Source organism: Neodiprion fabricii, chromosome 4 (assembly GCF_021155785.1).
Source record: "Neodiprion fabricii isolate iyNeoFabr1 chromosome 4, iyNeoFabr1.1, whole genome shotgun sequence".
NCBI lineage: Eukaryota > Metazoa > Arthropoda > Insecta > Hymenoptera > Diprionidae > Neodiprion > Neodiprion fabricii.
Genome location: NC_060242.1, coordinates 40,496,596 through 40,566,421, shown reverse-complemented (window position 1 = coordinate 40,566,421; position 69,826 = coordinate 40,496,596). Strand labels below are relative to the sequence as shown.

Here is a 69,826-nt window from a genome sequence, read left to right as displayed (position 1 = left end):
CCACCGGAATGACGAGCTCGCCTCGAGGGGCACGGGGCCCAAAGGAGACTCGTTAGACCCGCCGCGAGTACCGGCCACCTCTTCGTCCCCTCTTACGTACATGGGTGTAGTACGTACTTCGAGCTTCGATAACTGCAGCGGGAGAATGCCGAAGACTGCAACAACCATAACTGCACCAGCCTCAACGGCCATATGGCACCCATTAAAATCGTTACGAGCTCTGGGCGCCCTTTCAGTGATTCTGCACATTCAACGGCATCGTGGAAAGTCGGTAGCGAATGCCTTTCTTTTTTTCTTGTACACATATGCATGGATAAATTTGTGATCTTAGTACCGTAGGAACAAAATACACACTCCTTCTCAGATGGTAATTATGATGAGGAACTGGTTTTTGAGATCCTCACTTTACGTCTTTAATTGGCCCACATGCGAAAAAGAGGATACCCGATTATGGGTTTGTAGCCCGAAGCCTTTGCGACTGAGAAAAACAGTGAATTAACGCAATGATAGAATGTTTAAAGTCATGCCGGATCTGATCATCTTGGTAACACTTGACCGAAGCTTACGGTCGCAATTGGAAGTACAATTGCAGGGTGGTTTGATCTATGTAAACACTAATTCATCAAACACGATAAGTGTGTCAAGTACTGAAAACTTGTTCAAGATTCGATTTCATTAGTGAACTGAGTGATTCAGTTGATAAAAAGTCACTTTAATGAATACAGGGTTCTATAAAATCACAGACCACTAATGTTCCATCTTCTATATCCTGTGTAGTTGAAAAGGAATACAAAAATCGTAAGCGGTTGTAAAATTCTCGATACAAGATTAAAAAAACACAGAAAGGAATGGTGCAAACAAATTCTGAAGATCGTAGGTACGGTACAACGGATCACAGTGGAGTCTCTGCGCTGATCACCATGGGGTGATTCTGCCTGAGTATTTTCTGTCTATAAAAATCACTTTAATTCCATCATCGCCCCTGCAGTCCCGCAATCCTGCGCCCGCGTTAAAATTGAGCAATTCGAGAAAGAAAAGAGCCTCGAGGCGTCGAAGTTCTCGGCGCCTGGAAGCTCGGAGTGCTTAGTGCCTCATAGCCTGCAGAGCCATAGGCCAAAGGGGAGGTCGGAAAGGAGGTGGGGAGGCGTGATGGTTGGTGATTGGAATTAACGACTTGGAGACCGTATTGATCATTGGGTCGCCTCCACCGCGTTTTTCTCTCCCTCTTTTTTCTTCTTCTTCTTCTTTTTCTTCTTATTGCACGTCGTCCTAATCTCTGCCACCCCGGTAAAACCACAAATTTCGAAGGATGGATCATCCTCTCCCCGGCCAGATTGCCGACGCACTGCTGCAGGTGGATCGATGCGCTGCACACCGTGTCACCAAAAACAAGCTCCCCTTTCAGCGGCGGCAAATCTCTTTAAGAGTCATCCGTTTTCGCGACGACGCCGATTCGTCATTGTGCCTTCACCTTTCGTTCTCCTCTCGTATTTCCTCAGCTAAAGAGACCGGGAAAAAACCTCCAAACTGACCATCTAGGACACCCTTGATGATCGCGGAGCAGGAACGCCCGGATAAGAACCCCCGGAGTTGTGGGCGCTGCAGGGCACTTAGCTCACATCTCCTTCTTCTAACCGCCTTACGGTCAGCCTCCGATAAGAAAGAAGCCTTAGATCCATCATCGTCACCGAAAATATCGCCGAGTTTGCAGCTCTGTATACCTGCTTTTCCGTTTGATAGATATCGGCTATTCTCTTTCCTTTGTCTTCTTATAAGTAACTTCATTCAACCTCTGTTCAATTGTTCAAAAACGCAGTTAACTTCACAAAGTTGAGGATTTGAAAATGTGACCTTAAATGTGGATGAAGTCACGTTACTGTGACGGTACATGTTCAAAAAAATCGTTACATGCACCATTGGGATTGTCTGAAATTTAGTAAACCATGTATTATATAGTAAACCGAATCAAAGGTACCCATATCTTTCAAAAGCTAACTCCTTGAAAGTCATTCTAAAATGAAAGAAACGATGTATATTCTATTAATAATCAATTCTACTTCTACCCTTCATCTGACTAATTGTTCCGCACTATCAATTCGGGCAACGAACCTGCGGGAATAAAAAGTGCGGGTAACGCGCGGGATCCGAGCGAAGGTGAAAAACGGCGAGCTTTTTCCACGGCTAGGTGGAAGGAAGCGCCTAGGCTTGTAGCCGAGCTGAAGGGCGGAGGTTGCAGCGTCCGGGCTTAGAGCGCGCTTTATGACGCCCGTTAAGCGGACTCGGACCTGCGGGTGGCTGGCGCCTTATCTTCGCCGAGGCGAGTCCGCGCCGCGTAGTCCGGACATTTTTCAACGACCCGAGGTGGCGGGCCGGCTATTAGATCCCGGTGCCCTAGCTTTCGAGGGTGATACGCGAGGTGCGCGGGCGGGAACGCTGAAAGCCCCAGGGCGCAAATTACGCCGGGTGCGGATGGCGGGAATTGCGGTTCACCGCAGCGCGGCAGCGCGAATCCCGAGGGCTGGAAGGCGACGCCGACGCCGACGCCGTCGACGCAGGATCAAGATAATAACTCGGCTCGGAACCCGCGATTTCTTCGTTTCTCCGTCTTACTCGAGGGCCGGCAACCACCCCCGCGAACAATGCGAGCTTCTATAATCCAGCCGTCAAGTGCTCAGCCTAGAAAACGACCGTCGCCCGATCTGCAAGCGAAGCTATTGTGCGATCCGCTCCCTGCGACTCGGCGCGCGACGGGCTTGTTTGGATTTTTACTTTTCAATTTTTCACACTTTTCAGGGCGTGAAGAGGACCTGCCATTTCCACGAGCTCGCTGCTTTGTATGCTCGTGCTTCGCCATTTTTTCTTACCTTTCTTACGACAGCTTTTGTTTGTTCATACTGAACGGTTCAACACTTGCCGATCGATCTCGCAATCTATGGATTTTCAACTATGCAGTTTTGGACGCATTATATTTTTAGTTTTTTCCATCCCACACATTTTTATTTTTTTTTTTCGCAAACTTTCCACTCTCCGAAGATCTGAAGTTACTATAATTACCACGAAAATAAAGGGATTTCTCTGAATTGAGGTACTGAGAATTGCATAATATTCGACAATTTTCGCATGGATGCCTGCAGTGTGAGGGCAATTTTTCCCCGACGATATCTGGAGAACGAAGTATTTGAATGATGATCTTGTTCCAATTTTAAAAATACAAAAAGATTCCCTACCTGGTGTCACAACGATTACGTGAAAAAATTGAACGTGTACGAAGATTTGAATGGTGAAAATGGATTGCAGAAAATTAGAAAGTATTTATTGAACAATGATTGAACAGTCTCACAGCGATAACGCTTAACACAAGAAGACGAGAACTCGGCTCTGCCAATGAACGTGCAGCAACATCTCATCACCTTCGGATGCCCTTGCAAGTTTCAGGTTTCCTCATTCATCAATCTCACCACTCTTGCGTAATCCCTCCTGGCTGGGGTCTCCTCCGTGACATAAGACGAGGGTGAGCTGCAGCATGAGGGTCGGTTTCGAGACAGGTGCACGGCTCTACGCGGACGCGTGAATAAGCAGACGATCGATCGATTTCCTCCATGTAGCGATTAGATTGAGGGTCAGAGGCCATGCAGGCAGAGCTGGCGCAGGTAGGAAGGTACGCCATTCGAACAGGAGTCTCTTCTGCACCCCCCAACAACCACCCTCGAGAGAATTAGGTGGAATCCGAACAGCCGATGGCACGCTCTGATGCCGCTGCGCGCCCCCGACTCTAATCAAGGCCTCCGGATGACGGGCTAATTCTCGTGATAGTGAACGATACGCCCTACACCCACCATGGACACCTGCACGTGACCAGAAGCTGCTTGGTGGGTAACCCCCACCTAGCCGCGCAACCTGGCCGTAATTCCACACCTCGTGTGTATCATTTACGTTGATCTTGTGGATACGGATCAACGTGGAAACAATTTTGGGTGGTTATAACACTGGTTGTTTATCTTATGGGTAAGTGGAATTATGCGAAATCACATGGACTCGCTGTACTGACACTGACAATATACAGTAGGGTGGTCTTTGAAAAGTTCATTTTTTAATTTCAATCGGTGCTCCACCCAAATTGGCTACAGATATTTCAAAAATAATTCCCTCATATTTGCAGGCTTTTATCTAAACTCTATTGTGCCCCAAAGAGGGTGGATTCCATTCAACCCTTTCAGGAGCACATTCAATCTACCGAACGGATTTGGATGAAATTTGATATAGGTGGGTTTCTTGGGTGGGTCATTACGAAACGGAACTAAAAATTATAAAATTCAAAGTGGTGAATCCAATATGACAGTATCAAGTGCCGTTTGGGGTTTTGGTCCACCATATTGGATCCGGTGCTCTGAATTTTCGAATTTTGAGTCCAGATTCGTAATCAGCGACCCAAAAAACGCACCTATACCAAATTTCATCAAAATCTGTTCCGTAGATTTGATGTGCCTCTGAAAGCGGTGAATGGGAAAATCCACCCTTTTTGGAGCACGAGTTAGAGTTGAGATAAAAATCTGAAAAAATTAGGGAATTATTTTTGAATCGTGTGGAGCCGACTTGGGGGCGAGGTGGTCGACGTTAAAAAATGAAGTTTTTAAGGACCACCGTAAATGATACACTGATCACTTCGGATATCATGGATATCATAATTAGCAGCTGCATTATTGTAACGGGACCAATAAAATTACAAGATTCCGAAGAATGGTTCAAACTTTTTGAGTGTTGAAGGTCAGGAAAAAAGTCGTCAACTGTCTGCTGACGTTTCGCTTCTCTGCTGAGGAAGGCCCTTCTGAGAGCTGTATTTTAATTACAAGAAACAAAACCAAAAAATTATTCTTTACAGTAGACAAGATGTCTTCATTACAGAAGTAAAGGAAGAAGAAAGAAACGAAGTACCCTTACAACAACAGAAACGAAAAGAAAATGACGTTGACAGTATTTGATTGAAATATAATTATTTTGACGTGATGTTTCCTGCCCTGTTAAAATAGCGCACTAATATCACACATGCGACCACAAAAATTGAGGTTAAATTTCGAATAATTGTGTAAAGTATTCTTAAATCAACGGAACTTAAGAACGATTGAAATAAATCACGATATTGATTGCACTTTAAAAGTGAATACCTATATCTAACTTTGTTCAAAAGGTACATTCTGTGTACGTTCACCCCACAAGTTAGACAGCGATTAAATCATGCAATACAAGGAATACTCAAATCACCAGTCGCAGAATAATACCTTAAACCACGAAGGTGAGCATAAATAATACAGAGTCACGACGCATCGTACATCGTTCTGTTTTACAGCAGAGTTTGTGAACGAAGTCGACACGTGCAAACGCGACGCCACGTGGCCGAGGTGTACGCGTACCTCGGGATTTACGCCCCAAATTAAAATGATCCACCAATACTCTGTAAACAAGGGTGGTACGTAGGTACTTATATACCTCCACACACGAACGGGAGCCTCGAGTTTCGTCCTCGTCACCGCCCTTAGTCGAGGGTTAAATTGTAGGCACGAGCACCGAGAGCGGTTCGAGCGTTCGGCCTGCGGGGAAGACGAATTCAAGTGGAATCTCTCCGCCCCCCACCCCTCCGCCCCATCTGCCCCTCAAATCTCTCGGGGGCTTTAGCCAGCCAACGGCTATTGTGTATATATCTATACGTCGCAGGCTGCGGAGTCGAGAGCGCGGGGTCGTTTGGCGCCGCCGTCACCACCATCCGAGTCTCGTCCATAAGCCGTCGTGACGTTACCGGGGTTCGATAATGGGCGGCCCTCCTCTTCGCCTTTGGTCTTTCCGGCCATGCGTTCCGCCCACGCAGGACCTGCCGGACTACGCGTGTACGCCAGGTTGGTCCTTATTTGGGGTGTTTTTGCGGAGTTCCTTGCGTGCAGGATGGAGAAAGTTTGCAAAAAAATTTAAAAAAAAGTACGCGCAACCTGGAGCCTGTAGGTCGACTCAAGGTACTGCCTATAGGGCAGTGAATTCTCCAATATCATTTGAACAGGAACTCGGGCTGGCTGCATTATTTTTATATTTTTATTTTCCCTCCTTAATAATGCTTCGAAAAATCTGGTATTTGGTACGAGTCTTTCTTATAGTAATAAGTATTTAAAAACATTAAAGTTGTTGTAATTCGATAATCACAATTTAATGAAATTTAGCTGCAACAGTTCTATGATATACTCAATTTTACGGTTATATCGTTGATATCATTCTTGGAAATTCACGTAAGTATATTGAATTGTTGATTTATTAATCAATTTATTTTGTTAAATTATGATTTTAGGCTTTGAAACACATCTTTGATGTGCTAGGATTTCGAAACTTTTATCGTTGGTAATCGCGCCATTTTTATTCATACACTTATGGCTATAGGAAAGACCCATACCAAATATCAGATTTTTTGAAGCATTATGAAGGTAGATCAATAAATAAATAATAATATTGCAGTGAGCCCGAGTTCCTATTTAAATGATATTTGAAAATTCACTGCCTTAATGGCAGTACTTTGAGTTGACTTACTGGCTTGAGGTTGCGCGTGCTTCGATTTAAAAATTTATCGCAACTTTTTCCGCCTTGTCGGCACGGATTTTTGAAAATACACCCTAAACAAGAATCACCCTAGTGTCCGCCCACATTCCCGTATTCGTTACATGCATGCAAGATGCGCATATAATGCGAGTGTTTTACCGCACGCGTATAATATGCTGCACCCCGCGTCGGCACGACGACGTCGCATTTTCCCTGGGGAGAAAAACTGGGACGTGACGTCGCGTGTTTTGGGAGTCGCGTGACGACGACGAGTCGCACTCTCCGCTTTATTTTACTACGCGACTCACCCCCCTTGCTCCCGCGTTATGACTGGCTTATACGCTGCGTGGTGTCAGCGGTGGGATGCGAGCCTCGCGTAGCCGGTAAACACCCGGTGGTTTCTATCGCTCTTTCTTCATCTCTTTACTTTCCCGAATACGAACCGAGAATATTCATTTTCTAATCGGGTGACGCGTTGAACGTACACAGGAGGCTATGGAGAACCGATCTCATTGGACGCTGTGTCGTTACTCTTAACGACAGGCGCCGATTCTCAGGACCAAGTCAACGCGGCTCCTGGTCCCTGCATCGAGGAACCGTAAACGCAGAGGAGGCGAGGCATGCGGCTCTTATGGCCTCAATAAATATAAAACCCGCACACGCATTGGGGAGAAGACGTAAAGGATGGAGGATGTAACCTCGGCTAGTGTCGTCGCCGTTAATGGTCGAGATATGAAGCTGGCTGCCGCCTCCCACGTCAACGTCTCCTTGTTTTTATCTTTAAATTGGCGCAGCATCATCGCGCGAAGAGAACGCTCGTGTTTTACGTATTTACGTCGAAGTCTGAGGCCTACACCTGCACCTGAATCCAGGCGTTTAGTCCCCCTCGGTATTTCGTTATGTTTTTATCACCCCCGCTTCTCGTCACTCCCGCCATCCCCCGGCTGGAGGTGGGGATTTTATGCACGACGTAACGGGGAGGCGGGTTGTAGGGTGTACTCGGAGACAAACAAGAGGCGGTAAGTGCCATCTGCGGCCTGCTCGTGTCGCAGCCACCTCAACGCGTCACGCTGCCGCCGCCGCGGCCGCTGCCGCTGCTGCAGTAACGTCGGCTTGAGCGGCTGGCGCGCGCACGCCAGGGATCCGAAATGTTTGCCGAGGGATTAGCGACCGCTCTCACCCTCTCCGCATCGCTCCCGTTTCTCCCGCGGCTCAGCTCTCGGCTCTCGGCTCTCGGCTCTCGGTTCTCGTCGCTCCTCTCTCCGAATCCCGGATTAGCCGCTCTTCTGGCGGGTCTCCGTCCCGCACGTAAAATACACCTTCAAGTGGGTAGTGTGCGCAGGCACTCGTCAACAGTCCGAGCGCGCACTCGCTCACCTAGCCTCGTCTGGCCCGGCTTGGCCAGCTATAGTCTAGCTGGACTATCTAGCACACTCAGTCGTCGACCTGTTTTCTGCACTGCCGAGAGACATGGCAAAGAGAAAAGAGAAAAAGAAAGAGACAGGGAGAGAGAGAGAGAGAGAGAGAGAGAGAGGGTAGAGAGGAAGACGCAACTGAGAGCCATCGTCGGTGGTACGGTAGTAGTGTAGTAGTATAGCGCCTCACGCGCCCACCCACAACGCGAATGACGCAACGTGGGACGCAAGGCGAGGACGACCTCTCCCTCCCCCCCCCCCCCCCCCCCCCGCCCCACCGACACTCGCCCTGCGCCCCATCATCACTTCCACCCCACCCCATTCCACCCGCTCCCCAGTGAGTTCGCGCGCGCTACGCCAACGTCGCCTCTCAGCTCTCGGCTCTCGGCTCTCGCGCGATACGAGCTTGAAAAGTTTCGTCCGTCGCTGACAAGCCTGCGAGCTCTGCTCGTCCTCTGCGCCTCGACAGTCGGGTTGCGGCGTAGGAGGGAAGGGGAGGGATGGGGGGGGGATCGATCGACGGTCGGATGGGATCGCGGGAGCCTCACCTCTGCCCCCCCCCCTCCCCCGCGCCGCCCAACCGTGATCCATAGATCCACGATCGACCGGGCGAGCCGCGCCTCGTCTCGCCTCGCTTCGAGACGCTCGCGCCGCGGTCTTCTCGGATAGTCTCGGACGGTACTTGTCCCGCTTGGTGAAATATCGCGATACCTAAACGCGGCGCGCCGAGTGCCGCCTAGGCGGTTGCGGCGGGGGCGAGACGGAAGCTGTGAGCCGAGTGCCGAGAGAGATGGGAACGATTTTCGAACACGGGTGGTCGCGAAACACCTAACCGAGGAAGATCGCTTTTTCTATTTGAACGTTCTTGATCTCGGACACTGTTGGAAACCTATGTGGACGTGTTTTGGAAGCAACTTGAGATTGAAATAATTACTAACTGGAAGTGTAACGGCAATATATTTGGCAAAAGAAATGTTCGTACCGATTGACGTTTTGGGGTTGGCATATATTTTTCATTTATAAGAATAAGAAGAAAGTTGAAATTTTAATTATTGCCATCCGAAAATGAGATTATCTGTAATGGAGTAGGCTATCCTGACTTTAGAGGATAAGTTTAACTTCAACTTTGCAGTTTTACATCAGTCTATAGACTTTATATAAGGAAATTAAAGAATAACCCGCCTCGTTGAGCGCACCTATATGGAATCGGTTTCTCTTTCTTCCAAAGCTGTTAACACAATTTCACTCACTATAATCCGTACAGCATCTAATGCCTGGTAATGATCAGCATCAGTGAAAATGGTACTGGGATTATCGCTGATGATAATAGTCAGATTAAAACCATGCAGCGTTAAAAAATGCAGTCGGATAATTTCACACATGTATAATTTAGCGAGATAATAGGTGCAGAAAACTAACGAACGTTTTTCCCGTCCTTTTTCTCACTCCTTTAACAAAGAGCACGGTCTGAGTAAAATCCATGCTAAAGCGGCGAAAGTGCGAACTGCGGTTTCCATTCTCCGCGTTTAAATGCAGAAAAATGAGAACAATGCAATCTGCCAGGTATATAATAGTGGTGCTCCAGAGTGCAGTTACCGAGAAAGTAATCCGACGCTGGCCTCTCTTCACACTCGAACGAACCAAAGATCGTGACTGGGAACGATCTAATTCTTGCAACACGTACTCGATCGCCATGTCAATTCCGAGGCAGTTGTAGATCAGTATCCGTTGAGCGTCGCAGGGGCAGAAGTGCAACGTCGAAAAAGATACTTCAGAAACACCCCTTGGACAATAAGGTATAGTTATATAACGCGCCGGTGGCCACGTATTCGCAGGGAGGCCACACGGTCTCCACTCTTGGTTTTATTGCGAGCGCGGAGACTCGGTAAGCGCGTGGTCGTGGCGGTCTCCACGGACTTCCCATCCCCGCGGCCTCATCCTCGTCCTCCTTGTCCTCCTCCTGCTTCTCGTTCTCGTCCTCGTTCGCCCCGACCGTTCCCATCCCCCGAAACCCGCGGGTCCTTTCGTCCGCTGGTTTGCCGTCAGAAGGACCATCGGGATCCCCGGACGCACCCGCTCCTCGAATACCAAATGTGAAGCGTCGAGCGCCGGTGTAATACCGCGTGGCGAACTCCGAACTCCGGATCCAACGATCCTCATCGATCCTCGGGAGCTTCGCACCGCCGAATCAATCGCCCGTATACGCACGCTGTACAAAATTCCACGTATGTTTGTGTCCGTGCGCCTGGGGACAGACAGCACGCACACACAGTTCCGCCGTCGGATCGAGGCACGACTCGATTATTCATTCGCCCTCGTCGCCGCTCTACCAGCTCGAATATCCCACCTACGTCACGGCCAACTGTACCGCTCTATCACCGCTGACGTAATTACCCGCCTATGAGAGCCACTCGCATGCCTCGGCCGACACAGACACACGGAACCAGACCTCAACTTCATTTCAGTCTGTCCGACGCGACGGGTACAAAAAGCCCAGGCCTTCAACGGGCTTTTCAAATTTTCCCGCTTTCAGAGTAACCAGAAGTCACGTTCCTCCATGTCCACTACTAGAATACCAAAATTCTCACTCTTATTCTCATGGTTCGATATGAAACTTCAAAAGGGTTCCGTAAGTAAGTTCCCCTATAAGCTCCATATACCTACGTTATAACGAACAAATTGTAACGATTCACCATTTCACATGGAACCCGTGAATCCTACTCTAATCCAGGTAGCACACTATTGGCTGTTATTTGACTTAATATCGACGGAAATTCTCGGTCAACTATTTCAAGTCAAGTGGGAATAGGCATATTATGAGCCTATTGTTAACTGTATGCACTGACTAAGAGTGCGCGAATACCCTCTGAAATGTCATGTTAAAGGCAACACCCGACGTCAACTATTATTCCGTTTTCAGTTGACTGTGATCAGTCAAGACAAAAAGGCAATAGCTTGCAAGTAGGCTAATTACGTGGACTGACAGTCAATTGGCGTCAAGTATGGGATAGCGATTAGCCAGTCCAACTGCCACCAGACGTTGACGGTCCTTCGACACATGTCATGGCGCTCAAATAAACAACTATTTGTCGCAAAAGCATCTAGAAACTCAAAAATTACAAATGCAGTTGAGACGACTAGCATTAATTTATTCTCGTAACTTCCGTTTTCCATTATTATGAAAATATCCTTTTTCCTTTGCCTTATACTTGGTATTTCAGAGGACATTCGTAAACATGAAGTATTACAGCGAGCCAACTTTAAGTACAGTTTGTTGACGATCTATAGCCATTCAAAAATAGCCAACCTTTTGTCTAATTTTTTGCCAACAATGCATCGATATTTTTTGAATGATAGTCAGGCTCTGAACAAGTGTGCTACCTGGGTAATACTTGGCAACACCATTAAACAACTCCCCATGATGAAATTTGCCGTGGCAGAGGCGGCCGACTTATTTTTCGGAAAAAGAAGAACGAACTTGGGGGGATGGATGGATTGGTGGTAAACGAATGAAAGAACCTGCACACGCAGGCGAATACTCGCATGAGTGACCCCGCGGGCGATGGTCTGACACCCTGACCCTCCACTCCGCTCCCCGAACCCGGAGCTCGGAGCCCGGAGCCCAAAGGCAGCGCTGCGTTGGACGGCCTAAAGTTACGCGGGCATCTCTGGTATATGTATGCCCATATACACGCCGGAGTACATAGGTAGAAGGTATATGTACCTGGCACGACCCGAGATGCTAGCCGAGAAAAAATACCTCGGTGGAAACCAGAGACGGCCGAATATGTTCCGTTGAAAAAATTCACCTCTGATAAAGACGCGTGAGTTAGCCGCTCCGACCAAGTTATCGATGACTTAGTATACAGCGGATTTTATCTCAGATCGTCTGAACAGCAGACTTGAGGTTCTGTTTCATTCGCATTCGTCTTGAACAATTAAGTACAAGTATCGCTGCGTAAATGACCTGCACCTGCCGTGCAAACTTGTTATCGTTATGGGAATTCACACTTGTTGGATTAACATGTCCAAGAGTGAAAATGAAGCTGCTGATCATCCGTGATCTTTGAAAGCGTTAACTAACGACCAGCTTGCGTGCTGATGCCCTATGTATCGAGGGTGCGTTACTTCAAACGATTTGGGGAATAGTTTATGGATTGGAGAAGATCTAAAGTGACTTATAATGATATATTTTGGATATCCAGATGTCTCTTTGAATATACTTGATAGAGATTTCGTGGGATGTGAAATCATTGGAAGATATTCGATAACCAGATTCCACAGGGATGTTTGGACCAGGTTTAAAGGGTGGTCAACTTCCTTGGTCGCCAACCTTTCATGTAGTAAAATCGCTTGTAAGACGGTTCTCAGAGGTGCGATAAAACTTCAAGTACGATCTGTTACCTCGAAAAGATTCTCGCGTGTACACACGTATAGTTAACGGTCCCCACGAGATGCGACATGATACCACGATCCCACGAGCTCATTAATTATTCACGAAAACTTCTTCTTTTGCGAAATGTGGTCAGGATTTTAGTCGTTTTCTACTGCCATTCGTTGACGCGTTGAATAAATACCGAATAGTGTATATCCATAAAACTCAACGACGATTAAATATTTACATTAAACGGCTAAGCCACACCGTGCACTCCACTTCATACCTTTTGAATAAATCTACCTAGGTACATCCAGCAAAATTCGCCGCTATACTTTTATTGGGTTTGACATTGTTGCGTAGACTCGTGGTAATCATCACATCATCATCAGCAAATGACAATCTCTTTCGCAAAACGCAAAGGTCATCTGATTCTAATCGTCGCTTTGGATAGTCATATTTAAACTTATCAAAAATCCAATCTTTACTCGGAAAGTGACGATACCGAGGGATCACCAATGACATTCAAATCTCCGTGTCGAACAATTGACTAGGTTGATTCGAGCGAGATTTTATCGGTTTCACTTGAAACTTTGACACCCCTCGAGTAATCGATAAAGTCCGTGTATGTTATCGGTGTGCGATAGCAAAGCAATCAAAGAGCAGACCATTAGCAGCCGGGCCAGCCACCGAGGCACTCGGCGCAACGGCGACGCTGCTGCATTGTGTCTGACATAAAATTCTGTCCCGACATTGCGGAACCGGGAAAAGAATGCGTCAATCATCCCACTTCTCTAGCGAGGAGGTGGTATAGAGAAAAATCATTATCTGAACAGAGGAGTGCAATATAGGCGCCCCGCGGAGCCGGGCGCGCAATTACGAGGGCTCGCCTCCTCGGTTCCTCGGAGGCGGCAGGCGGCGGCGTAAAGCATAATACCCACCGCCGCCCAGAGCCACCCTCGCCCATCATTACCACCCTCCTCGAGACGGGTGTCAGGCTCGGGGACGATCATTGTTTTCCGCGAGGGACCGTGACAAACCCATCGAGGCGTTCGATGCCCGGCATCCACTTCCCGAGACGACAAGGATCGTAAAGTCTATCGATCGAACGCCACGACTGCCTCCGTCTTCTTTCGCTCTCTCACTCGGAACAAAGAAGGCTACAGGGACGTATTTTCTTCTCATACACACGTCTTCTATACGTCTCTGACTTTCCTACTGGGATTGTCACTTTTCAATGCGGCGTCTGGTGGAGAAGAATCAAACCAATGGAATCAGGCTTCTTCGCGTGTCGATGGTAGAACGAGTATATTACCGATTACCTGTCGTTAATTCACGTGGCATACCGACTAACTTGAAAGTCAACAAAATAGCGCCGGCAACCAGGTAGTGACATTTTCCAATATACAGTCCGTCCCTCACCGGGGAATAATCTCCATCCCTGGACACACTCCGTACCAAGGCGGTGAATTAATACTTAATCGGCGCAAAGTCTGATCCGTATTTCCGGGCCGTCCGGGCGCCGTGATCCCTTCGACCTTTTGGCCGGGAGGAAGAGGCGGAGGCTGAGGTTCGCGGACAGCTGCTGTTATCCCGAAACAACGCAATTGTGCATGAGGTATAACATCGACGGGCAGAACTCGTAACACGCCCCGGGCTCCCCGCGGACCCGAGAAGGGTAGAAAAGTCCTGATCCGGCGCGAAGGTCCTGCGGGAACACGCTCGAGATTCGAACCCCGGCGACCCGGAAGGATATCTCCTCCTACCATCGCTCATTTCCGCCCTCTCGCGCTAGCTGCACGGTTGCCTTCGGGCGCGGCAGCTATCTTCCCTGCTCTCCCTCCCTCCCTCCCTTACTCTCTCTCTCTCTCTCTCTCTCTCTCGCAAAGTCACGTTCCATCCGAGACCTTCGCTTTGGCTGGTGCACGCGTCGCACCCACGCTTAACTTGCGCCCCGAACATCTAGACGGGAAAACTGTCGGGCATACGAACAGGTGCCAGAGCGGAGGCTGACGCTTCGGATGCAAATTTTCCATCAAGAACTCCGCCGTCTTATCCCTTCCTCCGACGTCCGGTGGGAAATATTTTTTCTCAAGACGACTAAGCCCGGACCAAATGCTATTACCACGCCGAGGTGTCATGATTGGAATCAACGTCTATCCGAAGTCGAGGTGAAATTTCCAATTCGACACTGAGATCAGGACCCTTCGACTTACCAGCCAACAGTCTGAGTCTGCCACATCAGTGCGGATAAGAATATTTTCGGAAAAAGATACTTTAGATAATCATCTAGGATCTTCATTCGATAGCAAAACAAGCTTCATCGGTATAATAAGGTGTGATATTCAGTGCGGGAAATTATGCAGCAGGCACTAATTCAATGTGCACGTAAGTAGCTGTCCAAGCTGCAGTAGAAAGGAAATTTCAACACCATTTTTTGGACAAAAATTTCGCCAAGATGATTCTTGAGTCCGCGTTTGAGGCGAGATTCGTCGTCGATAAGCCGGTGTCGAAGGAGGACCGAGTGATCTTCGGGTCGGAGGCGAGGAGTGGATGGATGGTCCAGGTCTATGGCGAAGGAAGAGGGTGAGTTTTAATCATGGGGCTCCTTTGAGCCCCGCCGAGATTACCGCTAAGCCTCGCGCAGTCGCGCCTAGCCGGAGAGAGAGAGAGAGAGAGAGAGAGGGAGATGGGGGGGGGGGGAGAATTCCGTATCTCGCTTTTGCCTCTCGTCGAGTTTTTTATGCGACCCTGAACAAATATCCCGGCTCTCTCGTTGCGGCCTCGTATTACCTTTCTCTCCCCTCGTTCCACTTCACTCCTGCCGCTTCTCGTCCTTCATCCCTTCCCCCCGCCCATTCGGCAGGATCATCTCGCGGACTGGTTTCGCCCCGAGATCAAGAAACGGAGAAAAATCACTCCTCCGCGTTGATACACAACGGTCGCATCATCTTCGCTGCAGGTAACTCATAAGCTTGGTGGCAACGGTTTTAGTCATCTACGGGTCCTTGGCAGCAGGATTCAGGTGTCAAAGGCAAGTGGAAAAAGGTCTTGAGTATCTTTTATGTAGTGTTGATCTATTTTATCGTGATCAGGAATCTGAGCCTGTCAGAAGATTATTTTTCAGGGTTGAATCCGGATTCAGATGACTAATTATTCAAGTAAAAAGTGTTTCTTCTGGTCGATTCACTTTGTGACTAAGATAAAAAATTTATTCGACTTTGATTGGTTTGCTAATCCTCGAAATAAGCGATTTCACGCATGGGTAACGCAATTTTTCGAATACGAATTCGACAAATCTAGCACATGATTCCCAGAGCCATCCTTTCAAAGAGGTTCGTAGGATAATCGATACTTTGTCCTAATTTTCTTATATCATAGTCGTATATTGAGTATTTATAAACTCGTCATATTATCGTTTCAAGTGCAACATTGGAACTGGATTTTTTTTAATATACGACTACAAAAATTGCAAGAATTGTAAAAACAAGTTTAGCCGATAGCTTCAATTCAAATAGCTTCCGTTTTATTCGGAAATCCGGTTTCTACGAATTTACTAAAACTCGTTTTTTTTTCATGAGTAGTCAATTCAATATTACCATTTGTTGATCATGACTGATATTGCTTCAATATTGTAAGATCGAATGTTTAACGGTGCCAATACAATGAAAAAAAGTATTTTAGTAAATTTCACAGGGAATATAATTTTTTGAACAAAATAAATCGTCGTAGAGTGAAATGTAATGAATCTGGTAAATTTTTAACCATTTCTAGGCGATGTAAAACGTATCATCGATATTCGAGCTTTTGTTTATAATTTCACAATTTTTTATTCTTGTTATATTTGAAGAAAATCTGCATCTTCTTAGTTTGCGAAATTTATAACACAACTTGATAAATACTCAATACACGCGGACTATATGCATACCTGGAATAGAAAAATACTAAAAAGTATAGATTTTCGACCCTTCGAAAACGAAGCTTTTCGAAATATTATGCATTCACACATTCGGAGGGCAAAAATGGAGTTTGGGGGCGGAGGAAACCTCACTTCAGTGGCGCACCGGGGGTGGTGGGAGGGCGAGGAGTATAGGCAATCTGCGGATACCTCGGGTGTCTCTGATTACGTTGCTGCCTCTCTAATTATACGGCCGAGGCACCGACGATATCCGGCGAACGCGTCGACAAGGCCGCTTTATCCTGCGGAGAATTGCTGGGAGAGTGGAAAGTGAGGGTAAAATAGGGGGAGGAAATTGACGGGGGTTCCATTTGAAAATTTTTCCGTGCAGAAAGCTCCGGTATTGGAAGCTTCGCAAAGCACCGCGGTGCAAGTCGTAGGATTCAACTCAATGCGACGGGGCTTTGCATGAGATGCCTGGCTGATCGTGGGCTCCGCCTTTCTCCCTCGATTTCTACCTCGGATTTTACCGCAATTTTTAGATTTCGGCACGTGAGAGTAACACGAAGTACAAGCACAATTGTCTATGTATATCTATATGTGTATAAGATAAGTTTCGAGCGGTTATGGATGGTCCAAGTTTTCTACAGTATTTTTTTTAATTTTTTTTTTGTTTTTATCTTATATGAAAGAACACGGTCAAGTTTTCAAAATTATCTTACCGGTTGTTATAATTCGATTTAAGAAACAGGTATGTAACGTGTGTTATGTAAAGAAAAATGTTAAAGGAAAAATGTGATAAAAAAAGTCTCATTGAAGCTATAATTTGATTTCGTCTAACTGAAAAAGTTTGCTCTTACAACGACATTAATTCGCCATTTTCTCACCGAGAAATTCATGCTACTTGACGATTTGCAGAGAAGCCATTTATGATTGAATTAAGTTATTTTTCATTAGAATTAGACAAGGTGCATGGATTTTTCGGCGAAGAAAACCAGAGCAGAACTGCAATTTGCCTGATGTTGTCGATGGAACTTGAGTTGTTAAAAATTTTCCACAGGATCATGTGATTTTTTTTAAGCCTTGCTATGTTTTTCCTTCAATACAAATTTAACCTGATTGCAATACTCCCGAAACATCCTCAGCTACTGCTTTCTCAAAATGATTGGAAAAACTAGAAAATGCTTGAAAGTTTTTCCTCCGCAAGTTATTCAGCTCCCGAGAAATTGACATCTTATAGAAACGTTTGCACATATGATACGATGGCAGTTAATATATAAAAGAGAGTAAAGTGTGTTTGATAAATTGAAGGATAGAATGAAAAAAGGTTGTGCTAATATTTTCATTTTTTCTTTCCTTTAGAAAGTATATTTGTATACTGAAAAAAAAATCACTATAACACATTTTTTAGTTTCAATCTAACATTATCTGTCGTTCAACTTCCGAATTGACCACAAAAATTGTTTTATAGTAGTCCAGACCGGCCACTATTGGTCATTAGCCTTAACACCGCCATGTTTGCAGTGTGTGTGCCGAGGTCGATGTTTTCTAAAAAAATGTGATCATTTTTTTGAAAACCTCATCTTCTTTTTTAATTTCCCTCTTCAATTAACGTCTTGAAAGTCACGCGTCCCGCGGAAAACGGCTGCACTCTTACGTGTACCAGTAATACCGTCGTCCGTTATACAGAAGATACGACGAGTAACGAATCGCGGAAAGTTAACGATGTTTACCATATCTAATAAATAATTTATCCCGGCGTACATCTTTGCGAGGAAAGCCTGGAGGTATATATACTGGATGAAACGAGGAGGGGCTCCGGGGGCGGCTCGCCGCCCCCCCGTGGACGCAATTTCCTGCTGGAAGGGGCCGGCGTACCGCGGGGGTTCTGTTTGCTCGGAGGAGCTGCCGCACCGTCCGCTGCCGGCACCCTCTCAATTATAACCGTATTAAACCAGCCGGCGCGACTTTTTAACGCGTCAAAGAGCCGAGCCTCGCCGCCTCCATCCCTCCACCCCTCCCTTGCCGCTGCCGCCGCCGCCGCCGCCTCTGCGCCTGGCTGCCGGGGTGGCAATCAGTCTGGCCCAGCCTTCGTCGCGGCTTCCGCCGCCGCGGGGTATCCGGGGGCCGCGGCACGCGCGCTGACGAATGCGAGGGCGGCGAGCTAGCGTGCCTTGCCAATGTCAGAGATAAATGCACCCTCTCGCCGATCCTCGGCTCCCTTATACTTACACACACACACACACACACACACACGTATCGCGCTTGCATACGGCTAGGTACCGCGTGTGCTTTATCCGAGAGCGGAGCGTGCCGAGAGAGATACCGACTATTAGGGTTCGCGTGACACCCAGTGACTTTGTCTCTTTCTAATTTGCCGCGCGCGGAATAATTGAACAGAGAAGTCTGAAGAAGTGCGTCAATCGCTCGGTGATTTGTAAAATAATTTTTTATGGTATTTTTAAAAATTATGAAATCAACCGCTTCTTACCCCTTTCTAACGATCTTGTGGTCGGCGTAGATAAGAGAAGTTTAAATATTCGTATGTCATAAAATGAATAAGATTACTGCGGCAACCGACATTATCGTAAAAAATAGTATTGTTATCGATTATAACATGTTTTTCCCAAAACATTTAATTTCGCCGTCTGCCAATTATCTCAATAAGCTCTCGAACCCAATTGTTTATTGTGACGTAGACAGTTACAATGTAAATAGTTTCTCAAAATTCAACTGAGATTTGAATTTTGCGCCTTTTGTGCGGTAAGGTCTTGACACCAAAAAATAAAAGACAGCGCATGATTGTTGAAAATGGAGGGCTACACGAATTGACAACGTCTTTACGTTGTCGAGTAATGTTTTGAAAATTATGAAGGCTTGCCTGCTGCAGTTCAAAATTTTTGTACAGATTATGGTCGGAAGAGTGATTCAACTTCATCGACTGTGAACAGTGCCGGCGTTAGGGGGGGGCGCGATGGGGCGACGGCCCAGGGCGCCAAATTTTGGGGGGCGATTGGTGGAGGTGGGATACTTCCCCGACCCCCCACCCCCCACGAAACTGGAACGCGTGGTGGATGGTGGGGATTGCTAAATGTTCGAGAGTGGGGCGCGAGGCACGTTCACATTGGTTCAGAAAAAAATTAACTCTCGATTTTGATTTCCTTAAGTGGGCGCCAAAATATTCTCGCCCAGGGTGTCAGTCCCTCTAACGCCGGCACTGACTGTGAAGAGATTAATTAGTCATTTTTCGAAGTCTATGGTTTATGCCAATCAAGTCCACGAGCAGCCACACCTTGGAGAAGAAAGATGAGTGCTGTATTAACGAATTTCAGCCACATTAAATGCAAAACGGTCATGAACAATATCACAAAAATAGTAAATATGTGCCAGGAAAGTCGTGGAGGCCATTAACCCGATATGCTATTCCATACGTAACCCTGCACTGTATACTTTATGAATCAATAAAAAAACATATACAATTCTTAGTTGTAAACCTGTGTTTTCTGTCAAAATTACTTCTACTACGTGAGGATACTCAAGGTCATGTCAAAGCGGCACGTTTGTTTATTCGTCGCAATTCGCTGCTGTGAATATTCTTGTATTTTAATGTGTTTCCTTTTCTTTCATTCACGTTTGGGTCGATTGTGAGGAAAGATGGAAAAAACTGCAAAGATTACACGTGCGTGTGATTTATTTTGTGAAAATGTCAAATCAGGAATTCAACGTAGGGTCAATCCGTCTGCATTTGTGCAATTCGAGGCGCGCTTTAGAGATTGACGCTTGTCCAGTACTCGATGATTGGTTGGAAAGTTAGAAGTCCGCCAATCTTGGACATTGACACTGTAAATGTGAATCGGTAAAATATATACCGCGACAATTGTGAGTTGCCGAAATGCAGGTGAATTTCGATAAAACGTACCCTGAATTGTCGAGTGCAGGTTGACATACTCTGTGGTAAATTGTCTTTGTGACATTTTAACGAAATTATTCGACGTATCAACATTTGTTATCGATCCTGTCCCAATAATTGACCTTTTTCTTGCTGCATCTGTTTGATCCTTAGTTCTATAATTACCAAAAATATATTTGCAGCGTATAACCCTCTAGCGATTACTTTTACTCATCGAGAAAAGAGACAATTTTTGTCGTTTATTTATAATTTTGGAAACTAAAATGGTCAATAACTGGTACCTACACTCATTTTATCCCGTGTCTGTTTTCTTTCGATTATAATCACCGGATTGATCAACTACACCGCAGAAACTTATACCTCCGAGATCCACCCCCGTGACATCGATTCGAGGTGAAGATACGGTTTGGGTTTCAAAAGTCCACGTGGACGAAGGGCGGAAATGGAGCAGCTCGAGTTGGTCGGTTCGACCGGGAGCGTCTTGGGGCTGATGGTGGGCGAGAGTCGGGGGTTGGAATACATTACTCGACCCGAAAGCCTTGCTTCGCCAGCTCGCGCCTTTCTCAACTTTTTCCCGAGATAATCAACGGAGCCACCGCAACCCCGTCGACCCCTTCGCCATCTCCGTCTTCCCAAGTATCGGGTTCTTCGTTGCCGGCGCCGAGGGATGAGAGTCCGTCTACATAGATATACACTTATATATCTATACTTATACATGTACACATCGATGAGATATTCCCGCCAACCCCCCAACGGACCCCTTCAAAGTTTGATCGATTCTCGACCGGAACATCGCGCTGTCTAGGTATCAAACTTGCCGCGTTACGTACGCGTGTACTTTCCGATCACCGATTTCAAATTAATTCCCCTGGAAAATTTCACAAGATTTGTACCTGGAGGGTGGACGTACAATCTTTCCTGTCAACCGACATTCATTGTCGCGAAACGCAGAAGGGCAGAACTTTTTGTTCAACTTTTGAAATCATTTATTTATAATATCATATTTTCGTAAGAGAATCGTGATGATAATGTGTCAAGTTCATTCTGTCGGATACATGTGCTGGCTAAAAATTGAAAAACAATTTTCACCTTTGTAAACGCCATATTTTCCAATCAACAACAAAATCTCAAATTTTCTTTTTGTACAACAGAATATTACGCAACCACTTTTGTACCTCGTTGAATCTGTTATATTTCCCAAACTATAAAAGCTGTTGTACGCGTGTGTCACCCTATCGTATTTGTCACACTTTATTCTTGATTGGTTATTAAGAAAAGTTGGCAAAAAAATTGACAGGAATATCGTAAACATATAATACATGTACTTGCAGCAGCAATTTCCCACTAGCTGTGCGAAGCTATTCTACGGTACACGTTCATACTCTACGCTATATAACACATATTTTGTTTAATTTTTATTTTTATTTAACATCAATTTTTGTAACCGTTCTCCTTGAAAATACAGACGCGATCGTAAACCCTGTCATTTCCGAAATTTAGAAAAGATTCCATTGTCTGGGTAGGATAAAATTTGTTAAAAACGGATTTCCCGCTCGCTCGGTAGTCTCGTTACTTCACATCCCCTTAAGGCGACATCTGCTTTAAGCGCGTCGCGACGCGCGGTGGATACATATCCGTATCGGCGGTTCGGATGGCGAACGGAACCCCCCGCCCCCGCCCTCACCGCCCACCCATCGCCCCCCTAATCCCCCCCCGCCTCCTCCGGCCACCGCCGCCTAGGTGCGGGTAAACCTACAGCTATATTCGCGGCGAGAGGTGGCGGCGGAGGTAAATAGGCGTGCACGTATGTAGGTAACATACTCGGTTCGCCTGGCTGTACATAATCGTACATACACACGCTTATTTACATTTTCACATGCAGAGACGCAGCAGGTAGAACGTGAAACGCGCGGCGTTCGCGACGCCCTTGTCAGGCGAAACCGGAAACCCGGTGCGGTTATATGCCGGCGTTATTTGAAAAAAAAAAATTTTGTCTATTCGTAAACAGGGGTGAGGCTGTGGACTCCAATATCTGAACGATAATTAACCCTTTTTGTTCTTGCAATATTTTTCACACCCTCAAAGGTCGTTGTGTATGAATGTAGATGCGGTGGGATGGTGAGAGGGGCGGGGGGGGGGGGGGAGGGGATGGATTCTGTAATCTGTGGTTCAAAAAGTTTCGATTCTTCGTGGAGTCCTAATTCAGGTGAACCGAACATCGGAGTGCAGATGATTAGAATTGGCTGGAATCGTATCGCCTGGATACTATCATTTTTCGAAAAAAAAATTCGAATCAATAACTGAGAAATCGTTCATGGAAGAAATTTGCGAAGAACTGAAGAAATTCACTGGACTGCTGGTGACAAAATAAACGAGCTATTCACAATTTAAAATTGCTTGAAATCGAATGATATTCGTTTGAAATCATTTCGAAACCGCTTAAAATCACTATGAAATCATTCGAAATCGTGCGTCACCAGTGATCCGCGAATAAATAACCTGTCGAACAAAATAATCCGATATTTATAAACTAGTTTCTATATCCAAAATTGAAAAACAGAATTTTCCCATCACTGCAAGGCCCACCTCTCAAGAATCATTTCTCAAAAATTTTCCAGCCCCAATCTATATCCTCTCCTTTCGACAAATCCCAATTCCTCATCGTCCACCACGTCGTCGTCCTCGATCACATACCAATCCACGCACGCGCTGACGCATAAAAAAAACAAAAAGAAAAAATCCAAAAAAAAAAAAAAAAAAGACCACCCAAGTTTCGAGAAAATTCGGTTTTCCATCAAACCCTCGCCGGTAGGGTTGCCTCGAAAAGGAGGCGAGTCATTAGTCCTGCGACGCCGATGCGGATCTACCGTCGGATCTACCGATGGACGATGGTGAGAGAGAGCTGGGACTCCGACGACACCCGGTGCTTCCAAACGCGGTGGGGGTGTTGGGGGGGGGGGGGGGGGGGCCCAACCGTGTTCTCACACTTCGACTCCCTTAGTCGCCTCAGAACCGCGCGTTTCGCGCGAGAAGAAAGCTGTACGATGGTGCTTGGTGTGTGTGTGCGTGAAGGCGGGCGGGGGGGGGTGAGTAGGAGTGGGAGCGCGGAGTGAGATTGAGCGGAGCGGGAGCGGCTGCCGCGCGTCGCGGAGGGCTTCCACCCCCCCCCCCCCCCCATTCGCCACAATCCTAGCGGCTCCCACTCCGGTCTGAATTCCCGAGCGACGTGGCTCGACTCGGCGCCCGAGGCTGGCGCGAGGAAGGAAAGACTGATCGAATTACGAGCGTCTCCGTCGCTGCTGCGTTTCTTCCCTCCCCCCTCCCCCCCCCCGACCCTCTCTTGGCTCCTCGTACAAGTCCGCGCTGTCCCGCTCCCGCCGTCTCTTCCGGTTCTTTTCCTTCTTCTCCGTCGCGGCCGCCGGTGCCTAGAGCCTTGGATTAGACGGTATATCTTTATCTCGTGCGCCGGGAGAAGTTAAACCTATGCAGCGACGTAAATCCGGACGGGAGCGCAGACTCCGCGTTGCTGCCGCCCGGCGAAACGGGAAACTTTAACCACGGCCTGTGGAGACCCAGACCCGACGGACTTTTGGCTAATGGCAATTACTGCAATCCGGTAACGTCAGCTAGCGGAGTACTTCTACCCTACGAAAATGAACGCGAACTCGACGATTCGAACACGCTTTGGGAATTTGTGTGGCACACTTATGTGGCCGGGATCTAACTGCGAGGGGTTGGAGTTTGCCTGTATTTTTTAATCGACCTAGAGTCAGTTTCCTATACCGTAGACTTACGCACGGTTTTTATAGTTTTTGGGTCACTGACGTTGGCCGTTGAGTTCGCTTCACGGTCCTCCGAGTTTGGAAAGTTATCAGTGTTCGCTGCTGCCCTGATTGTTCTTTGATAACGATACGCTTGCCATTTCTCGTTACTCTTCAGTCGATGTATCTTTCAGCTTATATTTTCAACGCTCGCTACTACTTCCAGATTTTTCATTGCGTAGGTCTGCAACAAAAAGATTGAACAGGTTTTTTTGAACTTTTTTTTTCGTAGCTTTTCATTCACTGAAACTGGGAGATATACTCAAAAAGTTCCGTCACGTCAGGTTTTTTTCTTCAACTCGTGTTTGTTCTTTCATTTAGAGTTAAACTCGTGTTTAATTGGAAATCAGGTATTCTATTCTTGATTCTAGAAATTCTATGCAAAAATGATTTTTTGCTTCCATTTAATATACATTAGAGTGAAGCTCAAGAATAAGTATTATACAAACAGGGAAACGGAAAATGGAAAGTGGAAGCGTGTTCGGAAGTGTATCAAAGAGAAGAAGAAAAGGTTTCATAGGCGAAAACAGTAAATACGCAATGTTAAACACATTTCACAAAGAAATTCTTTGTTTAATTTTATAAAAAATATTCTCAAGTTCATTGTAATAAAATGGTAGTATTTTCATTATTGACATGCTTTTGTTTTTTTGTTTTTTTTTTTGCAAACATCTTGTGTTTTGCAAGAATACCGTACGCGATGGAGAGAAATGGAGGTCATTTTTGGATTCAGCACACTCGAAAATATGATGTTGACCAAAAACATCCCGTGCAGCTGAAAAATAATATTTTTTTTCTTATCTGTGTTATCAGGGAAAATCTGCATCTTACTTCGACGGAAAGTTTCTCCACGATAAAATGCACAACACAGCAAGTTTGCCGTGCAAACATGCAGTCCTAAAATATGAAGCTTCACATATATGTATACGTGTGTATTATGCCAATGTATATGTGCACGTCATATTCGAAATAGCACTCCCTCGGAGTCTTTTTCATATCCGGATAGCCGACGCTCGGGCTTAGGCTCTATTTTCTGGCCACCTCGAGCGAAACCTCGAGGATGCATCGAGCCTTTAGCAAGGAAAAATATGTGCTTATAAGCTTTTTTTTTGTTTCACAAAAATATGTACGTTGTGTACATTCGATGATTTGCGGACGAAAATAATAACGTGACGGGACGAGTTTTGTCGATTAACGATTATCGATATTGAATTCACCGATAGCTTGTTATAGAAAATTTTTTAGAAACTTTTTTACTCCACACCGATCATACACCAACTAACGTTACATATATATGTATGTATCCGAACGGAACGATGCACTGACCACAGCTTTAAATTTCGCAGCATCGAATATAACCGTGGAATATTACAAGCTGACCACATGCCTGGAATACCGAGCAACAGCCAGTGTATCGTATAGGTACGCATCACACATGTGTGGACAAATGCACACCGTGTAGTATTATGCGGTAATCGCTGCATTGCCCGCATCCCTAAAATAGAAAAAGTTAACGATGCACATGAACGTTAAATAAAATGTTTTCTCTTCCCAGTACAGTATAATCTTTTCGACAACTGAGTAGAACCTGACCTGTCTCGAACGACAATTTATACGATGTTGAATGCATTTTGAATTGCGCATGACTGGGATTCGGATCGGTGCAAATGACATGGCCCGAATAAATCTCGCTGATACGTAAATGGAAATTCCGTATAATTACGCAGAGATGTACGATTTTTCGTACAGAGACGCGCCGAGGATTGGAGCGAATTCGGAAATCGATGTCCCTGCCGCGTACAATTCGTCTCCTCGATTTCGGGGACGGTTGTGCTTCGGATCTGCTGGGAGATCCCGCGGAGAGGACAAAACAGCGGAATTATCCTGGGAGCTACCAATAAGGGATTGATCACCATTGGCGGCCTTGAGAGCGGCTCGAGGCGAAGGAGGGCAGTTGATGGGAAAGCCTGCGGGTTGAATTGCGCTGTCGAATATATATCCTCCCCGGTATCTGGTCCCCGGCTCTCTATCTCGTCGTCGCTCCGAAATTCGATCCGCCCCCTTCCGCCACTTTGGTACGACGATATACCTGAGCTCCTTCAGCTCGATCGCTTCCATGCTTCGGCTTCTGCTTCTGCTTCTGCTTCTACTGCAACTCATCGCCTGTCCTCACCGATATCCGATCGAACGACCTCCTCCGCTCCTCCACTCAGGCTCCTGGAACCCTCGTCGAAGTAATTCCCCAGCCAGGATGAGCTTCTGCCTTGCTCGGCGCCCTGCCCCGAGAAAATGCCGGCGAATCAAGTTATCTCTGGCTAGATTCCACCGTCGCGTACTTCCACGATCTTACGGTCTCTGGAACCGGCGTGGCTTCGAAGCCGTGCACGACGCTTCCTCGATCCGTGACAACGATAAGCGATCTTTCGTTATTTCCGAACCGAATCGTAGCGGACTGCCATCCAAGTCGGTTTTCAGAAACCGTGCTTACAGTGGTTCGACATTTTTAGGATTTTTAAATCGGCTTTCAAAAGCTGCTGAAAAATTCTTTGAAATTTATCCGGGAAGTCGGCATGTAGCGAACGATTGCGAATGTCAACGAGCATCATCTTCGTAAACGATATTACGAATCTGGTCTGTTGTTTTCTCTGAATAAACAAAAAAACCAAGTATCGGCATGGACAAATATATGAATCGTGATTCGAACCTTCGTGAATTAAAAGTTGGGGAAAGAAAAAAATAGTTTAAAATACTCGTATTTTCAGCAGTTTTATTTCTGTCAATGATTGTGAACACAAATGAAACGGTACATTACTCCTATGAGACAGAAATTAATCTGAATAAATTGGAATAGTACAAGTTAAAAAATCAACAACTTGAGAAAAGTTTTCCAATTAGAATTTTGAAAACGATTTGAGTCAGGTGTTTTTTTTTTTTTATGAAATTTTAATATTTTTAAACATTATTACGTTCTTCAGAAATCGGCAACATTTTTTTTTTTTTTACAAACAGTCATCTCCAGAGTGGGTGAAGATAGAATTGTGTAAATATATATGGTACAGCGGATGCAGCTTTCCAAATTTGTATCCCAGTTTCGTAACTATTAACTATAATGTAAGATTTTTCGAATGTTTTTCACACAATTTACGGGTATGTGTAAAAAAAAGTCGAAAACATTAAAATCTTATCAACAACACCAGAGTCTATTCGGTTCGACGGTTCTAATTATAATAAACTTTTCTCGAATAATTTGTATATCAGCATCTGTTGCTCGAATCTTTTCATATCAATTTCTATTACTCGTTCTATACAGGGACGTGTCGTTGTTGTTGTTATTAGGGTATATATTTTAAACGATTTTTTCTCCTTTCCCAAACTTTTTATTCCGACTGCGCGGTGGATTAATTTTTAACATCAGAAAAGTAAATGGGTAAAATGCCCGTACAATAAACACCAACCTTTCCTCTATAAAGCTTCGTGTCAGCCTTGCTCCGATACGGAGTTATAATATGTGTGCGTGGATGCAGGTATACGAGTAGTAGACGCCCAAGTTATTCGCCTGCAGGTTATATGTGCCGCGATTGGCGATGCTTGACCTTTCAATGACGCCGTGTCATGCCCACACGTCGTTGCAGAGAATTGCGGCTAAGTATAACAACACACCGCCTATTCAGAGAAAGCTGCACGAGCACCGGTTACGTAAGGGCGGCGACGCCGCGTGCGTGTGACAGAGCTTGCACAGCCGCAAGCACATAATTTGCGAGAGGGACAGAAACGGACCTGCTAACGTGCCTCTGCATGCGAGCGTCGCGTCGCGTCGTCGGAAAGTTTGCGGACCGAGGACCGCGTCGTAACGGCGGCAGCGTCGGACTTTCTGCACTCTGCAATTACGACCAATTTCCAAGCGACTCGGTACGCCCACCCTTCCACAGCCGAGACACCGACGGCGAAAACGAAACTGCGACCATCCCCCACCCCCGCCACCCCGCCTTCCGCCTCCGCAAACTCACCAGTGAGATACGACCCTCGGCTAGAACCGAGAGCCTAGAGCACGACGCTCCTCTCAACCGAATGCATCGGACAACTTTCCTGTTCCGCTACTTGCGAGGGAGGTTCCGATTGGTTACGTACATGTTATATCCAACACGAAGCGTTAATTGATTACTCGCAAGGGATGGATCCGGCTGGCGATGTCGATATATTAAGAATCGATTGACTGGACTATACATATATGTAAGGTGTCAATTTCGGTATTTATTTACTTATACAAGATGTGAATTTAAGAAATAAGAGAATGTTGAGGTAAAACAAAGAGATTTCGGTGACGGTATAAAAGAGATGTTCGCAGTAGTTTGACTCTTGAATATAGAGATACGGGAGAGTTGTGGAGGTCGATCCACCTGCCATTTCTATTTGCTAAAGCACCAACTCTAATTACAATGGAATTTTATAATTTTAGATACCGATCTTATGCAACGAATTTTTTAATCGGTACGGTTGTTTTGGTAAGAACTGAAGTATCGAGAAAACTTGGGGTAACGAGAAAAAATCGGAATTCTGATGGTTAAAAACGAAATTTAGGGGTATGTAAAAACTGCATGAAGCATCTCGTTAAGTAAATCCATGTGGCCAAAGCTCCATTTGGAAATATTCTCGAATTTAATATTTCGGTGTTTGCATGAGTATAACTGTGCAGTTATTGTATCACAGGTAATAATCACACACGCATCACTCGTCGCAATCTTGGTTTAAATCGTCATCTCAAGTTGACACGTTTCGAATGGAGAACCGTCGAATGATTCCACGATTACGGCACCGATGCTCGCATCGTTTATAAAGCTATAGCAATATCGTAAATAGAAGAACGAGATCTTTTATTTTGCGACAAATTTGTCACCCTTTCCTAAGTGGATCTTGTACGGCGTATTTTAAAAGGAGTCAACAACGGGCTTCGAAGTCCGGGCGATTTATTATGCGAATGAGCTTGAAGAGGGGAGAAAGAGGGAGGGTGGGATTCCCCGCGGTACGGATAACACGAGCCACAGGGTGGCATCTCCTGGCTCCGGGTTTCCCGCACAGCCGGCAGATCCGCCGAGCTGCGTCATATCCGGCCTCCCTGTAATTTTCGTCCTGGATAACGAGGCGCGAACCACCCCAATCGAACTCTAGCTGGGCTATAACAATCCACTCGATCCAAAATGCATCCGCAGACTCGGTGCAGCGTGCGGTGGAGTTTCAGGTTTCACGTACGCCCGAAATAATGATATATCATGTACAGCGAGATACGTATTATATGCACGCATTAGCTTCGCATTGCGCAAAGATCCGAAAGCAGTCTGATTGGGCCGTTTGGTGAAAATGTTGAACGTGATTTTCCCGTCTCTGTTTCCGATGTGTGGAATGATAAGAATCGAAAGTTAGATGTTAAATATTGTAGATCACGAGCTAGGTGAAAGTATGAACGTACAAAAACAGGTTACGCGCACTGAAAAATTGACTGAAAAAAATCTTCTTCAAACAACTTGAATAAAAGCCATTTAATTCGGGATAAAGATCTATCCAATTTATCCGAGATGACCTGAACAAGCTGGTTGGACTTTGAAATTTCCCTCATTCTTTGCCGACTTTCTTTTGGGCTTGGAAAAAATTTCTCATGACATTTTCGGGTTTTCCAGCTGTAACGCCAAGCCTTTCTTCGCGTCCACTCTGCGTATCGTAATCAGATATCGCGCGGTAATTTTCATCCACCAGGCTTCGCCCTCTCTCGGAGTTTTAACCGCGCGGTTTACAACAAAAGAGAAGCAACCGCCCGACCTTAATGCAAGCAGGATCACGGCAATATCAGAAGAATAAAAAATCACAAGTCAAAATCCACGCGGAGCTGTAACCGCACCTTCACACTTATACCTATATCCACGCGCGTGGGAGCAAGCAGATAGCGGTCGCGTTTCATTCCCTGGCACCCCCGGCGCCTCTATTCATCCCTATTCGCGTCCTCGTCGCGCGATCCTCGCGGAGCCGTCGCGACGCCGTTTCCGAGGGTGACGGAGGGTTTTACGTCGGCATCCACGGGGGGTAGGCAAGGGGCGGGGGGGGGGGTGCGTGACCGCCACCGTGCCGTGCCGCGCCCTTCTCACCCTCCACGAAAGGCAACGTCGTCGCCACCGGACGCGACCCGCGCCGCATCGCAGTTACCGAAACTTATCCATTTTTTTTTTTTTTTTCTCCCGCTTCTCCTCCTTTCTGTTTGGTTTTTCCTCTCCTTTTTCTTTTTCGTTCTTTCTTCCTCCTTCCATTGGTTCCCCGCTTTCCTCCTTCTCTCTACAGTCAACTTCACCGCTCCATCCCTGTGCCACTTAAATATCCCCCCCCCCCCCCCCGCCCTTTCCCAGACCTCGGCTGAAAGCTATGTACACGGAACGGTGGTACGGCTTTGCCCTCTTCAATCTTTCGTACACTTCATATACCGACTTTACTGAAATTTTGCACTGTTCACGAAATTTTTTTCGGTTTTTCGTATCCTCGCGCATCGTATTGATATGTGCACTTATTGTTACGAGGTCAATTTTGCACGGTATACGCACGAGTCGGAAGAATATTAATCTTTGTTATTCTCGTGCATTCATGTTATTTTGTTGAATAAATTTGATGAATACATTTGTCTGGAAACTTTTCGATTCAGCAGTTTGTTGTGGGTAGAGAATCATGCTTATCAAGGTTCCACATCACATAAACAGGTACTAGGAAGTGATAAACGTCTCATCCCGCCAGAAAGAACAGCGGAAAAAAGGTAAGTTTGAAATACGCGCGGGAAAAGTCTTCGATGACGTCATACGGCACTAGCTAATCAAAACTATCAGCTCAGGACAGTGGTTCTCATTTTCGTTTCCCGTCATATCGAATACAATCGGCATGCAATCAGATTCTTCCAAGTTTTTGAGACACTCGCGTACATCTTCAAGCTGAAATAATTCATATTGATACTCCTTATAGTTGCGTATAATTGTATACGCAATTTCTATAGATTTCTGCGTAAAGTCCGCGATTCATATACCGCCTCAACGAAACAAAACGAAACGGTCCGTTCGACTCCCCCGCGGATGTTCCTTTGTTGGAAATCGTTCGGTGGCCAGAAGGTCTTCCTTCCTCCTCGGGGTTCGATTACCCACCCCGCGGTCCCGGAACGGAGGCTATTAGTAGCCTGCGTCGCGGTCGCTTCTCGCCCCTCCCGCGCCTCCGCTCTTGTCTCGCAGACTCCGCATGCAGCCGAGCGAGTATCTGCCACCTCTGCAGACCCTCGTTGATATAACGCGTCCCCGCCTCGCCTGTGTAGCCGAAACGAGACGCGCTCGTACATATGTATTGGTATATACATAGATAACCACCTATATACGCGAGGGCAGACCCGGGATTGGGATGGGGGGGTTTCTCTCTCCTGCGCGAGATCCGAGGATCGTCGTCGTCGTCGTCGTCGTTATTCTGGTCTCGTTTTCGTCTCGGCTCGCTGCTGCAGGTCGACTGGTCTTGCCACTTGGGTGGCTACCGCCGACCCACTGCTGACTGTGACTACCCACGTCGACCTCTACGCACTCATTTTAGACTCCGCTGCGGTCCGAACAGCACAACTCGCGTTGGATTTTCCCCCGCCGTTCTTACGGAGCCTGAAGCGTTAATCCGCGGTCGTGAATGGCTCTTGAGAGATGAATTCCACCGTTAGAAATGTTTCTTTTTCGAGCCAATAAGCTCAACACCGTTACCACTGTCACTCCGAACAAGATCGCTAATTGCCTCTCTTTTGAACATTGCATATCGGGGTCCTAAATATCGAAGGGTGCCATCTGATGGTATACGGCACTAACCCCATCGTATTTGAATAAATTATGAATGTCGTTTTCCGACGTACATTTCGTTCGGTATTAACTTGACGTACCTAAACAGTAGTCGAATCACTTGCAAGAACTTTTCTGTCTCTTTATGTTGAAGTATTTTTGCTAAACCGATCAGTTGTTAACCCAGCTGCGACGCCACATTGCTCGAGTCACGCCTCTACTTTGCGTAGATTTCAATTGGTTCAAAACATAATCACGAGCGAACTTTGTCACTTGTATCTATTATACCGTGTATAAAAATTGCAATAAGGAAAAATGGATCGACGACCGCGGTGCACAGTAGGGGGTTGTTTAGCTCCTTTTACCCGGTTCGTCCTATCGTCCTTGCAATTTCACCGGATATTGCGAAGCGCGCCAGAAGCAATTTCGTTTGGCCAAAATGATCTCGGTTGGTCTTCGGCTCCTCTACACGTATACCGCCGGCTAAGGACTTCCAGGATCTGGATTCACTCGGTAATCGTGACTCTTGGGTTCTGCTGATGCAGCCTAGATTCTCTTCGGCTTCTCGGAAGGCCCGCATGTTATGTACGGTTCTCGCCCCGTCTACCTCCTCGAGGGAAGCTCTCCTGTTTCGCGATATTTTTACGCCAAATTTATTTCCCACGCAGCGAAGTTTATACGGGTTTTTAAAAGTCAGGCAAGAAGCTGTGTACGCAGCTCTCTGCTTTTATTAAAGTGCCCTCTCAATAACAGGTGTAAACCGTCTTCTTACTCTTTACTCAAACTGTAGTAACTTAGCAACGAGCAGGGGTCTTATAATTTTTTTTGTTTTCTTTTTTTTACCATTTCCTCACAACATATCGTGACTAAGCAATGATCGACTGCAGCGATTGAAGTATTGATCCTTCGATCAATTTTGTACTGAATATCGTTAGAATCGGTTACCATTACAGCTAGGCGATGCCTGCTCGAGACTCTTGAGTATTACAAACAGAGGTAAAGAGAAAGAGAGAGAGAGAGTGAGAAAAAATGAAATATACGTGAGCAAGTGGATTATAGGCGCAGAGTATCAGGGGAGAATGTACATACTTACGTTCGTGCTTTATTAAAAACTATATATATATATATATATGTGTATAAAAAACGTTCCAAGTGTCTGCAAAGCAGAAACCCGCGCGTTTATTGCCTCTTTTAGCTGAGAGTCGAGACCCCCTGCCATGCACTTCGCCGCTACCCTCCACGAGTCTTCATCAGTCTGAGCTTAGTAGCCCGGTGATATTTTTTCACCGAAGAAGGTGCATCCGACGCCGTGTATAACTTCCTTCTCTTTGATCAAGAATTGTTTGCTAACGTCACGGGATTATTTTCAACCAGTTTCTCACTTCAGGTACATACAATGCATACAAGAATAAAAAACGATATCAAGAATTTTATTAATTACAAGACGAGATCGGGGAACCGAACAATAATTTTTCAACACGTTTTTTAATCCATAAGCTTCGATAAAGAAGTTCGAAAGTTCAATCATATTGAATTTTTTCTGTCCCTCTATTTGTTCTAGTTTCGATGATAATTTTTTTATTGTTTTGTTTAAACGGTAGTAGTAATGAAATAACCGATACGAATTGGATTACAAACACTGTAAAGATCGTTGCAGATGGATGATGAATTGATTAGATATTTCAGAAACCCAAATTCTTTCACATTGTAAAATCGACTTACTATATGAGACCAGCTTCTATCAGGTTGTTTAAAAAAGAAATTTCCTCACCGTCCGAACGGCGTACAGATTTCTCCAAATTACTTTGTCTGCTAGCAAACGAGTTCAGATAATTGTAATCGAATGCCAAAATTGCGTACCTATAAATATTTACGTCTACGCTTGAGGCGTGACTAATTTCATTCCAATTTTTTACCCAAACTCAAAGAACATAAACCTGCGCAAGTATCGTATACATCATTCTAAAAAGCTCGTACGAAAAAGCTATTCCGCAGAACCGCATATCTCGGCTATCGAGCAGTCGCGAACGAGATTGTAAAAGCTTCAAGGGTCCGACAAAGCTTGCGGAACTTGAGGGCAAGAGGGATGCATCATCCCCTGGAAGGGTTGGTCACGCAGCATCATCTGTCGCCGGACGGGGGGATGGTGGAGGGGGGTGGTTTCTTCTCTCCGAGGGATATATTTGCGATTTATTGACCAGGGTGAAGGGAGCGTGCGGAATGGGAGAGCCACTCGTCTAACCGAGAGTAATGCCATATATCGCGATTAAATTCAATAACCGGTGCACAAGGCGGCGCGTTATCGCGGACCAGTGCCCGTGTGCATCCTGCAGTGCAGCCTGTGACTGGCGGGACGTAATACTGCAGCCCGGTCCGATTATGCCGGCAGGCGATACCTATACCCATCGTTGAAATATTCAGCGACTTTTCCCTCGATTTACCCGCGCCCCGACGTTCGCTCGACCAAGTATTCCACCACCCTTCTCACACCCCACGTCCTCCGTTTCTCCATATTTCTACCTTCCTCATTTTCCTGTATATACATATATGTACATGTACGCTGCGACCCGGTCGCTAAACACATCCTTTTTCGGAACGAGGCTGATCGGCGAAGCGAGTAAACCTCAAGACAGTCGGGCGGTAGTTCAATTTCTTTTTTCACTCTCGACTGGATTTTCAGAGGACATCCCGCTGGCGGTGCATATCCGAATCAGCTGTATCAGGTTTAGGGTTTTTGGGTTTTATCTGCTTCCTTAGTGCATGTCGGAACTTCGAAAGGAATAGCTGTATAATATGCTCCTTAAACTGACGTTTGTCAGATGTCCCTAACCCAATGTATGTATGTACGTACATGGTACAGGATACAAATTTAGACAATCAAAACAGACTTGTGTAGTTAGAGATCAAGTGGCTACAAGAAAATCCGAAAAGTTCAGCCCGAGTAAAAAACTTCCAACATAAAAAAGGCAAGAATGACAGAGAAAGAGAGATAGAGAGAGAAAAGAACCAGTCTGCACATTTACCTTATCAAACACCCGTAGGTATAATACATATATTCCTGCCTGTCTTACGTCCCGGAGAAGCTCGTGGCAGGCCTTGGAAGGGCAGAAAAAGCGAGGAAGGCGATAGTCACTTACCATACAGATTAGGTAAAGGTGCTCGGTGGTTGGCAGAAGAAGAATTGCTAAAGCCGGCGACGTGGTCGGGCTAACGGCCCCTTACAGTCGGCTCTAGCCGCGACGAGGACGGCACCCTCCGAGCGAATAAAACGGGGTGCATACGCTTACAAGCCAACGATTAACTGTAGGTATCTATGTCCCCGAGCACACCAATACGCATGCAAATTGTCTCCACACGGGGACCGCGCCGGGTGGCCGTGCTTTGCACGTGTTCAGCACTGCGCGTGCAAGTAGGACGATTCTGGCGGTCTTCCGAGGTACCGGAGGCAATTACTCTCTGGGGCGACCGGAATTATCCAATATAGGATATATCCCGTTGTAAATAGGCTGCATCGTATCTCTGGTAGAAACCTTGGTGGTAGCCGAAGGTTTTCTCCTAAGCTGCTTCCGGTTGTCACACTACATTTTCAAAAACGGTCTTCGGAACGTCTCTAGTTAAGATCGGTGTAACCGGTGATTTTTCCCATAGATATATGCACATCGAATCGAAAGGAAAGGCGAGAAACGAAGCTGGACGACCACTCCGACATTTGAAGACGTTGGCTGTATACACGGCGAAAGTGCAGACATTCGGGGATATGCAGGGGGTGCCGAATACGGAGCTTGGATAGACGAAATATCTGTTATAGCCTGCAGCGGAGATTGTCTTGAGTTTGCTCCTTCCCATCTGAGGTCAGACATTCCGAGTCTCTGCAGTAGCTCGATGCGGCGTGGGAACCTGGGGGCAAACCTGCACGCCTCAGGATGGCCGACTACCCGCCCTCCACCCGCAGGGCTTACATTTAGAAAATCCTGCCCAGACTAATCACGCGCCCGGAGCTTGTGCCTCGGCAATTTCCAGACTCGGCTAGGTCCTTTCTTTCTCCTTCCAACTCCGGGATCCATCGATTTCGCCCTTTGTCGGTGATCCAGTTCTCTTCGCTATAAGCAGAACTTTGCAAGATTTTACCAAAAGACACTGCCTCTGTACCGCAATCTATTCCAACTTTACAGGATGTGCGGATACCGTGGATGAGAAACTTTGGTATTAAAATATGAGGAAGAATTATATGGAAAATCACTGAAGATATAGCAGCAGTTCGGTGGACAAAAATAATTTCAGCATATGGACTTGGCCGACCGTTCGCTAAATGAAGATTCCAGAAATTTTCAGAACCGCGGACCCTGAGCCAAAAAAGGGCGAAATCAATACCCCTGCTGTCGCTCAAGTCCAGGACTCTCCTCCTCCTCCTCTTCCTCCCGCCTCTCGCAGGCTTTTTCTGCGGATAAGCGGACGCGTTGGCGAAGCGTTCGCCGGTTCCTGGGATGAACGGGTGCCGGAGTCGTGCTGCAGAGCTATTATTACCTCAATCTCTATTCTCCGGTCGAAAGGCGCGCCAAGGATCTGTCGGGCGGTTCGCGGAGGAACGGACATCGTGAGGGAAAACTGACGTGACTAGGCGCGCCGCAAGCAGGACTCGCGTCTAGGCCAGGCTGGGTATTGAGATCCAAGGTGAACCGGTGCGAGGATCGGCAGATTCCCGGAACGAATTCATCCGCCCGACCCGCCTGGTCCGACCTACTTCGCAAATTCCTTCGGGTATATAAGGAACTCGGCGGAGGTGAAACTGGTCCGGGTATACATAAGCCTGCGGGAATAGTGTACCTATAACACACGTGTGCAGTATAGAGGCTTTGCAAGACACTTTTTTCTCCCGCCTGATCCGGCGGAGGTCATCGCTTTTTACGATAGCCTCGAGCTGCATGCTGCTGAGCTTGTAGACTCGAGGCATAGAACTACCGGCCTGTGGTTCCGCTCTGGGACCATTTATCGTCGATCTGCATGGTTCCCATCTCAGCGGCGAGACCGAAACCTGATTCCGGTGAACCTATCTCGATACTGCAGATTCAGAATGTTGTCGTCAGTACTAACATCTATAAAAAAAAAATGGAACTGTATTTTCAGAACATGTTAATAAATTGCTTAGAGTAGGTAAAAAAAAAACAGTTGGAGCTAGTCAAAACTTGGAAAGTTTGTGAAGCGTGACAATTTAGGCAGGGTTTGTCAACTTTCTTTTGGTTTTTTAATATTAATGCTGAGACAGGAGAGACTGCGAAGCATCGGCGTCCCAGGCCGATTTAGGACAAGTCTGGGGCACATATAGGTTGACGTATGGATGGCTTGGGACTTCTGCCTCGTCCCTCTTCAGCATCCTTTCGCTCTCTCTTATCCACCTCCTTCCCCGATTCACGACCCCCAAGCACGCGGTTCCTTCCCGAGGGAGAGCGAGGCTTATGGTAATGGTGCGTAATACGATCTGATTGCGTTTATGACGAATGGCAGAGCGCGGGTCTAAGGGCGGGTGGCCCAACACAGAGGAGGGCTGAAGGGCGAGGAGCGAAGGGTGCGCGATACGCGGGGACGCGTGTCGGACTTGGGAAGGAGCGCGGCTCTCCGCGCTCTCCATGGTTTATAACGAGACCGCAGTTCAAGTGTGGCGGGACGCCGCTGAAGCGAAACACGTTTTATAACATCGTTGCGGGTGCTCGTATACGTAAAGAAAAATAAAACTAAGAAAAAAAAAACCACAAACCACAACATTTTTTTACTTCACTATTTGTTCCGCGTATCTGTACTACTTTCAAATGCGTCTGTTTATTATTGAGGTGAACAGAATTTTGTGTACCAGCTTGATTTCGTCAGAAAAATGTATAAGATTTATGAAAACTAAAATACCCTGTATCGTTTCGACGGTCAAATTACCTGGTTGACGTCATGATTGCCTGACCTATCAAGTTGCCTGGTAGATATCATGCGCTGAATTCATTATTCACATTTTTAAACTTTCTACGAATCATGTTTCTCTATTCTCTTCCCGGCTCTCTGGACCTTCTTTAAGTTCTGTACTAGTTATGTCACCCTAGGGAGTCCCTAGGGGGTGATCGAGGGGATAGTCGCGTCTGTATCGAGCATCCGCCGTATGTATCGGTGATGCTTATGTGCCTAGTATCGCACGTGAGAGGCACGTGCGCCGAAACGCCGGCGTTAAGAAAGAATAATGGTCGATGGCGATCAGCTGCCAGCGAAATGCCACAAACAGGAGTAGGATTCAAAGTTCAGGAAAAGCGATAATCGCCCGGAAAGACGCCTGGTCGCTCTTGAATCGTCATTCCGACGCGCTCAGCCCTCCGATCTCGACGCTCGATAAGGTGATGATCGATGATTCGTGGGCTTTGCCACGGTTGCCACAGGCCAAGATGCCTAAACTAGTGGAAAAACGGGAAGTGGTCGGACAATCAAGCGACTAGGCGTCTGGCGAGAGCGGAAAGTGGTAATACACGGTACAAGTACGGCAGGTTCGAAGTTCAGTGCGAAAGTAGTAAGCGGCGTTATGGTAAGACGCATCCGTTATCGCGTCGAAAAGTAGAAAGCTACCGTACAAGTAAGGCACAGGTAATAACGCGCATTCGAGCGCCTAAGGGCAGGCAATTACAGCAGCACACGTCGCCTTATTTCAGGCAAGACTGTTGCATCCACAAAATTCAGGTTGTTGGCTTTCAGGCGCTTCCTTCACTACTTTCTTACGAAACGAATAATGCAAAATTATTCTTGCCATATTTTAAATTTCAGTATAATTTATCTCGTTTTCGATCTATATAACGTATACGCAAGTTCATCACTTCTGATATCTGATTGATTGCGTCTTTTTCAGTCCATATCAAAACGCAGATATTTTCAAACATTCTTTGAAATTCCTTTCATCAACTAGTTACGGATATTCTTCTTTGATTTATGATTTAGAACATAAATATACACGCAATGTCTCTTTGCTTTGTACGCTCTTGCTCTCGTGCTTGTCGAGATCCCTCACCTCATTTTTATACCCGCAAGGGAATTGATCATTCACAGCAGTGACTACCCTCGCTTCGTCGCTTCATCAGGCTCCCTTTACGGCCGTACAGTTACAGATACGATACTTATGTCTAAGAATTTGGATTTGAATCTGGGAATATTCATGCCGCAGGGAATACCGATTCTTTTTTTCCACTTCCGTTGAAATAACGCATCATTTTTCATACATCCAGTTGACAACGACAACGTGGCAATTGGTTTTGACAGTATTATTCATACTAAAGTCAGCTCGTTGATGATACTCTGAATTTCTCATTCGTTACTACGACGAAGGACGATGAGTTACTGCACGCGTCGAGCCGCCATGGGAAGCCTTTCAACGAAATTTGCACGAAGAACCAAGTGTCGATGTGCTGAAGTGGGGTGCGGTGCGAAACGAATTTACGTGACTGTGGAGCTCGTAATACCATCTCCATATACCATCTCGGGCTCAACGGTCGCCGCTGTCTGCTCGGTGAAATGAAATCCATAACTACCTCGTAAATTCTGACCCAAATCGCCTCGGAATTATCGCCTCGACGGAAGCAAAAAAAAAAAAGAAAATTACTTTCATTCTCCGCCACTGTCTGGGGTAGCACCCACATTGCTCCCCATCGATCTGGAGCTGCGATGTAAAATTTAACGCGAATTCATTCTATTTCTATATCCCCCCGTCCCTGCCGCATTAGATCTGTTACTTTAGACTGCTAAGGCTAGTCTCAAGCCACAACTTGCATATCCGATTTCGTTTTTAAGAAACTGGATTTCGAACAATGCTTGAGGAGGGACCGCCAATTTTCCAAATGTTGCATACTTAACCGATCAGATGAATTTTTAAAACTAAAAATAGTTACAAATACGAAAGGAAGGAAAAGCCGAGTTTAGACTCGATTAAATATTGTCGATTATTCTTCAAACTATGGCAGTATCAGTTATATTTTTACTAGACATGTGAACACATCACATAAGCTTGCGAGACTTCGCCCCGAATTACAAGGAAGTGAACTGGATCAGAAGATAAGGGTTTCTTTAAGGTACTACGAGAGTAGACGAGCGGCGGAATATGAAGCGCTTGTCGAAAAGTGCTTGAAAGCATTTTGCAGTTTTTTTTTGCATAAGTGTGCGTTATACTGTCGAGGTTTATCTATCGGTCGAACTCAATTTGCAAACTCCCAAGTTGAAAAGATACGCCAGTTTTTGCTACGCGCAAAAAAAAAAGATAACGTTGGGCTTTTTAATTTCTACTTTTCTGGGGAGACTATTTAAAGATTAAAAACTATGTTGAACTACAGTTATCACTTGTAAATTTCAGTAATCCAAAAAGTCCCAGCGCACTGATTACTGTTATTACACGTTTATCGCATGGACACAATTTCTTTAGAAACAAATTGCTGCTTTTTTCAATCAATCATTCGTTGATTTAATTAATCCGATTAGTTGATTACGAAGCATTAATTTTACGTCAAGGAGGATGAGAAACATGATTTATTAGCGTATCTAGTGATCTAGGTGATACAGCGACAACAAACTCATACCTGAAAACGGTAAAGCTTCACTGTAATTGAATAATTTAAGATATTTTATTATCATATTAGACGACCTGTGTACATCGCGCAGCCTATTCGGTAACCACGTATTTTCCTAGCTGTTCTCGATATCGGTTAAATTAATTTTAGACTTTTTTTTACATCATCCCGGCAATTGTAATGAGCGAAAATCTCTTCGTTCCAGTCCGGTTTTTGTCGCGTATTGTCAGGCATCAGGCGAATTCATTCATATCGAGAAAACACCGGCATGCTCCAGTTAGATGAAAGCTTGGAATTCGGTGGAAAAATGATAGGGACGCCACCTCGCCCGAAGATACAGATATGCACACGCGCTTCTCGTCCAGTGAGCGCTTCGAGAACGGTCAAATTACCGCAATTGATATAATTATACTAGACTCTAATCACGCACACAATTGTCAAAGTCTTCTCGAGCGTCGTTGAACGCGTTTCACATCTTCGGATTATCGTTGGTTCAATTTCACTCGCTTCTTAGCCTAATCCTTTCACTTCTCCTTGTTCAAAGCCTGTATAAACTCCTCTAGCTTCTCTTGGATCTGTCGCACTCGCTCTGAAAAGAATTTAAAATATACACGGTGAAAATATTACAAAAACATGTATTACAATCACCGCCCAACAGCGAATTAGAAACATACTTAATTCTTCCGCCAGAGTAACACGTCTTCCGGTCAAAAGTTTTTGCTTTATCTCAGCATCTTGGCTATAATCTTCGAGTACGTCTTTGATTTCTTTGTCCAATCTACGCGCTTCTCGGTTCATCACTTGTTGCCTAAGCGCGTTAGCAGTCACCTTAAGCATCTGTTGTATGCGCCAAAACAGCACCACATCGTTGCACTCCACCTATTAATGGCAAAAATACCTTTAAGCATCAACTCAACATGGCCAAGAATCAATTGAAAAAGAAGGTATTGCATTGGTATATGTCAATTGTCACGTATTTGGCACGCACTTCGTTCTCGTGACCCGTATGGTAGAGATAGTATCCCTTTCTACAATCGTAAGCTCTTGCCAAGCTTTGCTGTAGGAAGAATCTTCTATAAACAGGATGCCACGTTTCCCTGATGAACTCATTATCCACCTCAATGCCGTTACGTTGCAAGTTTTTCCTCACTGCCGTCAACTCGTCCTGTGTCAAGGTCGGTGTGTGCTTCTGGAAATAGCAGAAAAATTTGTTTACCAAGTGGGAATTTTAAATATGCAATAATCTCAATCCAAACAGATATCAAAAAATAAACTAAATAGCTCTTGGTCCCAATATCATCAGATATCAGACTTTGCTTTAACTGAAGATTTAAACGATCCAGTTACCTTGTCCGAATAAAGAATCTTATCCAGCTCATTCTTAACGGATGTTCGTTTCTGCTGTTCTTCTGTTTGGCTCTGCCAGTATAACCAGCGTTCTTTTCGTCCAGGGCCGAGCATGTCATTTAAAATATGTTCAGTGCTTTGTAATTTTTCCTTCACTGACGTCTCTAAAAATTTGACTGCTTGGTCCCAATCTCGTTTGTCATTTACACTCCGATCCTCGAGCGTATTCAACTGGATAACGCGTAGCATTTCGGATGCCTGAAAAGTGAAATAAAATATAAGTTTACTGTGTCTTAAGGTATTTTTTTTTTTACTATACCTACATTTTCGGCACTCTATCACATTCAGTATCGTGAAACGACATATTGAAAAAAAGTTTCACAGTACCTTGTCCTCCCAGGAATGCCTCTGCATCGCCTCAGTGACAACCGTATTCTTCAAATTATCAAATATGTCGTCATGGTCAGGGCTAAGCTTTGCCTGGTTCATGAAGTGGTAGAACTCGTGCTGCAAGCTTTCCCAGCCACATTCAACGCTTCGCGCAGGTAACTGCTGCTCAGCCCATTGTCTGAGCTTTATATCAACAGTCGTGTTGAAAGTCCCTATAATCAGAGAAGTTATTTGGTTATAACATTCACAAATTTTTCAAATCTCTTCACCCCACAGAAGGAGAATTTTTTCGAACCTGGATTCCCGGTCTGGGCTGCGGGCATGTAGATGTTTTCGAAAACGTGCATGCTGACCTTTTCCCAAAGACAAGACATCAGGACTTCTTCCCAATGCCTCGGAGACACTTGAGACAGATTTACTATCTCATCTAAGATTTCACCCCGTGCTTTCTCGAACAGTTCATCTCTGTCGAGCTCTCGCAATCTGATAACCATGAATGATATCAATAATTTCAATATAGACTCGACCTTGTCCTGAATGCTCTCTATATATTTTCTTTTTCACATTACCTGGGGAAATTGTTCTTCCATTCAGTTTCTAAATTAAATCTAGTGGCTTTGAAGGCATCGGCCTGTTGTTCCACTGTTTCTCTAACCATTTTCCAGAAGCACTCGGCCACTGCCAAGCTTAGATTTCTGGTAGTCACTTGACCAGACATCGCTAAACCGTCTCTGTTAGGTAAATATCAAATTTATTACATAGGTTGAAAACGTTGATACCTTAGAAATCAGATGGTGAGTTAAAGATTTATTTTGATTTCTAGCTTTTTTTTCGTGTACTGATAAACTTACTTAAATAGCTTGGAGTTTCTGAAAAATCGTTCCTCGTAATCTTTGATGGTCTGTATGGTGTCGTCTTGTCGGCCACGGCCAGTCACAACAGCAAAGTATCCCAACGCCTTCATGGGAAACAGTTTTCCAGCCAAAATCTTTCGGAGTCTATCTGGATTTGTCAAATTTTCTTCCGCCAAATCGACCTGCAATAGTGAATTCGATTATTTCGATTGAAACAAGTAAAGTTTGAACGTTGGGTCACTAATTTCGAGCAACGAGCAATTAATTTTTGCCATACAGAGTTCAGAATAATAGAAGCTTGCCTTTGTGAGAACGAAGATAGTTCTCTTTCCTGTAGGATCCATTTGCGATACGAGATCTGTGACATTGCTTCTCTCTGCATCAACAGCACCATCTTGTATGCAAAGTATAATGGCATTCGGATTGCTCATGTACTGTTGCGTCATTTGGCGAATTGAATCTCGAGTATCTTCCGACATGTCGACCGTGACTGTCTGTTGCAAAGTATAGAATATTTCCGGGTTAATAATTGATTATTTTTCACCTTGAATGGAGAATTAATCCGAAATCCCAAGTGAACTGAGAGGGCGTAATTGTCTCGATAAATATTCATGCTATTATTGAGATAAAATGTCATTCTTACGCTAATGATTCCAGGCAAATCAACTAGCACCATGCGCTGAAGACCAGGTCCCTTTACAGTCATTGAAATAACGTCATGACTGACTGTCTTCCCATTTTTCACGCTGTTTTTCATACGCAGTTCCACTTCTTTTCTTAGCTCAGCTAATTCGGACTCTTTGGTCAAGTCAAATTCCCTAGAACTATCTTTGAATTGTGCTATATGGTAAGGACCTTCGCTTAGAGTCACTTTAACCGGCGCTCTTGTCATCATTTCGCCACCACCTCTGTTTGACAAGTAATAAACAACTACTTAAATGAAAGCTGCTTTGGATTAATATACTTTCATGTTTTCACTTAATTTAAATGGCATGCTGTTACAAAATTCGCAACGTTTAAATCAGAATTTGTTAGTTTAGAAGCACCTGGGGAAAATCCGCGCCTGCGCTATCATTTCTAGAACGGATGTTTTTCCTGAACTCTGATCACCGACTACTACAACTCTGGGCAGATGATCGGCAGTTGAGTATGTGCTGTCATAATCACTGAGCTCATCAAGAACATCACTGTACATGTCAATCAGTGACTTCTGAAAGGTATCAACAATGTTAAGAAAAGATGAACAAAAACCGAACGGCTCATTTGTTCCTGCCCCGTTCTCTGGTTCCATCAATATTAATTGATTACCTTGATTTTGCGATTGTTGAGCTTTTGATTTCCGCGCAGTAACATTTGTTTGCGTAGCTCTTTGTTTTCCCGCTCGAGCCTCTCTAGTTCACGTTGATACTTGAGCTGTATCTGCATTACTTCTTCCTGCATTGCATCTAGCCTTTGCTGTGACGTTTCTAACATCCCAATAAAAATGAGGATTTGAATTATAACGGAAATGAATATTAGAATGAATAAAGATGGTATCTCAGATACACAAAGAACACTTACGAGCTTTTCTTCGCTCCTCTTCGATATTTTCGTTGATCAATGGACGAGCAAATGCTACAGAATTTTTCGACAATTCTCCCTTGGCATCTTTTGATAGAACAAATATTTTTTTGAGCATATCGAATAAAGAAATTTTGCGAATACAACAATCATGAAAAATGTTTCAAAGAATATAAGAATTTTCCGTACGTATGCAGTGTGATTCAAAAAAATGTTCCAATCTTCAGGTATACAATCTGGATACTCTGAGAAATTTTTTATAATACATTTATCATATTGAGCATCAATAGATTTGATTGACTCCAGTGTTTTGCAGATTATCATATTTATTTTTAATGACATCATTGCATAGGCATTGGAGTTGCACTATTTTAGGGACAATTTTAAGATTTTGGTTCATACATGGAATATTTCTAAATTACAGAAAAAAGTTGAAGTTTGTGAATTTGGAAAGAAGCCAACTTTTTGGATGCATAGAATAACATTGGCATCTATCAAAAAGTTGAAGAAACTTCTATACTGGTAGGTACCGTAGAATCTGGTAAATTGTTCAAGCGAAAAAGTCTTGACCTGGTTCATAAGATAAAACGACCTCTGGTTTTATAAAAGTTGGTAGAAGAGTACTTTAAATAGTCGCAAGTCTTTGGGGAATCATGGTTGAGCTGAGAAAATATACGATGATGGGTGAAATAACATTCTAAAGTAGTGCGACTCTGCCGTGCTTGAAAACACTATACAAAGAAATAATTCACAGGCAATATTAGATTCACAGAATTGACAATAAGATCTTACGTTGAAAATAAACAATGTACAATAGATAGATAAATTGCCAAGTTTTTACACACCTGAATAAACTTTGTTTGCTACCGCAGCGATTGCTTCGAACACACCTGAATGGAAAAGAGGAAACGATAAATTAATGAGTAATGCAGATTATATCCGAGGCAAGTGGTACGAACGAATTAACAAATCAGTCCTATTTGAAACCAGGAAATGTCTTAATTCGTGACATTTTCAGAGGTTTGAGAACAATGTCTCAATTCTCGAACGAATGCCTGTCACAGCATAATCGATTCGAAAATTTTGAATCCTCGTTAAAATTAGGGTGAACAAATAGTGAACTGCAAGCCAGCTGATTATCTTAATGACGACAAAATTTCTAGTCCTAACAATTTACTTATCTATTGTAAATGAATTATTCTCAAGTACGATATACTCTTGTGCAAACTCGTGATGATTACAATGCGTTCAAACTTAAAAGAGAAATAGATGTTAATTGGATTGGTAATGGACGATGTAATGGGTGAACGAAAAATAACGAGATTAGTCTACGGACATGCAATGATTGATGAACTGCCCAGCCAGTCCAAGAGCCTTAAGTTTTTAGACTCAATATTTCTTGATGGTACAAGCGATGCTTTGGAATTAAACACGAGGAGAGGAGCCAGGAAGACCTAGGACAAGAAATCCAATGCACGGACTCACTCTTCATTGGATTCTCAGTCGTTGGGGCATCTGGTCGGCTCTCTGCTGCTTTGATAGCGTCGTCCAGCCTTTGGTTAAACCAGTCCTTATATTCCCTGTACTTAGATTCTCCAAGTTCCTTTATACGTGGGTCTATTTTTTTTATATCGGGTTCATATTTAGTCTTGGTTTAGCACCCTTGTCATCATATTTATGTTTAAGAATTTATTATTTTTAACCAAACAGGGCTATTTCTGATCAAGAATTTGAAAACATGACGTCATTGTCAAGATGACGTATCTTTATTCTTTAATTGAACACGAATGTGGAATTTAACTACGGTACTTAAATACGCAGAAAATGTGAGAAATGACTCACCGATTTCTACTTTTTCCGAGATGTTGTCCTTCATTGTTAACAGCGAGCCACGAAAGTCTTGCCACTGTTGTTCAGTTGGCATGAGACTGTCCACCCATGTCATGTCAGGAAGACCTTCCTTCCATTGTTCATATTTCTGTGATACCAGAGTGGAAATATTAGATTTGGCAAATACTTGATCATTAATATCAATTTATAAAATTAATGAAGGGGATGTTTAACATTTGTTATAACTTGGTACAAAAAATCATTAAGACATTTGAAAAAATAATGTCACCAGCCGACCCTGTGGTTCATTAATAATTTTCATTGATATGGCTCAGTTCTATATCTATCTGCTTCATCTTGACTTATTACCATAACATAAACAGTTTGTTAGAAATATTTAGAGCATCAATGTGGACTGGAATTAGTTTCTGGTTACCTTTTGTAGAGTAATGCCTCCGCCGACGGCTCCTCCCAGCACCAAGTATCTAAGTTTAAGAGCTCCTCTGAGAACCTTAGTGATAATCATGGCATAGCCACGGTTTGAATAGATCAAATATCGCGGCTGTGGCGCAGCCAACAGTGGCCTGCTTATCCGTGCGATCTTCCCGAACATGAGACTCCGGGAACTTATTGTAGATATGGGATGCCGTGAGGATTTTGCTACGAGGAGGATTCCGTAGCTGTAAATTAGGAACAAGAAATAGTGATTTGTTAGAATTGGAACAGTGAATCAGTCTTTCATTAGAAACGAACAGAATTAATTTGGTACGAAGCATAGAAGGAATTTAAAGATGTGATGGACATTGAAGATTTAAGATGTTCACTGAAATGGGTTAATGAAATCGAACGAATTGACCTTTGGAAGTTTTACAACGACCGATAAAAACGAATTATAACTGAGCGAACCGAGCTGATTCAGTTTAGAACTGAATTTATGATAATTTGAAATCGTGATAGTTCAAAATTGATGACTTAGGGCTTATTCACCGGAATAGTCATTCGCCGATAAATACATTGTACGTTTATACAGAAAATTAGACTGTCTATCGGTGCTTGGGCGTATTTGACATAACCTATTCCAGCCTGGACGAAATTTACGGGCAACTGATCATATGACAGGATTAGTGACGAACAACCGTCGGAGTGAAGGAAACAAAAAAGAGAAATGCGCTTAAATGTTAAATTCCTAAATTCTTGGCAATTCTGCTGTTCTTACCCAAATTTTCCGCATAATATCTGCTTCATGTTAACTGACTTTTTGAACTTGGAATAATTACTTCCTATTGATCACTGGAGTAAAGATACACTTTCACGCCGACATACATTGAGTATCAAATCACTGTTGTAAAACACTGTTATAAAACTCGTGACACTCCGAATCATTATTTTGTCATAATTGCTGATATCTGCAAAAGGACGTTGGTTACGCGGTCGAACTTTTTAGGATTTGCCCGAATTTATGCTGGCCTTGAAGGCTATTCGGCCTTCTGCTTGAACCCGAATTAAGTCCAGAACAACGTCCCATAGGAGATTTTTGGAAGCTCAAGAGTGCACAACTTCATTCGCCTATCTTGAATTTGACGTTCTGAAGTATGATGACGACTAGAGTACTCTTGGATATTCGTATTACTCATATTTATTTACAAATAATAGCAAAAGTATATGTGTTCAGAAATTTTTGGGGAGTCGGGAAATTCATCTGTGTTTTTTTTTTACTTTCTTTTACTACAAAATCGCATGACAATCGTACTAATTTGCGAATATAAAATAAATACCCTCGAGTACTCTAGAGAAATTTAGACTAGGGAACTTAACAGTTACAAGTTGCCAGTATGATTTAGCTCCAACTTCGGCCATTAGGAGATTTAAATCAAAGAAGAAAAACTGTTGTGAAGAAAGACTTGTAGGACTGTAGCATCCAAGGACGCATATTTTAAATTCAGTGTTTATTTCACTTCTACGGAGGCTACGAAGGGAATACGACCGCAATTAGGCATTTGATTTTCTCACCTGTATGAAGTAGAGTAACACGCAGAAATTAAAAGTTTTCTATTTCATTCAGGTAATTATATCTTCCATAAGCATTCGTCAAAAAACCGTTGACAAATCGACCTCTTAGTCAACGGTACTTTCAGTTTTCGTTAAACTGTCAAATAACTCGTTGAAGTTACAACGTTTTGGATGTCATTTTTGTGTCACAGTTCATCCAACACTCCAAAAAATTTATTATTCACCCAACACTTGTCTAAAATTCGACAGACCTTTACATAAAAGTAAATACACAATTCGTTTACTTTCTTCCAACTATTTCCAATATGTGACATTAGAAAGAAAAACTTAAAAAAATACGACAGTGAATCATAATATGATTGGTACTTTCAAGTAAGAATCAAAGCAAGCATGGGGAACTTTGCGAGTAAACTGTTGGGTCGCTACGCAGAGGAAGTAACCGAGTCAAAGGCCAAGTCTACATGTTCAGAGGAAACTGCCCCCTGTACTCCAGCAACTGTAAAAAAAACAGTACCAATGGATCCGAGATCAGCTTCCGCTGGTATTCCTCGCACTCCAATTGAAGTATGATATAATATATGAGAAATGATCTTGTAACTAATGTGGCGGAGACATATAATCAACTATTCTTTGCCACATTTAGTGATGTAATAGAGCCCGTCATAAGGTTTTGTCCACATGATTATACATACATTTGATACCTTTTTTTGAGAAATGAGACGAAAAATTTGTTAAAAGTGCCAGAATATGTATCTAATTCTAGTGATTTTTACATTCAAGATCATTTACACACCACCGACTACACAAAGACGCCCGATTAGTGCCATACCACCGTACTTGCAAAAAAAACAATATCTAGAAACTGACTTTGATGATATTGCCACACATGCTCCTCGGAAAGGCTCTCCCACAATGCCACCAGCTACTGGCATTCTGTCTATCCCCGATTTGGTAATACAACCAAAAATTACAAATGTTCAGTACCGAATTAGAATTTTTCATCCTATGTATTACTAATTTAAAATATCACTATTTTAGAATGACTCGCCAAATGTCAATAAGATGAATCGACCAACTATAAACGTCGTTGCTGAAAGCCCGTTAGCTGCGAGGCAATCACGGGATACTGATACACTTCTCGACGAATTACGCTACAGAATTTTTGGACTCGATCCTAGGTCACCTGCCGCAGACTTCAGCAGAACTCCGATACTTTCACCTAAATCTATACGACGTCTGAAGGCACGATCATTTGAAAATCTTAACAGGCGTGATAGTTACTTAGAAATGAATATCCCAAGCCAGACGAGACTATCTTACTGTGAAACTACCGCGGAGGATCGCATAGTAGAAGTTCTTGCATTGCCAGACATTGCGTTGAACCAATGCACAGCTTCGAGCTTGCATTTGTCAATAAAAAATTTGGATATTTGTGATTCCGGCAGCACCAGTTCAGACACAAGTATAGAAACTATTTATGGAGATTGCGATGAAGTCACAGTTATACCCAACCCGAATGTTAAATTGGGACAAGGCGTACATACATTGCCTGTGGCATCCAGTTCAAGCTCTAGTATCGAGGTGATCGACGATTATCAGGATGTCTCTTGCCCAGCTCAGGCTGAAACAGAGGATTACCTACATAGTCCAGCAGAAAACGTTAATCGCGTTTTATCTATCGCCACAAAAGCCCATGAAAAACAAAAGTTAGTTACTGAAGTTGAGAGAAGAGTTTCTGTTTGGATGGACTCTATATCCTCTGAGGTTTTGGAGACCCAAAACTGCAATGTACCCGACAATCTAACACCAGTACAAACTGATGTAAATTCACTACCGAATGAAGAGGTACTGATAGAATTTGATGACAATGAGATAATGAAACCCAAGATAACTCAAGCTACAAATGTACTCGATGAAACCGAAAAACCTAAAGTGACGAGGCTGGAGATGGCAGGTCGAAAAAATAACAATCTCGAAATAGATAGCAAGGTCTTCTTTCAGGAAAAGATATTCACTCCCGACGGGAAGAACATTAACCAAGCACCAAAGGTACTAAACTAAACTTCAAATTATTCATGATTCTAAAATTGAATTCTGCTTTTAGGTACGCACGCCTCTTGGTAATCGATCGAACAATCATGTTAAGGTGAAAAACATGGCCATGAAATCCCCACAGCAACTACTTCGAGGGAAAGTCATGTCTACTAAACTACATCAGGAAAACACGCCGCCGCGTTCAATAAAATCAAAACTTAACAGTACTCAGTGGGATCCCGATTCTACTTTCCTTATTTAAAGAAAAAATAGACTTAAAAACCATTACAAAACTTTGTGTGTGTAGTTCATTGTTTTAGATTTTATTATTGTATTTTAATTATAAGGATGGTAATAACTTCAATGAATTTGACAATAAGTCCTATAAACTGTGTATTTATTAAATTGAAATAAACTATTTTTATACCCTTCGAACTTATTGTGCAAATCGATAAATATTTGTGCGTCACAATAGTGCCTAATTTTTTTTCATCGCTTTTCTGATCTGGAACTTTGCCGAACTTATAGAAGACTGGAGATCTGGACTAGGTTGCAGCAGGCTACTTGTACTGCAACAGTTTTAAAAAAACATAATAAATTAATCCTATGATCCACAACGTTGTTTATATTCGTTAGTAGTAGGTAAAAAGAATTCACTTACTTCGGATTTTTCAAGACAATCCGTTTTTTACTTTTCTGCTCTTCAGGCAATAGTTTAATTTTAATGCTACTTTCAACCTTCTTGATATTGATAAACACTGTTTTATCTTCAATACTGTTTTGTGATGGGGTTGTTATCTTCGCCATATTCCGTGTGTCTATTATATACGGTCTTGTAAGCTTAACAAATCTTCTCTCCTTGATATTTTGGCCTTTGTAGTTTTTATGCTTTACAGTAGCTGATCTACTGGAAATATTTCCCGAGCTTCTTGTACTAGTAGCAATCAGAACAGCATCGTTTGGCTGATATGGCGCAAATAGCTGTCCGTGGTCAGGCAGTGATTTACTACTGTGTGGCAATGGGCAGTTTTGCGGTATGCTTGGTTCTGCAACTGGTCGCGGATCAATTGACCGAGGAATCCCATCGTATATTGATGTTAGAGATTCTCCAGGATATATTTGACTAAGGCGATCTTCGGTCAGAGGCAGCGCAGGTGTTTTCTTCTTTCGATGGTACTGATTCCTGTGGAAAAATTAATGTTTGATGTAATTTATAGTCAATGCATAAAATATGGCAGACTTGCATGCTATGCGCAAGTTTTTTTTCCCAATCACTGTTTTTATTAACAATAATAATTACGGTAATAGAGAGATTGTCTAAAAGTATTCTTGCTCTACTACTTCTCTAAATTATTTGCCATACTTAGGGGTGAATGAGTCTGTTTCTGGGTTTGCTAGATCTTCCTGATTTCTCTTTATCCGGATAGCGATGTCTCTTCGTCGTTGAAGTAGTTTGGCTCTTGTTTCAGAGATACTTTCTAATTCTGGCGCATAGAATACATGCAGCAGCCCTCCGTAGAAGTTCTTACCATCTATGAATCGCTTGGCTATTCTGCATGACAAAGAAATCAAAAGAATAAATAAACGTAAGATCCATCATAAGAGAATAAGAACAAGTTCAAAGTGTAACTTTGATCAAATCAATTCTCAAAATAGATTTGGATAAACATTGAAAAACCTGGCACTTTGAATCCGTCCATAATGCACGTGATACGCCTCGGTGAATTCTTCTGTGGGATACTCTGGGACAAGTGAGACTTTTTTTACATCTCCGTACGGAGATGCAAGCCTCCTTATCTCCTCACTGAGCTGTAGCTTAGGCACACCACATATCATCAGATGCTGAGATTCGTTGTTTACAGTATATACCTGTTTACACAGAGCTAGGGTGTCAAGGAAATTTTGCGGCATAATTTTTTAAAAAATAAAATGTGATCATCTAAATATCAAGTAACTATATGGTCAACAGATAAGCAATAGACTTGTATAATAATTGAGGCACATGGAGGCGATGAACGAAACAATCCCTGATTTCAATTCTTCGCAAGCTATTGCAGATTACATACGAAAAATGGCATTGAATAATCAGGTAATACTCTGGAGCAATATTAATCTTTTCATAGTTCGATTAGATCGTCTCGAACCAAGGAGCGTCAAAATTTCTTAACATAATGTCGAGACATAGCTTGTATAAATTCGAAATAAAACTAAAGTATTATTCGGTGTATGATTAAACTGAACCTAACCTAACCTATCGGATGTAAATCAAACGACAACTGGGCGTAAACCGATTTTTATATTGTTTAGGATACATCTTCGTTTTGCTACCTTCACAGCCGTTAATTTTCTTCCTTGCCTGTACGTAGGTCTCGTTACGCACAATTCTTGTTGCTCGTGATGGGCGAGCTTCACTATCGCTCGGTTTGCCGCCATTTTTGTTTATTATTTTGATAGAGCGGCCTCAGCGTTCCTGACCACTGACACTGATACTGGCTTCTGATTATGATAGGATAGTGATGGCATTGTATATAAATTTCTAAGGATTGCGGCCTTATGGACTTTCGGGCGTTGGTAAGAGGTCCTGGAGGGTGGGGAAAAAATTGCAGTATTCTGTTGTACCGACTCGATTTTACATTAAGATCCCGCAGGACAAATCGGTAGGTGTTGGTAAGCAGAATTACCCCCAAACCTACTTAGACGCGGCAACCATTTAAACGTTAACCCAGAGCTAGCCGTCTAGATATCTTCAGTCAACGGTGGTGGGCCTTGAAATCGCAGGAAGAGGACAGTCAGGCATGGTCAGGCAATTGCGAAACAGTTGAGACGTCGGTGGCGCGAAAGTCTAGTATTGGTAAACAAACTGGTAAAGGAAACATGGTACGTAGGCGACTTTTTTAAAAATTCTTCAGACCGCAACATTTACGCAATATGAATTAACCCGAATTTGATTGCCTGTATTGATGTATCCGCGTACCGTTATTCTTACAACATGTCAATCCGTAATTTTATTCCTAAGGAAACTGACAAAAGCAGGCAGGAGGATGAGATCGCGTCACTCGCTGAGATCTACGAAGCAGAGGAGTTTTTTCGCATCAAAAAAGAGGATTCTGGTAGTGCAATAGAGTGCAGGCTAAGCGGGCTCTTCAGTCTGCCAGAGAAACTACTGAAAGTTAAATACTTGAATCTTAATGTGCAGGGCAAGTGTCCGTCGTTGCCCTACTTGAAATTTTTTGTACGATACCTGCCACCTGCAAATTTGTTTGTTACTTTCCCCCCCAATTATCCCTCGGAAAATCCGCCAAGTTTTAAACTCTCTGTCTCTTGGCTACCCGTCTGGGAAACTTCACGCGTTTGTCAGAAGCTCGATGAGCTGTGGTTAGCGAATAAGGGAAATGAAATTCTCTTTATATGGATGAATTTTTTGAAGTTTGAGCTCCTCAGCTTTTTGGATATTAGATATTATCTTGACGTATCTTTGATATTTACAGCTTTTGAGGAGCCTAAACAGTACTTGAACTCTGATTTGCTTAGACTATCTGATCCCAGAGCGTTTAATGATCACATTTTTATGAACCCTAAAACGTATCTGATAAAGTATGACGGTTGTCGTCATCGCATTCACTTTCACAGCAGTTTTTACACATGCAAAATTTGCTTCAGTGAAATTTCCGGTCGACATTGTTCAGAAATAACGAAATGCGGTCATATTTATTGTAAAGATTGCATGAGGCAATATATCAGCTTAAGAATAAGTGAGGGAAAAGTTAACAGCATCTGTTGTCCTGAACACAAATGCAACACAGAAGTAATGCCTGATCTAGTTAAGGAACTTGTCTCTCCTGAGATTTACGAGAGATACGAACGCCTGCTCCTAAAAGTAACCCTGGACTCGATGAGCGACATCATTTACTGCCCACGTTCAAGCTGTCAGTATCCAGTCACTAGAGATGGAGAGGACACTCTGGCCACTTGTGCAAATTGTTTTTATAATTTTTGCGCTTTTTGCCGTAAGGTACAGTTTATAACAAAATTGAATACGACAGGTTTGATTACACTTTGATAAATGATTGGTTCAATAAGTATCTTATTATTTTGTTTACACTTGATGTGCAATTCCTTTCTCTTAATGGCAATATTTTATCACTAGGATAATTATTAATTGCAGGTGTATCACGGTGTTGCTCCTTGCGCAATGAATTCTCAGGAACAACAGAAACTCATCGTCGAGTATCAGACTGCCAATCATGCAGAGAAAAAGCTGCTGGAAAAAAAATATGGACGCAGACAGCTACAAATTGTTGTAGAAAACCATCTCACTAATTCCTACTTGATGGTAATTTTTATTGTACTTTACTCTTGATCAAACTGCCAACCAAAATTGATTTTGGCAGTCCTCTACAATCTCTTTCCTTTGTATAACAAAGTAACGAATTATACATGTAATTACAGGAAAATACTAAACCATGCCCAAATTGTTTGGCGCGAATCACTAAGACTGAGGGATGTAATAAGATGACTTGTGGTCATTGTCAAGCCCATTTCTGCTGGCTTTGCGGAACGCATTTAAGCGGACCAGATCCTTACGAACACTTTCACGATGCGGTAGGCGGTACTTGTTTCCTACGGTTGTTTGAAGGTGTGGAGATACCACAAATTATATTTGAGAATGACTTTGAGTAAGAGGAGTAATTAGAAGAATTTCCTGTTTAATAATTTCCCCAAATTGCTGAAGAGTCCGAGATAAGCTGTAAAGAGCATTCATCGGAAGCTTTTGGATGAATTATACTAATATCAGAAAATTATCAGGTCAAGAGAATATGTGTCTTTTAGTTATTTCTTTGTTTGTTTTTTTTTTTTAATTTTTTGTTCATCATAGGTTTACAGAAAATAATTGCTCAATTTTTATTCAATAATTTGGAAATTAAGAATTGTATTGTGTGTTGTATTATACATCTCAGAGTTTTCTCCAGAAATTTCTGGGATCTGATTATCATTGAGGGTAGAACCCGAATCCAAATAAATTTAATAGTTTAATAATTACAGCCCAATCAAAGGTTTAGCTATATATGCTTTGCCGAAAGCATAATGAATTCTGTAATGTACTCTAGAACTAAATTTTTCTACTATTAATATATTAGTTATCGTGCGTAGTGCGTAATGACAATAACTTTGTTTCATAATTGTCACACATTTCAGGGATTTTGTAGTATATGTTGTATTTTATATTTTTATACATTGCCTAATAATAAGCGAGCATATTTCAGGGATCTCATATTTGTACCTAAAATTTGTACTTTGTACTTTTATGTGTCGTCTAAGAATAAATGAGTTGGGTTAAAAAAATGTTTCATTGTCAAAGTCTCTGGAGCAATCGTTAAATGATGGTTTTTAAAGACGGCTAGCCTTGTATGGACTTCAACGTATCATTAAGAGGCGCTGAAGGGCGGCGGAAAAAATTCAAAGTACCAGAAGTTAGTACGATAACTGCAGAAGATTGAAATCGGTATTGTGCCAATACTACAGATCACGTTTTGATCCATTCCTAATCAATTTTTGCTCTCTTCGCTTCGATATTTTCCGCTTTCGATTCATGGCGGTTTTGTTTGATTGTATGAATTTTCGACTCGATTAGAATCATGTTCAAGGACACGTTCAAGGTTCGTCCAAGGTAAAGAGATGCACGTTTGCACTGGGATCCTTCATTATTCATGTTTGGTAAATTAAAATTTCATTTGACACCGGTGAGACATATAATATGATAAGCCGACGTGACTGGTGATCAGAAATTGGTTCTCCTTGCAATTCAGAATGCAACGCCAAGGGGGTGCATTAAATGTTTCCTAGTAGCAGTTGAACCAAATTTAGGCAAAAATCATGCAATGATTTCATCGTGAGATCACATTAGTAAATTCGTAGAATTCATGCCATTTCTTTATTTTTGCATCAAATGAAAATACTTGGAGTTTTTTCGTTCAGAATAATGTATGAAATGGGGCTGTTGAGCACTTTTTTGTATTTGATTAAATTACAGTTTCATTCCACTCCTGGGGAGAAAAGTTGTCACCGATTTTCCGTGGGTGGTATTTTTTATCGTGATAACTAACATGCCGCCATACGAATCATCGCGAAAGTAGTCAAATATTAAATTTATTCGGTGATTCCAAAAGAGATGTTACATTTAATCAGTCATCCCAGAACGAATTTACTCCCGATTTCAAGTCAAAGCTGAGCTGATTCTTACAGTAAAGCGCAAGTGATAATCGCATGAGTGGAAAATTATTTGTTATCTTTGACTTTTCATTTCTTAAATTATTTAATTGTACCTTACGCTAGATAGTTCCGTCATGCCTCCTATAATATCCGTTTTATCGGTATGGCAATTGATCATGCTGGTATTGCATAACGATGCATTTCGTAGAGATTAACCTAACCTAACATGATCTAACATGACCTGACCTGCCGCATGCATTGCATCTCGACCACAATCTATGACTAAAGTATTTGTATGTTATATGTACAATGCATGTCGAATTGTTAAATAAGGAAGAATAAAAGGTAGCGAGACCTGAGGCTTATGTCAAAACCATCGACATATGGAAAGTACTAAACAACGGAGGATCGAATAGTCATAAGTAATTGAATTGTGGTGGAATAAAAATTTGGAGGGTTATATTGTCAAAATATGAGTCACATAGTAGTGATTCGTAGTTACAAACCAAGCGACGAACTAAAATGCCGTGAAATAGCAAAGGACGGTATAATGTCGTCCCTTAACACGGCATTCCTTGGGAACGTATTTAGAGAGGTTACGTTCGAAATGATGATCCTCTGCGCCGCCCTAATGTTCATTTTCTTTGGTGTTCCATTTACAATCTGCATTATGGTTGTACCAATCGTGATCATTTTAATCTACATCCTCACCTACGCGTCCCTCGTGACTAAGTCAATGGAAGTTGATCAAGAAATATCAAATATCCCAAGGTACGTGGAAGTACGAAATTCCATTCGCATGGGTTTGATCTCACGTCATATTTTAACCACAGGATCTACACATCCCACGCATTTTGTGGCTTCTGGGTAGCAGAGGCATTCGAGCCGTACCTAATGACGAGGAATCCGAAAGATGTGCGATATTCGATAATGACCGAGAAGCAGTTCCGTGAATCGAACGTCGATGTTTCATCTCAGACAAAGAAGACGGTAGGCATGATTGCCTTGACAAAAAGCCGGAGAGTCGACAAGGGAGCATGGATCAAGAGGCTAGCGGTCGATCGGCACTACCAGAGAAAAGGAATTGGCGCATGTCTTTTGAATGTCGCGATTCAGTTTGCGATCGATCAGAGATACGGCTCAGTGGAAACTGTAGCTTCTGAATACACGGAAGGCGGAAGAGAATTGTGCTTTAACAGAGGGTTCGAACTCAGGCAAATGTATCATAAGCAAATCGTTGGATCCTTGGTCACTGTTCTCATGTATGAGTTAACTTACCAGATAAAGCCATTGGAGAGAGAGATTGTCATTCCTCCCAAATCGCACGCAAGATCCTTTATGTGTAGTTAGCCAAATCATTATGGAAAACGGAGTGTGACGTATGGAAGCCTGATACTGATACCTTCAAATATGTTAAGCATTTATCAAATGGCACAAGTTGGTGAGCACTAGGTTGACATACCGATTTCAAATATTCTGCAAACTGTTGCACTGTTCAAATGTTATTTTTGCAACTGGACTCACCAATCGAGTCTTAATTCCTGTGATGAACATTTACATTCCCTTAACGTACCACCATCATTCACCTTTGTGTCCAGCCTCTGATTATAGTATTATTTTAATAATTACATAGTGTTAGCCGACTATGTAACTACGAGCAGAGAACAGTTCAGGCGGCTATGCCAAAAACATAATCTGCTTAGGTTTACATAGGAGCCATTGCAAATGTGTAAGGTTCTTACAATTTATAGACTTGTCTCCCAAGAGACTAAGAACAGGAAAAAAAGTATTCATTGTCACTTGAGCCGTTTTTGAAACAAACAATTTATAACGTGGGTATTATATTTTCGTCCCTAATGAATCTCTTACAATCGTGTAGTTGTACGAGGGCATATATATTGAGCTATTAGTTACAGCTAGTTTGTGATCACAGTATTCTCATGGTTTTCAACCGCTTTGATCTTGTGAGGAAACCGTGTCAGTTATTGGCGACTAAGGCGCATAGTTACATTTTTACATTTTCATACGTAATAACAATGTACATTCTTTGATGTAAAAATACATAGTTTAAGGCCGACAATAATGATTCCGCGTTACCAGTCTTGTATACAGAGCCTTTATGTGTCGATAACCAACGTGCCCATACTTGAAGCAATATATTTTTCTACTTTTTCATCGCCTTCCAGTAATTGTCTATTTCGAATCCTTCCCAATGCTTCACTTTCAATTTCGAAAGGTATCTATAACAAAAACAGGGATTTAATACCATGTTTCTCGAAAGTAGAAAATGTACTTTACATATCATTTCTCGTTCAAAGTTCCTATCAATATTTGAACGAGATTATCAGATAAGACATCTAAATAATGATTAGAGGGTTGTTTTGAGGATTCTGCTGGTTGTAGATTTAACAAATGTGGCAGATATTTGTTGTCCTTATTGCTTGACATTGCTTGAAACAAATATGCCGAGTATGCTTAGGATTTGGACGATGTTCGAGTATACTTACTTATCGGAGATATAAATTTGAAAAACTGGTGATTTCGAAAAATTAACGACGGAGCCAGGAATCGAACCTAATATCTAGAGATGCTTGACCGGAGCCTTACTCCACTAGACCACCTAACCATCCTTTTTCGAAATCACCAGTTTTTCAAATTTATATCTCCAACAATGAATTTTCTCGTAACCAATGATACTGCACATCCGCATATCATTTATTAGACGGCTTTGACCGTCTTGCGTGGCTTCCTATCAGAAGCGTAAGATTCCACTATGTAAACGTTCATCTACATACATTCTTACATCGGGTGCTCAAGAGACGAAAACTTTCTATTCATACTTACTTATCCTTTATCACAGATAAAACTTGTTTTTCACTTTCCGTTATACCGTTTATCATAACATCAAGATTCGAGTGCACAAGTTTTAGACTTTGCATGCCGATTAAGTGTGTGGTTACATCCTCGTACTGCATAGAATACCAGACCGCGAGTTTACCCAATTCGACGTTGTGGCCCTGTGGATTGGAATCATTGCTTTGCATAACTGATGAAAAACAAAATGAAACTTATTTACTGTATGTCACATCACACTTTGCAATATTCTGCGGCCTCTGAGCAGATTTTCTTAGTATCCTCCGAAGCTGGGTGCCAATCGGGTGGACCTTGGCTTGTCAGTAAACCCAAAGCTGGGGCGGCGGCATTGATTATTCCGATGTTGCATTCCTATTGGAATAAGAGACGCTTGTGAGTGCATCGAATGCTAATGGTCGATATAATCGCCTATTATTTCGTATCGATTATTATACCTTGAAGAAGGGTATGTAACTCAGAAGAGTATCGTCGATCATAGTTAGTCGCGCATAGCTCAGTATACACTGTATTTTGATGTTGCTTTTCTCGATGCATTCCTTCAGGATCGAAACCGGGTACCCGGTAATCCCGATGTATTTCGCCTTTCCGTCCGCTACTTGTCTAGAAAGTTCTGGTAAAGTTTGCGACAGAACGATGTCCAGCGACGGTGCGAACTCAATGTCGTGTACCTGCATAATTAACAATAAGACATGTAAAACGATGAACATGACAAAACTGTCCAAGTCTTCTTGGAGTCTTACTTGAATCACATCGACGTAATCCACCCCGAGTAGCTCTAGGCTTTTGTGAAAACTTTTCCTGGTTTTCTCGATAGAGAAGTCGAACATCTTCTCATAGTCTAGTTCGTATCTTCCCACTTTGGTTGCCACGTAATAGGCTTGCCGCGGAATCCCTTTCAGAGCCTTTTATCAGAATTTAAAATAATATCAAAGACATTCACCCCATGACTAAATTCTGATTAACGTACACACCTTGCCAATCACTCTCTCGGATTGACCCTGTCCGTACCATGGTGCAGTATCGATGTAGTTTACACCTTTCCTAAAAGCCTCCCTCACCGCCGCTATAGCTTCTTCTTCATTGTATTTACTGTTAACGCAAAAGAAGAAAATTTTGGTGTAGAATCGTCGTTACTCAGCCAAATCACGAGGCTGCAGTTTGTCACGTTAACGTAACGAATTATCAGGGAAAAAATTATTATTGCGTAATTTTAGAATGACTTCGAAGGAGTTGGCTTTTCGATATAAGAGTATGTTTACTTTATCATGGTTTACTGAATTTCAGATTTTCCCAAAGGTGCAAATTAACGATTTTTCCTAAATGTCCATCGTTACATTAACGTTATCAACTTCATCCTCATGCAAAGTCTAATACTGCTTTTGAATATGCTTGAATGAGGGATTTGGTGCATCGTTGGTTTTCTACTGATCTCCACTCGACGGAACTTCAATTATCGAAATCTTCGAATGCATGACTGAATGTCACGTTAACCGGTCTGACTTTCGTTGAAATGAATTTGATTCATGACTTTTCGGCTATTAAGTGTCAAGATACAATTTGGTCAGGAAACACTGTTATTTCATGTTTATGGTCATGCAACGTCATTTCTGAATCACCGCGTGATCATCACATGAGTGAGTGCGCAGTGCATCGTTGCATATGAGCGGTGTGTTTTAGTAGGGAAGATGAATCTTTGATAACATTGCGCTGTGAGATATTGTACAGTTGAACTTATGTTTGGAAAGTTGGGTCTGATACCAACGCGTAGCTCTTAAAGTGGTGCTCCTAAAGTTTCTTATCATATCGCTATCTTATCATAATAATACGAGCTCGTTAAAGGCGAGTGAACTGTTCATGGTTTGACACTGTCTCAAATCATCGGTTGTTTCATGTCTCCAACTATTCTTTAGATGAGGGATATAAGATCAGACAAGACCTTGAAGGATCACATTGGACATATGGTACATTTACATGCCCGTGTCTATATTTGATCGGCTTGCGGTCGACGCAATATGCGCATAGGTAATAAATTGCTATATTATACCGGCAAACAATAAATATTTACCCGTAATGACAGCCAAGCGCACCGCCACCGAAAGATAGCTTGCTGACCAACAGTCCCGTGTTTCCAAGGGGTCTGTATTCCATCTTGTTAACCGCTTCCAAGTCATGGAATCCCTCGACGTATGTTGGCGGAAGCATTTCGTTTCTTTTTCTATTATTCTTTACTGAAATTCACGAGTTACCAGCAATCCCAATCGTGTACACAATTCCCACGAAAGAGATAAGATTAAAGCATGTTCAATCGCTAGTCGTGCAAGCGTTGCACACGTAGAATCCGCGTCTATTCCGTCAACTTGCGTAAATATCAAACTGTCGAAATATACTAGAAGTGGACGGGAACTAGGAGATAGACAGGCTAACGAATAGTCAAATACGTTGGGTGACCGACGCTAGTTTGTCCTTGAAGTTAATTTAAAGGTACAAGGTGAACTATGATGTATTAATAGGACGTATTGCAATGCGTGTACTATGACTCTATATAAAAATTGCATTGCTGTAATACGTCTCATCGATGAGATTTATTTCTTACTCAGATAGTTTTAAAAATGAATATTTAATGCACCTCAGCTGCTGTTTAAATATTCAGGTTAATGACTCCTCATTTAACGTTTCATCGAAGTCATCAAACTGTTTTACTTATCACAGTTGATATAACACTGTGTTATACCGAGCCTTGTAACAACCAGCAATTTGATAACTCATTGCATATTAATGACCAATCGTTAAAAACCATTCGTTTTGATTTTTGTTGTTGTACCAATCAATTGTCAAAAAATACGATTTATAATAGTTATGTTTTTCGCGCCAATATTGAATTCAAATTGAATCGTCTATTGCTGCGATCGTAAGGTACGTAAATCTACCGAGAATAAATGTTGCACTACTATTGAAAATGACCGGAGTACGTCACATCAATGAACGCGTGAAAAAAATAACTTGACGCATATCAGGAATAGATTATAATACCTACTTGGTATTCTTCTTAAGCTCGTTGATAGCGAACTGATCAAATTTTTTTGCAAGGCAAATGTGCAAGTATGATGTAAATATATGCTTGTCGGTATCTCTTCCTCAGAGTTCCTTTTTTAATGTTGTTAACAACGATATAATAAAAACATTATACGATTCGGGGCTTCAAGTTCAATGATCAAGTCCCACTGACCAACTCACGAATAAACGCTATGCGTATTATCATCTCTTGTATCCCCAGTGAAGAATCAGCGTTCCCCACTCATCTGGCAAAGACCAATGGCGTCAAAGCGTGCCGAGAAACACTCGTTCGAAGTAAGGAGCCCCCTGTAGCTCGGGTATGAAGCTTTCGAGAGTAAAAACGTTATCGCGTATAGGTAATTTTGAGTCATATCCCAAGAGTACGATTGCCACTTGACGGTAAGAATACCGTGGTCAATCGACTACGACTTCGTTTTTGTCTACCAGCGATGTGAACACCCAACTCATAAGTAGGTTTCCACATTTCACCTCCCACGCTCCTTAACTCGACTCCAGTTTGCACTGGCGAGATCACTTAACGGTGTCAAGTTACCGGCAGCATGTACAGTGTCAACCTACCAAAGTTTGACATTACCACACAAGTGAAAATATTGCTTTATGACTGGGCTCAGAACTCAGCGAAAAGAGTGGTCACTATGAATAGAACATCACCGCGTTACTGGAATTTTCATATGTTAGATTCTTCGCTCCAAATCTTATCATCGAATTGTTGTTAGGGTGATCTTTATCTTGCCGAATGGTATTCGAATTGTTGGTCTCTGGTGGAAATGAAAGAAACGCTTAATTGAAGTATTTCTAGCCCTTCTATCAGAGCTCGACAACAACGCTGACAATGGCTCTGCAGTTCGTTACTCGTGTGGTCCCTGCAATTAATTCTAACGACTCTCCTGGGGACCATAAAAAATATTCGTTAACGATTTGCCACCAGTCGTCAGATAATAATGCTAATCAGATCGGCGATTACGCTTGGACGTATGCAGGCATTAAAGTACTAAAATTATTAAAACATTTTGCGTAATAGCTTAAATAAGTTATTACCAACGACGATTATTCACGGTCCTGGAGTAATAGATCAGGATCTTTTCAATTTGCAATGTGAAACAACATGTCAGCTGCACACAATCTTCTTACCTTTCGCGAGCCAAAAGTGAGAGAGAGAGAGAGAGAGAGAGAGAAAAAAAATGAAGGGAAATGTCGTAAGTAAATTTTTTGCTCGAGGTACAAGCTTAAAAAGCGAGCTTTCAAGTTTTCGCACACGAACTCCCCTTTATGCGATTCACGTTAGGAATGAGACTTTAATTATACCTTTGGATTGTTGAGCGATACAACGGAGTTACGAGTATAAATAGAACCCTGCTTACTTTGTTTTTTTGCTTTTTTCTTATTCTCGCCAATTTATTCTCAACGAGTCGAGCTTTCTGTTTTCATTTCATTTTAACGCGATTATTATTTTAATTTTATTCAACCCGAGACGACACCAAAGTTGTACGGATGTATAAAAACAGAGATTCCAACAGTTACGGCCAAGCATTGTTGCAGGAATCGAGTTTACAGCTTTGTTAATTAAACGTTGTACTGACGGTGTCTCTGCTCGTTCACTCTGCCCATAACGCGATCATCACTTCATGGTTCACGATCTCCAGATTACTGATATTCTCAAAGACCCTTATTTCTCAATTCGAAACGAGTTCAGCACGTGCGGTTTTCCCCTGAAAAATAACCCTTGATGATTAGACGCATTGTAACCGAGCGTTAAGACCAGGGTGTAAACTTGCGTTTGGACTAGAATCGTGATGAAATGTCTACATGCGTGTTTACATTCATTTACATACGGAAGTGGGTTCGTTCGCCAAGCGTGCAGAGTACACTCAAGGTGTCGACCTTACACCGAAGCCAGGGAGTGAATTTCACACCCCAGGCTCAGGGTACACGACTTTCGAGGGACCAACTTTTTGCTTCGTTATTATATGTACACGTAGCCCTGAGCTGGCAGGCGCAACTCTCACTTCTATCCAGAGCTCCGTTAGCGGTGATAAATTACCTCTTCGACCGCGTGCCACCCTTTGTCCCCCTTTTTCCCGCCACCCTCGGGAACCACCGAGTGTCGCTCTAAATTTGCAACGAAAATCTTCTTCGATGGTTCCCAGACTGCACTTAATGAACCTTGTCTCAAAATGGGCCATTGATGTACACAAATGGTTAATATAGTAGAATACGGTGCTAGCCGGGTATAAGAACAACAAAAAATATTCTAAGCATAAACGTGTGTGCGTTGTAAGACATACTTAATCAAAGTTCGTGAAAACGGAGGTGTCAAACATTACACAAATATTTTCTATGTGTTCGTTTGGTGGCTTCGGACATTTTTCTTGGAGTTTAGCATAACCCAGGTACCAAATTTAATGACCGTTGGAATGTGTGCACAACATCCGATTTTCAAATAAGTAAGAGATTTGACACGTACTATAGATTGTGGTACAGTATGACTTCAAGTTTCATATTAAGGTCCCATACACACAGAACAGGCGTTGGGAACCCTTATATTATTAATATACACACCATACACTACCCACTAGTATGCGTTACAGTATTGTACAAATGGTACCCAAATCCCATTTTGTAACTTGGCAGCGTCTTTCAGATTTGATTTCGGATCTCTGGGAAACTGGATGTTTTACTTCCGTTCTTGATTCGTTTATGAGAGTACCTATGGTTTAAAACATTTCACCAAGTATGATATGATAAAGACGATGATGGAAGGATTTGTAAATTCTTCTCACGTGTTTCTCTGTTGAATTGGGCGATCCGTTGGAGATGCTCGAGCCTGTGTAGTGATACGGCGTAAATATTCCGCCTTATTTTCATTCTCTCGTTATCGCCGCCCGCCACTCGCCGACTTACGATTAGCCGTAATAACCGGCTACGAAAGTGTTGTTGCCAAGCATAGCCGAAACCTGACTGATTATGAAAATTGCCGTACTAGAAGCGGTGCTGTCAAAGCTATGATCGAACAAGGATTAAGGTGTTCTAGAATCCTTACTCACTCTCGACGAAGCCAAGAAAATTAATTACGGTGAACGCACCGTGAAAGACTGCCAGGATTAAATTTAGGTCGACTCGTTAGGAGACTTAAGATTTCTTCTTTGGCACGACCTTGTGCTTTCAAGTCTTCATTAATGCTCTGAAAAAATGGGAATCGTTTTTTTTTAACTTGAATAAAAACTACAAATTTTGCTTTGACAGGCTAGCGTAAATTAATTTTTGCGACAATTCAATTTGAAAAATTCTATGATTTATACTTTGCTTCTGGAAATATTTTCTTACGAATTGACGTCATAGATTTGAAAGAGTCTTTCGTTTCCCTTGAGCCTGATTACTCAACGAGAAAAACAATATCAAAGTAGATCGACCCGCCTCTTTGCTTGGATACATGTAAAAGTCTCGATCTCACCGGTTCTAAACAATTTAAGTGTATAAGGTAAAATTTGAGTAATAGATGACATCAAGAAATAACACCGATATCTCCACGCATACGAATTTTTCTTCAGCCTGCGAAGCATAAGCCACTTTGTCACTTGATAGTGGAAAGAGAGTGATGATGATCGGGCTCGAATAGCGGCGAGGTGTTTGTTTCTCTCGCTCTCTCCCACTCATTCACTCTCGCTAACTCTCTCCTTGTTTGCCCGACAAATTTAATCTGTCCTTGAGTTATTGAACCTCTAGAAATAGAGAGGAACAACCTTGGCTCGAGCCTTGGATATTATCGTCCGTAGTAACTCGTAGGCAGGCTACAGCCCTAGAACTTCTTAGGGTTGGGAAACTCGGCCGAAGCGTTGGCAGGGGTTGCCCGTTGCGAATTAAGTCCATCCGACGTTTCGATAACAACACTTCCCGTACGAACCATTTGTGTTCTAAATTATGATGATGCGCGATGAAATTGAGATTACTCAGTTTCCGCTCATCTAAGATTCGATACTAAAAAATTGTTATCATTTTTCTACTTTCGTCGGTTCTACAGACACTCCCATCGTACTGGCGTTTTGAAAAATTTCGACAACTCAAAACTTCACCTGCAGGTAAAAGGGTAACCGATGAACAAATGCAATATTGCTTGAACAACAAAGTATTGCTACTGGTGTTCGGGGCTTGAGATCAAATCTACTTGAAAACATCCCTAGGGTCGTTTCGTTCTGGTTCTCCTGGAGCAGAATCTCACTTAACCGAAATATCATACAATATACGCGGGCAACACATAACATGTGAGTTTATTCATCCCTGTGCAGGTCATCCGTGAGGATGTTGAAGAAAATTGCAAAGCTTAACCAATTCACGACCGCTTGGCGCGGTGTGTAAGATAATAACAATTTCGCATCAGACTGTAGGGTTTCGCTACACGGCGTATGATTGTGTACATGACCCATGTGACCCTTGCCGAAACCCCTAGAACAAGCCACTTAATCCCTGAGTGAGCTTGTAGTCTTAAGCCGCAAATTAATTTGCGGGTAGAGTGATGATCAGAATGATCTGCAAGTGAAACCGAACGGCGACGTTCGCTGGTAGCGGCTGAACCCCATCAAGACCAAAGTCAAAGTCGGTTTCTGGTTAACGAAAAAGTTCCCGGAGTTATCATCATCATCAGAAACACCTTGAGGGGGTTGGAATAAAGTGAAATTGCATCGCGTCCTCATCGCCGATGAACGTGGCCGGTAATTCGAGACTAGCAGCAGGATCTCCACGATAATCGCGTCAACTCTATTTTTGGGTTCTAATTCTGCGAAGCCGGTTATCGCCCAGGACACGCGAGTACGCCATTAGCTTGGCGGCTGCGACTTGGACTCGAATTCGCGGGCGTCTCGCTCTTCCATGCGACCCTCTGACCCTGGTGATGACTCGCTACATCCCTTGCCCTTCCAGATCGGCCGATAACCGAACCGAATTATCGACTCTACCTCATTGTCAGTTCAGGTGCAAGAGGGGAATAATGAATGACCTAAAAACGACGCAGTGGATGATTCCAATGGATCTCTTCCTTTTCTCTTAATGCTGAGAACTTCCAGGAGGGCAAAATGTGCTTCCACATGAGCTTGGATTAGTTTTTGGCATGCAACACAGACAGCTGCTGGGGTTTTCGCTTCATAATAAACCGGACCGTCGGAAAGATAATTAACGTAACATCGTGGATGGCTTGATGCTCCATATTCTGACCTGTATCGGAGATACCTTCTCTAGTGCATACTGCAATCCTCGGCCAAGCAGTCAACACTGATTTACTACTCTTGGTAGGTGTATAGGAATAATGTTCGAACTGTTAATCCCGACATATTGCTCAAATTCTGCACCTGCTTCAGGGACCAGGTGACTCAACTTTACAAAATGTGGCTTTGAGTGGGGACCTAAGCCTGCTCAAGCTTAAGAAAGTCATGTTGGCGTAGTCTAAAAATTGAAATGATTGATGTTTTAAAATTAGTCAATGCATAATTTTCTTTAGAGAACCTTTTTTTCACAGGACTTTCATAGAGTCGACTCTGATATCTAATTGCACATCAGACTGTTTAACTTAACCGAATTTTTTAGTGTCACCTACGTTCAGTCCTTGAAAATTAATTTTGTTCGAAAGCTCGTTGCCACGCGACGTTTATAAATATACAAATTTTGTTCTAAGGATCGGTGCAACAGCTGTTAACGAAGTTGTTTTGTCGCCTTCTTTCCATCACCCCTGGCGTAAAACTTTTAGAAAGTTAATTTTGCTTACCTCGTGACTCACTTCCTGCAGCACCGTAGAGATTTCGCCTTCTTTTTTCCAGGAATTTTCAGTGCTGTTCCTTCCCTTCCTTCCTTCCTTCCTTCCCTGTTTTCCGCACGAAACACAAACTAATGTCGACGTGGCAGCTATTTCGCCTCGTCATCTTCTCCTCGCTCTCTCTTGTGAAATATAGCGCCTTGCACCCCGAGCTGGAGACACCGGTGGCTATTAATTGCCACGAGTTACTGTAGGCAGCAGAATTCCCGTTCCCGTTTTCGACCCTGGCAGCAAGCTGCAGCACTAAGCACAACTTCTGCACGTTGTTACAAGCTACACCCCACATCCCCGAGCCATTTCCGGTTCACAGTCAGAGCGCTGCGGAATGCTAGCGAGTCGGTTTAATCTCTGTGTATATATGTGCGATATTAAGGTTTTGCTCGATCGTTCGTAAAAGTTTTATTGGATTATTTCATGCCGCCCGGTTCATGGCCCAGTCGTCGTGCTTCCACTCTTTTATCGTAACTCTGCGGGCCGCTTTAACTGCCTTGCAGTTGTCCGGAAGGGATGTACCGTCATAGCATTACACACTGCTGTTTGAACAGTTGGACAAAAAATACCGATTTCTGTCTAACACCGTGTCATCATAGTCTCGTGTCTCAAGAACTGATGAATACTTTTGAGGTACAGTACAATTGAAGATTGATTAATGCCTGCTTGAAGTCGTTTTCTGAGATGGCGTTATTTTTTTAATCTGCTTACGGACATTTGAAAGACATGTCGAGGACTTGGACTACTGACAAAAATAAAAGTTTCAGTTTTGGGTACATCTCGGTGAAAGTGTGCAGGTTGTGAACTTTGTCAGAAGAACAGACTTCAGCCTCTTCCGCATTCAAGACGTATTAACAGGAAGAGAGAGAGAGAAAGAGAGAGAGAGAGACGGAGAGTAAGAGAGAGAGAGAGAGAAAGAGAGATAGATAGAGGCGGAGAGTAAGAGAGAGAGAGAGATAGAGAGAGAGAGAAATAGAGAGAGAGGGAAATCTCTGAAAATTAGTCAGAGCCCGCGCCTTCCAGAGGTGTAATGCAATGTACCGTCTTAACGGAGGTGTGAGAGCCGTTGGGATTCGTTGGTGGAACGAGTCGCAGCAGAGTTGGAAACGTGCGAAAATGGAACCATTAACCAGGTGGTCCCCTCGGTACTGTTGGGTCCCACCCCTGAGATCCCGACAAAGAGCTCCATCCCTGCAGAATTGACTCCAGCTCTCTCTTGCCTGTTCGTATCATCTTCTCGTCCTGTGATAATACAAGACTTTGCCCACGCGGGAAGACGCAGAGTTCTGTTAGTGTGCGAATAAACAGGATCATCCCGAGTTTAGGGATTTCTCTAAAGGCTTCTACCCGTTGACAGCTGAAACTAGACCAAGAATTATCCTGGAGGCGTTTGATACAACCGATTCACTAGTTGGAAACGAATTCGCGGTTATCCTTGGAAGCAAAGAGGTGTTCTT

The 69,826-nt window shown here is 43.3% G+C and overlaps 6 protein-coding genes and 1 long non-coding RNA gene across 16 annotated transcripts; 4 read left to right on the top strand and 3 right to left on the bottom strand.

Moving 5' to 3' along the window:
- Window positions 1-23,420: 23,420 nt before the first annotated feature.
- LOC124179572 lies at window positions 23,421-25,502 on the top strand. Of its 2 annotated transcripts, none has more exons than XR_006870103.1 (3): window positions 23,421-23,787; window positions 24,806-24,920; window positions 25,339-25,502. It is a non-coding gene; the product is annotated as an uncharacterized LOC124179572 (long non-coding RNA). The 2 variants fall into 2 exon arrangements; XR_006870102.1 differs by having other exon boundaries at window positions 23,421-23,904.
- Window positions 25,503-40,336: 14,834 nt separating this feature from the next.
- On the bottom strand, window positions 40,337-47,879 carry LOC124179886 (dynamin-like 120 kDa protein, mitochondrial). Of its 2 annotated transcripts, XM_046564740.1 has the most exons (18): window positions 47,592-47,879; window positions 46,812-47,055; window positions 46,388-46,523; window positions 46,031-46,162; window positions 45,391-45,435; window positions 44,546-44,632; window positions 44,294-44,451; window positions 44,032-44,195; window positions 43,629-43,893; window positions 43,288-43,479; window positions 42,983-43,167; window positions 42,701-42,862; window positions 42,427-42,614; window positions 42,129-42,343; window positions 41,742-41,999; window positions 41,383-41,583; window positions 41,069-41,273; window positions 40,337-40,983 (listed from the first exon to the last, which is right to left on the bottom strand). In XM_046564740.1, exons 1-18 carry the CDS (start codon window positions 47,618-47,620, stop codon window positions 40,919-40,921), a joined length of 2,931 nt encoding a protein of 976 aa, XP_046420696.1. In that variant the 5' UTR covers window positions 47,621-47,879; the 3' UTR covers window positions 40,337-40,918. The 2 variants fall into 2 exon arrangements, with proteins under 2 accessions (XP_046420696.1, XP_046420697.1); XM_046564741.1 differs by lacking the exon at window positions 45,391-45,435.
- A 364-nt stretch (window positions 47,880-48,243) lies between these two features.
- Window positions 48,244-50,807, top strand: LOC124179517. 4 transcript variants are annotated; one of them, XM_046563992.1, is made up of 6 exons: window positions 48,244-48,437; window positions 48,577-48,648; window positions 48,759-48,949; window positions 49,166-49,336; window positions 49,424-50,434; window positions 50,490-50,807. In XM_046563992.1, the coding sequence occupies exons 3-6, from the start codon at window positions 48,776-48,778 to the stop codon at window positions 50,679-50,681; spliced, it is 1,548 nt and encodes a 515-aa protein (XP_046419948.1). In that variant the 5' UTR covers window positions 48,244-48,437; window positions 48,577-48,648; window positions 48,759-48,775; the 3' UTR covers window positions 50,682-50,807. The 4 variants fall into 4 exon arrangements, with proteins under 4 accessions (XP_046419948.1, XP_046419947.1, XP_046419949.1 ...); XM_046563991.1 differs by having other exon boundaries at window positions 48,577-48,652; window positions 48,762-48,949; XM_046563993.1 differs by lacking the exon at window positions 48,577-48,648 and having other exon boundaries at window positions 48,763-48,949.
- A 39-nt stretch (window positions 50,808-50,846) lies between these two features.
- LOC124179519 (RNA-binding protein 48) lies at window positions 50,847-52,985 on the bottom strand. 2 transcript variants are annotated; one of them, XM_046563995.1, is made up of 5 exons: window positions 52,748-52,985; window positions 52,098-52,288; window positions 51,783-51,971; window positions 51,081-51,602; window positions 50,847-50,988 (listed from the first exon to the last, which is right to left on the bottom strand). In XM_046563995.1, the coding sequence occupies exons 1-5, from the start codon at window positions 52,850-52,852 to the stop codon at window positions 50,898-50,900; spliced, it is 1,098 nt and encodes a 365-aa protein (XP_046419951.1). In that variant the 5' UTR covers window positions 52,853-52,985; the 3' UTR covers window positions 50,847-50,897. The 2 variants fall into 2 exon arrangements, with proteins under 2 accessions (XP_046419951.1, XP_046419952.1); XM_046563996.1 differs by having other exon boundaries at window positions 52,732-52,910.
- Window positions 52,986-53,144: 159 nt separating this feature from the next.
- LOC124179518 (E3 ubiquitin-protein ligase RNF14-like) lies at window positions 53,145-55,747 on the top strand. Its single transcript, XM_046563994.1, has 4 exons — window positions 53,145-53,296; window positions 53,436-54,431; window positions 54,585-54,752; window positions 54,869-55,747. Exons 1-4 carry the CDS (start codon window positions 53,294-53,296, stop codon window positions 55,097-55,099), a joined length of 1,398 nt encoding a protein of 465 aa, XP_046419950.1. The 5' UTR covers window positions 53,145-53,293; the 3' UTR covers window positions 55,100-55,747.
- A 1,124-nt stretch (window positions 55,748-56,871) lies between these two features.
- Window positions 56,872-58,808, top strand: LOC124179521. The gene is made up of 2 exons (XM_046564002.1): window positions 56,872-57,400; window positions 57,463-58,808. The coding sequence occupies exons 1-2, from the start codon at window positions 57,102-57,104 to the stop codon at window positions 57,977-57,979; spliced, it is 816 nt and encodes a 271-aa protein (XP_046419958.1). The 5' UTR covers window positions 56,872-57,101; the 3' UTR covers window positions 57,980-58,808.
- LOC124179520 (L-galactose dehydrogenase-like) lies at window positions 58,454-62,742 on the bottom strand. Of its 4 annotated transcripts, none has more exons than XM_046564000.1 (8): window positions 62,538-62,742; window positions 61,569-61,876; window positions 60,475-60,592; window positions 60,244-60,405; window positions 59,938-60,171; window positions 59,723-59,854; window positions 59,474-59,646; window positions 58,454-58,869 (listed from the first exon to the last, which is right to left on the bottom strand). In XM_046564000.1, exons 2-8 carry the CDS (start codon window positions 61,703-61,705, stop codon window positions 58,794-58,796), a joined length of 1,032 nt encoding a protein of 343 aa, XP_046419956.1. In that variant the 5' UTR covers window positions 61,706-61,876; window positions 62,538-62,742; the 3' UTR covers window positions 58,454-58,793. The 4 variants fall into 4 exon arrangements, with proteins under 4 accessions (XP_046419956.1, XP_046419953.1, XP_046419957.1 ...); XM_046563997.1 differs by having other exon boundaries at window positions 61,569-61,731; XM_046564001.1 differs by lacking the exon at window positions 61,569-61,876 and having other exon boundaries at window positions 62,538-62,636.
- Window positions 62,743-69,826: the final 7,084 nt, after the last annotated feature.

Coding starts and splice junctions, on each gene's coding strand:
- LOC124179886 (XM_046564740.1), bottom strand. CDS start 47,620: ATGAAGCAGATATTATGCGGAAAATTTGG. Junction 44,196..44,293: donor TCAACAATCGCAAAATCAAG/GTAATCAATTAA, acceptor GATACCTTTCAG/AAGTCACTGATTGACATGTA. Junction 43,168..43,287: donor CTATCTTCGTTCTCACAAAG/GCAAGCTTCTAT, acceptor TCACTATTGCAG/GTCGATTTGGCGGAAGAAAA.
- LOC124179520 (XM_046564000.1), bottom strand. CDS start 61,705: ATGCTTCCGCCAACATACGTCGAGGGATTCCATGACTTGGAAGCGGTT. Junction 60,593..61,568: donor GCGCTTGGCTGTCATTACGG/GTAAATATTTAT, acceptor TTGCGTTAACAG/TAAATACAATGAAGAAGAAG. Junction 60,172..60,243: donor ATTACGTCGATGTGATTCAA/GTAAGACTCCAA, acceptor TTAATTATGCAG/GTACACGACATTGAGTTCGC.
- LOC124179518 (XM_046563994.1), top strand. Junction 54,432..54,584: donor TTTGCGCTTTTTGCCGTAAG/GTACAGTTTATA, acceptor TATTAATTGCAG/GTGTATCACGGTGTTGCTCC. Junction 54,753..54,868: donor TCACTAATTCCTACTTGATG/GTAATTTTTATT, acceptor ATGTAATTACAG/GAAAATACTAAACCATGCCC.
- LOC124179517 (XM_046563993.1), top strand. CDS start 48,776: ATGGGGAACTTTGCGAGTAAACTGTTGGGTCGCTACGCAGAGGAAGTA. Junction 48,950..49,165: donor TTCCTCGCACTCCAATTGAA/GTATGATATAAT, acceptor TTTACATTCAAG/ATCATTTACACACCACCGAC. Junction 49,337..49,423: donor TTCTGTCTATCCCCGATTTG/GTAATACAACCA, acceptor TCACTATTTTAG/AATGACTCGCCAAATGTCAA.
- LOC124179519 (XM_046563995.1), bottom strand. CDS start 52,852: ATGGCGGCAAACCGAGCGATAGTGAAGCTCGCCCATCACGAGCAACAA. Junction 51,972..52,097: donor GGACGGATTCAAAGTGCCAG/GTTTTTCAATGT, acceptor TTTGTCATGCAG/AATAGCCAAGCGATTCATAG. Junction 50,989..51,080: donor ATTGTCTTGAAAAATCCGAA/GTAAGTGAATTC, acceptor AAACTGTTGCAG/TACAAGTAGCCTGCTGCAAC.
- LOC124179521 (XM_046564002.1), top strand. CDS start 57,102: ATGAGTCACATAGTAGTGATTCGTAGTTACAAACCAAGCGACGAACTA. Junction 57,401..57,462: donor GAAATATCAAATATCCCAAG/GTACGTGGAAGT, acceptor TTTTAACCACAG/GATCTACACATCCCACGCAT.